This window comes from Dendrobium catenatum, unplaced genomic scaffold, assembly GCF_001605985.2.
Source record: "Dendrobium catenatum unplaced genomic scaffold, ASM160598v2 fragScaff_scaffold_123, whole genome shotgun sequence".
NCBI lineage: Eukaryota > Viridiplantae > Streptophyta > Magnoliopsida > Asparagales > Orchidaceae > Dendrobium > Dendrobium catenatum.
This window is the reverse complement of record NW_021318585.1, coordinates 241,266-307,755: the sequence shown is the minus strand read 5'-3', so window position 1 is coordinate 307,755 and position 66,490 is coordinate 241,266. Positions and strand designations below refer to the sequence as shown.

The 66,490-nt window shown below is 34.8% G+C and overlaps 1 protein-coding gene across 1 annotated transcript; it reads right to left on the bottom strand.

The window, feature by feature from the left end:
* Positions 1–6,799: 6,799 nt before the first annotated feature.
* Positions 6,800–40,988, bottom strand: LOC110102690 (dihydrolipoyl dehydrogenase 2, chloroplastic). Its single transcript, XM_020831131.2, has 15 exons — positions 40,486–40,988; positions 38,149–38,295; positions 37,395–37,529; positions 37,134–37,251; positions 25,503–25,627; positions 22,083–22,208; positions 21,904–21,984; positions 17,659–17,721; positions 17,505–17,579; positions 17,259–17,337; positions 17,062–17,162; positions 9,917–10,030; positions 9,641–9,754; positions 8,825–8,896; positions 6,800–7,267 (listed from the first exon to the last, which is right to left on the bottom strand). The coding sequence occupies exons 1-15, from the start codon at positions 40,804–40,806 to the stop codon at positions 7,220–7,222; spliced, it is 1,719 nt and encodes a 572-aa protein (XP_020686790.1). The 5' UTR covers positions 40,807–40,988; the 3' UTR covers positions 6,800–7,219.
* Between the last annotated feature and the right edge of the window lie 25,502 nt (positions 40,989–66,490).

The window sequence follows — 66,490 nt, the reverse complement described above, 5'->3', positions numbered from 1 at the left end:
GCTCAATGTGGAAAACCTAAAAAAAAAAAAAAAAGTTTTCTGTGCCCAATTGAGCCCAAATCAATAATTTGAAGTACAATTTGGAACTTTAAATCACAAATTGGATGACCAAATGATCTTCAAATATGACATGCTTATAATCGAATCAAGCGGCTTGATTCGACAAATCCATCGAGCCCATGTTCTCTTGATTTCGATATTATTTAGCACCTAAATATTGGGGAAATAATCTATGACCGAGAGAATCAATATAGGTCATCCGATGGAGTGCTCCAGACTTGGTCATGATCTTCTTCATATTTACATGATATGATACTCCAAAAACTAATAAATAGACTACCACTCTCTACATAGACATTTGGCTAGAGATTAGAAAGAGCTCTGAGGCTTATTATTACCAGACCTGTACATAGCTGCTACTGTAGCTGGACCTCCACCTTCCTACAATCGCTGTTGAGCCTCCGCATGGCCAAGAATACAGTGAGACTTCTTCCTAACTATTGCCAAACATCTAACCAATAACCTTCGGATCTATGACCAACTACCATCGGACCTCCGCCTGACCATCGCTAGACCTCCATACCAACCACTGTCAAACTTTTAGCTGACAACCACCAGATTTCTACCTAGCTCACAAACCACTATTTGGCCGCCTTTGCTATCGGACCTCTGTTGGCCACATGCCAATTACTTTCATCAAAATTTTCCTGACTTCCCATCACTTGATTGCAATTGTTGAACCTTTTTTCAACTAATCACTGCCATCAGACTCACAACATCTCGATTGGACTCTGCCAATATTTTTAGCCATTCCCCCAACTCTTATAACTTCACCATTTTCAACATAACATTAATATCTCACATATAAATAGTGAAATCTCTTCAACTGGGTAAGGTCTCATGGTTTTTTTCCCTTTCTCGATTTTTCATATAAAAAATCACTAATATTCAAAAGCTCTCTTATTTATTTTCTTGTGTGCTAAACATATGTGCACCACTAGGACATAAAATATTCTCTCTTTACCACCATGAATTTTGTAGCCCATAATAGTTTTGTTCCATCTATGGGAACCAATCCTACCATCAAAAACAAAATAGACACTCGTTTAATGGTCAATAAGGAAAATAACCACATTAACAAAGCCTCCCATTCCAACTCGCACTAATCTAGACGCAAATATGTGAAATAAGGACCCATTCACAAAATAAAAGTTGACCCATTCATAAAGTAGAAGAATATCATAACAAAATCCCTTAAATTTTGATAGGGTGTCAGCAGTTAGGACCACTGCAACAACACGTGATCAACATCCCTTAAAATCAACCACTTGCAAGGGGTGTTCAACTTGAAAATACATGCAAAAAACTCTCATGCCCTTGGTCAGGGGTTCCTTCTCTGTTACATCAAGACATCAATCTCATTAATATGGCTAGCTCTACCAATCCCTCTTGCATTGGTCTACTAGACCATGTTCCTCCAACTATCATCGATGACTTGGGCTCCTCACATTGTTGAAACCCTATAATGGCCTATGTGATGAACTCTGATAATTGGTTTAAAAAGAATTATCCTTAAGAGATGGAAAATATCTCACTCATCACCATTATTTTCAGGAGTCTTCTCCCTTAACTGATGTCATCTCTTAACACCCCATTCCATGGGTTCAAATTACTAAATATAGATTCTTCTAACGGATCAACTTCTTATATCTTGTCCTGTAGGCCAACCCTACAATAACCAATCTCATCATATAAGTCATATTTCTAAGAATTAAAATAAATAAATCATATTTCTAAGAATCAATCTCATATCACATATCACAAGTTATGTGGCTTTCATATATGTAAGTTTTCACTTCATGTCCGTCGGCATATAACATTATATGAGTTAATATCGTTATGCCCCTTTTTTCATATCATTTAGGGCAACATCATAATACTTATTTAAAGTAATGTTTATCAATCCACCCTTCTGTACAAGATAACATGCCTTTAACTAATTTGAATGAGACAATCATTTTTAGCAAGTATTTCTCACTTTTACACAAGTTTCACATCATATAAATTAGAATAGAAAATATCATATACACTTAATGTAGTCAATGGTATGCCAGAAATGTTTATTTCACTAAATAAATAGTAAAAGTATGCACGTCATGTATTTCATATCTAGATATAGCATATTTATTTATGATCATTTTATAATTACTAATATATTATCAATTTTAATTAAAATGATATACAATCAAAATCTCCTTGTGAAACTTCAATAATAACCAGTCAAATTATTTAAGCTAATGATATATACCATATATTAAAATTTATATGGTGAAAAGTTGTTAAAATGAGAGACATTGCATTTTGACCAATTTTAGAAGACATAATATGAGAGATCAAAATAACTAAAAATAGAGAAAAAAACAAACTAATCAGTAATTACCTCAATCATTAATTATATTAATCATCAATAAAATCATATAGGCATTTATTCACACATGTATGTTTGTCAATTAATCAATCATGCAGCATGTTATGTAATGCATATTCAATCATAAATAATAAGATTTATAAAGTAGTATTCAAGATAAGAAGAATTCAAGATAGAGAAATATACCAGTGAACTATTCAGGAGAATCTCACTTTCTACTAACACATATTATATACTCTTGACTATACTGGGGTTGATGTTATTATTGACAGTGTGGGTTACCTCTGCCTCTCGCTCATATTTCTTCCATATGTACCACTCACATATCCTTAATTTAACAATCTAGATATTGCCATTCTATATCCAAATGCTTATTTAGATTGATCTATCTTGGACCAAAATCTCTCTCTAAATCTTCTTTACGAGCAATCCATTATCATGTATTTGTACTAATCACATCTAAAACACTGTACTGTGATAAGATAAAAAATATCCTTCATGTCTCCTCCTACATCTAGAACACTCCTGCACATTGTTAGCCTATACCATAGATCCTCTCCTAACATCAATAAACTTGCTTCTATTTTCACTATTTTTTCCTCTTACCACCTTTTCACCTGCTCTCTTTTCTATCCATATCCTATATAAATCGAAGAGCAGCCAAATCATTTTCCATCAATCTCACACTCTACTAACTTTGAAAACTCCTAAATTCTTAGTGGTATAGGTGGATTTCTCAACTCATCCTTCAATCATCTAATAAATCTGTAGTACATTTCATTTGTAGTATTAACCAGTTGAGATGCATACCTAATTAGTGTTGTAAACTCAGCTTCATACTACATCATTATCCTATACCCTTTCTCTGATATCATGAAAGCTCCTATATTTTCTATTGGGCTAATGGAGGTATGAACTTATCTCTAAAAGGGCTAACAAACTCCTCCCATGTAATCAGTTAGTACAACTTTCTCTAGAATTTCTCTATATACTATCTAATCCACAATCTCTCAGCTTCACCTTCAAATAAAATATTATTATTGGCAATTACCTATTTTCTTCTGCAAACTATATATATCAAATATATTTTATATCCTCAGGAACCAATCTTCTGCTGCATGTACCTTTACAGCTTCCTTAAATAGCGTCTGGTTATACTTATATAGAACATATGTACGTGCTTATCCTCTTTAGTGTCTTTGTTCCTAGTCTGCCTACTTTATGTTTCTCTCATCTATTGAGCTATTAGACTAGCAAACTAAATCATGTTGTCGAACTCATTGGAGTCACTGTACTATATTGATTTTTTACTTCAAATGAATTTATTGCACTTGCCATAGTTCTCTTTCCTATCAGGTTATAATTCAATCATACATATGCATGAAATGAATGCACAGAAAGTAAAGTTTAACACTGCCTAATTCCACCCATATGAATCAATTCCTATACCTCTTGTTATAATCCAATTCCTCAAACAACCATTGCTCTCAAGATCAAAATTAGGATGAATTGCCTATTCTATCTCTTAATTAATCTATCAAAGCTTCTAATAATCCATTAATATAAATTAGTAATGTAGAAGTAACTAAAAATTATATACATAAAAATATAAAATTATATTTATTCCTTAAAATTCATATACAATAGCTATGAGTTCAATCAGCATATTCTATCTTTCTACTCCTAACTACGAAAGAATAAAAAAAAAAAAAAAATAATATTATAGAATTTAACTAGATAAATTGATAGTTATGATTTTTTAAAGTTATTGCATAGATTTTCATGTATTTCATAGATCATTACATTTCATATATGATACTGAATTACAAAAAAAAAAATGATATAATTGATGCAAGATAAATGTAGCATTTACAAATAAGGAAAACTAGATGTTAACACTATCATTAATATGACTTTCCTTAAATAAAAGGATTGTAGTGTAATCTTGAATGTTAGCCTGTAATCAATTGACTGAATTATACGGATGAGTAGAGGGTGATGACTCTTAAAGATTTACTAAAAGTTACATCTGAATTGACTTAAGATAATGAATAAACATGGAAAGATAAAGCCTGATGACCATCAGGTCGACCATTAGGGTTAAATTAAATATTGATGATTAATTGTTCGACATAACATTACATTAAAGCTGAATGTCCTAAATTGCTATTTATTATCGCATTTATGATTGCATTTATATGATAATATATGAATTGATTGATAAATTGAATTGAAGTTGAACAAATAGAACTTGTATTGATAGTAGTACAACATAGCATAGCATATGATAGGGACATTGATAGACATTTATAGGCACATTAATATAGTACATTGATAAGTACATTTATATAGCATACTAATATGACAAATTGATTGATAATATTTTTTTATCAATTTTTCTTAACGTTTGATAGACATGTTTTGGCTTTAATGATCATATTAGTTTTATAATTGATTGATACCAATTTTATAAATTACTTATTTCTCATATTAATAAACTACTAATTTTTTATTGATATTGCTTGAAGTTGAATGCAATGACTAGTTTTGCTTACTTGCTTGGTTATGTGCTCATTATGTGACTTTATATAATTTCATGTAAAGGCAATGATCTTGCAAATTGAGGCTAATTAATAATATTAGTTTAATTTTTATTTTGAGCTTTTCAGTTTTATATATACCTTTTTGTAGCATGCTGTAGCTAGTGTATTTATTATTTTAGACTTTAAACTTTAATCATGATGTAAATATAGACTGTAGTAATGTACTTACACTTTTCATTATTTATATTTTTCATGAATGCAGTTAGCCAACTATTCTTGTCAATGATCTGATTGTTAATGAATTGAAAAAGATAATAAAGAGAAAAGAAATGGAATTCTCCTATTTTAGATCCTTGGGTGCCCCATATAAGATGATGAATAAAATGATGAGATGATGGAAATAAAAGTGGTCTACATGGTCACTCAGAATGAAGATTTGCCTCTGTTGCAAGGTCCTTCTGAGCTATATCTATCGCGGCTGCAACTTGAAATCAAGTTGCTTATGACCAATTTGAGGACATAATCCCATCAAAAAATAGAGTAGAGGAATTCGAACAAAACCCTATGTTTTCCCATACTGCTTGGTTAGTAGAAATACGGAGACTAGTGAAACGCCAAATGAAAGCAAAAGATAGGGAAACTTCTCTGTTGAATGCCAAGACGACTTAGATGATGTAGAGAAATGTTGTTGCAACCCTACTCCTGCACTTTCTATCAACGATCATGTCTAATAATGTTCCTACCAATCCGCCAATACAGCCGATCCTACAAGTATCAACAATACAAAAAACACCTAAAGGTAGAAATGAAATTAATAATTTAATCCATCAACTCACTCCATAGAATGTTGCACTGCAAGCACGTCTAGGCCAGTGGTAGTGACACAGCTTAAGAATACTATGAATGAGAAGATTAAACATATTATAGCACTAGATCAAGCAAAGAAGTTGGTGAATAAAGGTCGCCCATATCCAACTGAATACGACCAGATTTCATATCGGAAAGGTTATTATGCTCCAACGTTTAATACAATGAACGATAATGGCAATCCAAAATAGCAGTTGGCCTAGTTCAACGAAAATTGTGACAATACAAAAAGAAACAAATTAGACAAAGTAGCTAATGCAAAATGAATGTAAACTGGAACAACAATACAACTCTAATCCCCAACTGAAACTAGTACTAGGAGGAAATGACAAACCACGCCTTAGCGTCCGTGGAGGAGATCGTCAAAGGCTACTAGTAGGAGCTAGATATCAATTGAGTAAGGAGTATTTATTTAAAAGGAAAAGTGTAAAGAAGTTATTCCAGCATGCACTCAAAGTAGGTCTTCAGTTGCTAGTGTAAGAGACCTAAGGAGGCCAATCAAACAAATAACCCTAACTATTGCCCTTATAATAGGGTGATTGCCCACCCAATTGAAGACTGATATATATATTCAAACATTGACTAAAAAGGAAGCATAAAAAAAGGGGAGTTCACATTATCAAATAATATCTTGATTCACCCCAAGTGAGAATCAACACGGGTGGTTATGTGTTCTTTTAAAGGGAAAGCAAAAGAAGAATCATTTTAGAATGAACAATGGAAGACTGTGATCTCAAAAAAAAAAAAACAGTAAAAATGTTGAAGCAGCTTAAAGGAGTTCCTTATGTCAAGTGTTAAGTCTCCAATTAAGCTAGTGCTCGATTTAAAAGGGTTACAAAAATCAAGTGCATCTACTTCAAAATTGTGAACCAATAACTATAACTTGGCTTTAGCATAAAACTTGGCCGACATCAATAACATAAAACTTGGCTTTTGTATAAAGTATACCAAAAATCAACAGTGAATTAAGTCGTGGTTCCATGAATATGAAATTGTTCTACTAAATCTATAACAGTGTATTAAGTATACAAAAAAATTATACTTAGGACAAATTATTGATGTCGGCACCTCTTTTAACTAGAATGTTGACCTTAGCATACAAAAAAATTTTACAATTAAGAAATGTAAAATTCTAAATCTGAATTAAAATAAATTGACATTGTCCATGCAATAAATAAGAAAATTTCCAAACATAGCCAAACCCAATTTTCCACTAAAGCAACGATGAGATTGGATCATATCTTTTAGGTTGCAACAGTTGGAGAAGCCTATCTTGGCGGTCAACAGTACCAATCTTGGAGAAACATATAGGACCGCAAAATGGTGAGAAATCTATACTTTGATTCCATTGGCAAACCAGGTCTCCATTTTTTTCAGCTCATTATACTGCAACTGGTTCATCAACTGAACGAGAAATACCAGCAGTAACCTGCAGAAAAAAAGGCAATCCTGTTAATTGTTAATATCATTTGTTGGAAAACACCGACGAACTGGTATTCAGATTTGAATTGAAAGCAAGCAAGCAGAATCATTTTTTTGTCCTCTTGTTCTATCGTTACCCAACAACAAATAAACATTAGGATTAGAAAAGGCAACTTTAATAATTAGTGGATTGCACAACCAAGAAACTCAACCTAAAGAAAAGAAAATCTTTGATTTTGATAACTACATTGTACCTAAACGACTTCATATGATAAAATATAAGCTAGTAGACTAGTAGTGCACAGTGTCTTCTTGTGCTGAAGATCAGCACTTCTTCGTAAAGACTTGCTGAAAAATTTGGAGAGTTTCAAATTTGTGGATAGTATGCTTATCTTGGGCAACTTGTCAGTCCTTTTTATTAAGAACAGCAAACCATCCAGCGCTGACATATACAGAAGAAAAAAGCTCTACCCTCACCGGAATTTTAATCAGCTATGAAGCGTAAAGAGAAAAGAAACAGTAAATCAGGGACAAGGTGATCAATTTTTTTTCTTCAATACAAATCATGTGGTTGTCAAAAGTTTATGACTATACAATATATGAAGCTCACATTTGACAATAGAGAAAATGATCAAAATAGTCCCTTGACTCTTTATGAAGGACTAAAATAGTCCTTAAGTATATTAAAGGATCATTTTAATCCCTCAAGTCTTTAAAAAAGAATCAAAATAGCTCCTCTTTTTAAAGAGTGGAGGAACCAAAATGATCATTCCATATAGTTGGGGACTATTTTTATCTTTCGTGAAGAATCAAAGGACCATTTTGGTTCTTTTCTCTTTTACAATATTATATTTATCATATGGATCACCATTTAAAAAAGAAATGTATTGATAGAATAATATACTACTTAATTGCAATACAATGAACAATAAGAAATTATAATGCAAATAATAACATAAATAATAAAATAATATACCACAACACGATAACATCATATTGCAGAGTGAGTACTACAACATAGAATATAATAGAAGACAAAAATGTAAAAATCCCAAGATCTAGTTGATAATTGGTTGGGTTAAATCCATCCCATATCCAAGATGAGCTATCACACGTTGGAAACGTGCAGTGGGCATAATCGTGCAAAAGAAATCTGAGCATGTTTTTAAGAATCCAAAACTGGCTCATCCAACGGAAGGACCGCAGGGTTCTAGAAATCTTAATATATCATAGGTGACTATTAGTAATGGTTTCATTAAGGTAGCTACACTGTTAGCAACTCTCAAAGTGTAAACACATTTAATCCTTCCTTTAACCAACTTATAGGATACTAGTCAACCACTTAGGGTCTAACTTGCTGCAAGAAATTAATTTTATCACATTTTCAGTAATTAGGAAACAGACGGAAGCAGTCCAGCCAATACCCATTAGAAATCCATGAAAAAAAGAACATTTTGTATGGACAAAACTCTCCAAGATTTTTAATGTTCACAGTTCCTCACATCAAAATACAAGTTTAGTAGATTTTTACAGAAATTTTAAAAAATATTAACAAGATTCAAACCTTGGCAGCTTTAAAGAGTTCATCAAGAACTTCAGATAAGGTTGGATGGGCATGAACGGCAAATTTTATATCCTGCAGGAAATAAACATTCATAGCTTAGTTAAAGAAAATTAAGAAAAAAGAGGATAATTGACATGCAATAGATATTAAGAAAAATCATGGTACATTGAAACTGATAAATCAATTGCTTACAAAAATTGTAAGCACAGCAAGATAATTTACCAGTATATAGAATAAGAATTAAATCCAGGTTCAAATATAAGACGAAAGTGATAAAAGATAGAACTTTCTAGTAAGTTGTTTGGTTCTTGTATATGAAAGACAGCTAAAAAAATGTTCGATAACTAGTATCAATCCAACGGCTATACTCAGCAAATTATAAAGTCTGCAGGTGATCTTAACTTGAAACAAAGGTAACTGAATTTTAACTCCAAATCAGCAAAGCAAACAGAAAAAGAAAAAAAGAAAAAACTATAATTAATGCAAGAAAAATCAATATAATTACTTCTACTAGTCAAATTTTTTATACGCTTTAATAAGTATATTTCCATTCTGCTATTGACCATCCAATTACCTTTGGCCAATATCATCCAAGACCAAATAAAGAGAATAGTACTATTTGGTCCAGATCTTATGCAGTGAAAGAAAAGTTTACATTTTTCAAACACACCGTGCCTAATAACTTACAAGACTAAATTTGTCAGCGGATAAATGTAAATATTATAATGCATATTTAAAACCTTAAATTACGGGCATTGTCCATATTCTAAAGTAATCTCAAGAAAAATAGAGCCAGAAGAACCATTTTAGTTTTACCTGAATGCGTGTTCCCATGGCTATAGCATTTGATGCCTCGTGTATGAGGTCTGCAGCATGTAGTCCTAATATATGAACTCCAAGTATTTCACCATTATCAGGTCTGTATATCAACTGCATTAACCCAGATGATTACTCAATAACCATCTCATTTTATGAAGCAAGAATGAATAATATGTCCAACAAAATTGTTAACCTTAAAAAATTAGACAGAAATTTTTTATCTACCGCCTCATACAAAACATAACATTTAACTTGGACAAATGATAATATAACCTTAGCCAACCCTTCTCCTTCATTTTCAGCTAGAGCTTTTGTGTTAGCCTTAAAACTTGTTTTAGCAACAAAGACTTCAAATCCCTCTTTCTCCGCTTTCTCCCTGGCTTGCGGCTGCAAATGATCATGGCATGACACAAAAAAGTGAAGCTTATACCAACTTTAATATTAAAAGAGATAAAAATTAATAAAGGTAAACCTTATCAAGTTTATTTTGTATTTATTAAGAAAATCGCCAATTTCAAGATAGAAACTTTTCAAGCGCATCACAAAGCCTATCAACAGTACTCCAAATGTAGGTGAGGAGAAAGAGTGAAAGTTTATGAGTCAACAACTTCAACATAGATACACACTGCAAACCATCAATATTCCCAAAATTTGTGTAGTGTTGGGTTTTGTGTGTGAGTGTCTGTGTGTGCGGTTAGTAGGGGGATGGAGGTTGATGTATATAGCCTTGTGGCGAACTCATAATCTTTCCTTTTACCTATCTTAGTTGGTCGAATATATGGCTATAAATAATAGCTTATATTTGGATGGCTAGTATAAAGAAGATCATAATTTTGAGTTGTCAAGGTTTAAACATATTTCTGTTTTGATTTCAGACATCTTCAGAGTTTGTGTTAGAAATGGAAGCTGCACCGATTCAGTTGAACTGGTCCCCTAGCTAAAACACGAGAAGGTCTCAAAGTGGGCAGGCGAGCGCAGGTAAAGAAATGCACATGTGGGCGAGTGCGATAAAGCAAAACGAGCGAGGAAACACGTTTAACAGCAAAAAGGCTGCGACTCCTCGCGTGAGAACTCCAATTCATTCCATCCAATTAAGCCAAACGAGAAAAAGAAGGCGGGCTGAGAGGAAGCAAATACAGAGAAGGAGAAAAGGAAATTGGGAGAGAAATAAAGAAATTTGGGATAGGAAGAGAGAAATTGTATGGAAGAGAAATTGAGGGAGGCGTTTTGTCAACTATTGAGGTTGTCTAAAGATCAGGATTTGTTGGGAGAAAGAAAAAGTGAGCCTCCATTTCTTACAACAGGGAATGAGTAAATCGTTTAAATTTTTTTTTTTTCATATTTAACTTTAGACAATAAATAAATGCATATTTTTTTGTTTTTATTTAAATAGTAAAATATAATTGTTCAATAGGAAGGAATTAAATTGGTGAGAGTCTCAGATCAAAGAGGAAGGAATGGAGCTTTAATCAAGATAATTAGTTTTGCTTATTTTTAGAGATTTACAGTAGAAGATGAATTGTAATCATGATATGATAAATTAGAAGAGTTTAATTTTATATAGATGATGTTTGACGCATTTGAAGTTGTCTATAACGATGTCAAATTAATGCAATTTTATCTTGACAACATTTAATTTTAGAGGATTCTTGTCATGATTATTCGACAAGTTTTACGCTGGTTGTCGACTACCTAACACAACAATCCACTTTTCTCATCCAGGACTTGGGACCTGGCAACGACAATGTTCACATTAGATGAGAGTCACCTTAGATGGTTTGGTCACATTAAACAGAGGCATTCCGATGACCTTGTTAGGAAAGCTGAGGTATTAGATTTGACTTATATTAAAAAAGGTAGAGGTAGACCTAAAAAGAGTTGGTTAGAAAACATTAGAAATGATATTTCTTTATTAGATTTAAATGAGAATTTGACTTTTAACAGGACACAGTAGCGAAAAAGGATTCATGTAGCCGACCCCACGTAGCGGAACAAAAGCTCGATGTTGTTTTTGTTGTTGTTGACATTTAATTTTAGAAAGTTTTTTAGCTACAATTAATGCAAATAAATGTCATATGGAATAGTGAAGGATTCAGATCATTGAGTTGAGGCAAAGTGTTTAAGATAATAAGAGTTCTTAATAAAAGATTAGATTGCATTAAAGAAGGCCGACATGAATTTCAGTTTCTTTTATTCATTTCAATTATTAAATGTTATATCATGAACATGTATTTGTTAATATTTAATTGTCTAATATGCATCGAATTGAGTATGACTAAACAATAAAGCTTACAATTTATGTGTATGAAAAATGATTACACAAATTAATAAGTATATGTAACGGAAATGAAATGAATGAAAAGAATTAAAATATGTAAATGGAAAATAATGAAAAGGAAAAGGTATATGCATGTAAATATAGGACTTCAATCTCTTATGGTACTAGCTGTGGACGCCACATACCCGTGCAGATAAAATTAAAAAAAAAAAGAAAAAATTGTTGTACCTTAATTGTTTCAAAATTTAATGTAGTGCTCATGTAATAAATGAAATGAGAAAAAAACAAAAATAGAAATGAATAAAAAAATTTTAAAGGACAGAACTTAAATCTATGGATATATTAAATTTTGAAATATAAGTAATAAAAAGTTTGATAAATATCCTATGAACTATAATTATCCACTGAGTTTATTATAAAAACTCAAATTGTTAGATTTAAAATGTCAAATAAATCTCATGTGAATTAAATGATTAAAAGAGAAGGGTTCCCCTACATAAGAAGATGATTAAATGATAACAAACAAATTAGTTTATTATATGTTCAAATTGAAAAAAAACAGTGGCTCTTTAATTTTATGTTGGATATGTTGAGTATTTTGTGTTAATGAAAGAATGGTATTAACCATCCGACTGTCTGTTCCCGCCTCGTTAATTCAAGTCTCCAGACCCAGTTTTAGTTGACTTGTGAAAGAAAACAAAAAAAAATCAATGTCATACCGCCCTGCCAAAACCCACGTCTCTCCCCACGTCGCAGCCAGTTCGCACGACCCGTCGTTTCTCCCGATGTATTCACATGACTTGGCGTCGTTAAAAGGAAAAGGAGGCAAGGCATTCGGGTTCTCTCCACTCTGGCTCTCTCAATCCCGCTCTCACTCTCTTCCCGTCGCTACTCCGACGCCTTCGTGGTCGATCAACTTCGCTCCTCCATCAACTTTCCCTTCCGGTAGGATCGGAAGTTACGCCTTTTGATCGGAAGCAAGAACGACAGCTCGCTCACAGTGAAGTTTCCTTTCTTCCCTTCGTGGCCTTCGTGGTCGATCGACTTCGCTCCTCCATCAACTTTCCCTTCCGGTAGGATAGGAAGTTACGCCTTTTGATCGGAAGCAAGAACGAGAGCTCGCTCACAGTGAAGTTTCCTTTCTTCCCTTCGTGCTGCCTCTCCAGCTCCTCCGACGTTGTTCGACTTTGCTACTTCGTCGACTTTCCTTTCTAGTCGGACCGTAAGCAACAGGAGCCGGCGCCCTTTCCTGTTGTCCGATTTGGCTCCGGCGATGACCCTCCCTTCCCGTTGAATCGGAAGTTACGATATTTTGAATCGAAAGCGACAACGGGATTCGCTCGTTGTGAAGGTAGCTATCCCCCTCTTGCGCCCTACTTCGGCCAAATCCCGCAAGCCGGTTCAATCATGATTGAGGCAAGGAGTGGTGAAACTAAACTAACTCAAGCTTTCCAATCAAGCTGATATCCATGCGATGATTGAATGAGGAATGTGATAATGTGCCTACAAGCAATGATATAAGACTCTTCATGCATACAACCACTGGCTCATGGATTAAAGTAGTGATGAACTATCAACCAAGATGTATTTGAAGTGTGTGAAACCAATACAGCTCGCATATGAATGATGCTATCCAATTGTAATCAACGATGATTAATAAATTACAAGTATGGTGGGTTCCTTGCAAATACATATACATATTTAGCATCAAAATACAAGAAGATACAAAGGACCACCATTCAATAGTCAACAAATATGCCAGTCCATTTCAAGTAAAGGAGGATGATACACATCAAATACAAACATTCACGGGTTGTCGTAAGAAGATCTACTGCATATATTGGATGCTGCCTACAAGCAAATGTAGGGGAAAAATGACAAATGTGAATGCTTATGGGCAATGCCAAGGGATTTGCACTCAATGTTAACATACAAATAGGCACATCGAAACATGCAAGTAATGACAAGAAAAGACTGTATATCTGCCATGTATATACAAGATATCTACACACCTGCATGCTGTCATAGTAGAGGGCAATGAATGATATGACACCTTCATGACAAGTCACAAGTAAAATGCCAAAGGGTTACACTAAATGCAAGCACCTACGTGTTGAAGCAGGAGATTAGTTTGTGCACTATGATCCACTTCCAGAAAACAACAAGTAGTGCACGACAATCTACCTGTACGAAGCAGCGAACAACTCTATTTAGAAGCTGCTACGCCACACCACCGGATCTGCAACACTTATACAAGCAGACAGAAGACATCTACAATCTACAACGCCATGCCACCGGATCTCCCGGCGAGTGTGTTATTGGTACACGCGTGACGTCTAGGGATGCTACGCAGGTCGATAAGTGAATTCAAGTTCGAACTTGATCCTTCTATACGGATCAATAGGAGTCGACAGGGTTCGAACCTTTAAACATATACACAGTTGTGGCGACCGGAGTATTTGTTTTAATACATTCATATTAGGCCTTCAAGGCCTATAACAATGAGAATTCACTAATAAAGACACAAAGCCTACGAAAAATCCGATCCTTGGTCAATAGCTTGGTCGAGTTGACAGGGTTTAATCAACAAAGAGAAATGATCCTGAACACCCCGATGATGGCCGTATTGAATGAAAATCTCAACCGGAGGGGTCCATTTCAAATATCTTCAAAGTGCCACCCAAATACCCAAAACTCCAGAAATTCCCAAAATCCAAAATATTTAAAATTGAAATCCAATCATCAAACACTTAAAGCACAAAATTCATCCACCCTCCGCAACAGTTTGCCGAGGTGGACAAATTGAAAATTACTTCAGCTCACATAAAGTTAATGCCTAGTCGAAAATATCACTAGGATTCATTCTCAAATAATCTCCTGCCAATAAGGACATGGTACGTGTCCTCTAATCGGCGGTCTGCCGCCAAATGGCACCGCAGGATAAACGGTTATGACCCGGGGCCCTCTGAACCGATTGGTTTTGCTGCTAAATGGCACCACAAAATACCGGTTATGGCTAGAGCCAATACGCTCCTTAGTGGCATCAATCCTTATGATATGAATCAATAAAATATGATTGATAGGGCACAAAGCCCTCTGTTAGCTAAGGTGGATTCAAATTTGTCCTCTTAGGCAAACATTCACCCCAGGTCTACAAGGTCCTCTTGGACGAAGCAACCCATGGCTGCCGACAAGGATCCTTATGTCAGGTTGGGTCGACTACCTCCTCTGACTAAGTAGACCAAAGACCATGATGGCCCGGGACAACGGAACCATGGGATCTTGATCAGGTCCATCATCCATTCCCCCACCATCCGCTTTAAGTGAAAGATGGTGAAATTTCTATTTTAAATATCAATTTTTTTAACCTTTCTAATCTTCAAACTCATGCTGCTACTATATGACAGATAACACGTATATTCTACGTATCTGATCGACGACTAGCCTTAATCGAAAGTTCTCTCTCATTATCGGGAGGGGTAATTAACTATAGGGGCTTGCGCCTATGGGAAACAAGAACTCAGATCATAAAGTCCTCGCAAAATGAGGGCGAAATCTCTGGGTAGTGTCTTATCTACAAACTCATCTGCCTTCCAAAATTTACCCTAGAACTTATTCCGTTAAAACTCCCTCGCCGAAGAAAAACAAACAATAGCAGGCGGAGGCCAAGGCCGAATTTTTGGAGCCCACAGTTGTGACATTTAGTTTCTGAATTTCAAATAATTTTGCTAATTATGGTATTAAGATTTTCCTATGATTTCATTTGTAGTTATTTTTTTGAAAAATGGTGATTATTTTTATTTCAATTTTCACAGTGTTTATCATATGCTGAAATTGTTAATATTAAAATGAGGTGCATTGTCATTACATATTTAGTTAATTTACATGATAAATGCACATGACACACAAATTTGAATTTTCATAGTGCTCCTTATAGGTTGAAATTGTAAATATTATTATGAGGCACATTATAATAATATATCAAGTTAATTTATATGAACACAAATTGCTTTAGCAGGCTCATAGGCATCCCTGTTGACATGTGCTCACTCACTGTAAGCTCATCGTGATTCCCCTTGCTTTCCATTCCACCTATTCTCGTTTTCATTGATTCCCAACATTATGAGAAACGGCCAACGGCTCATGAAAGACATCAATGGAGACCTGCAACAACAAATTCGATCTATCTTGAAAGTGTTTTGTACGCGGATTAGTGAACTGTATTGGCATTGGACGGATGAAATTATGCGAAGAGTCGTCGGCAAGTCTTCTCACATTAGCATATCAAGTTGAGATTATCAAAAGCATAAAAACGAATTGAAGATGTAGGTTCTTAGATGAGAAAATAAGTAAAAATAATATGGACGACACAAACATTACAGAATGTTCACTGGCTAACCAATATCTTCAGATTTTTGTTTTAATTGTCAAAGGTGGCCTAAGATGATGTAGTTGGGCAAAGACATGGGGGATGTTGTAATTGGGAAAATGTGAATCTTGAAGGCACTTAGGATTCAAGGAGATCCAATCTAGCATTTCTTTGCTCGATTGTCATGGTAGAAATAGTAGATAGTAACAAGATGTGCGAGCTGGGCGCTGGAATCAGCTTGCGAATTTTATGGTATCTAAAATCAGCAACGGTGGAATAAAAAGATGAAATGAAAGCACCAATTATAGGATCCTTTGATCCTAATTAGAGCATTTCAAGATACTCTTTTACTCCCAAAATAAAATAAAAAAGAGAACTAAATAGAGGAACTGGAACTCATTCACTATTCTTCATTATCTCATGCTCTGCAAATCAAAGTATTTATAGAATACAATGCCTATCTTAAACTAATACTCTTCTAATCAACCCACTATTAACCACTGAACTAATTAGAAGTGAATTCACATTAGCAGTAGTATACACGTAGGGCTAGACAACCAAAGATCAATTTCAATTAAACATATGCAATTTCCGTTCACAATTATAGCATCAAGTAAGAAAATGAACAAGGAAGCAATAAATATAATACTGAGGTACAGAAGTTACGAAAGCATATCCATTCACTGATGTCTCAATTAAGGCTCATATTGTCGGATGAAATCACATTCATGACGAAGAAAATGTCACTTGAAGTGGAAAATTTAGCCTTACCTCAGTGAGGCCAACCATACTGATCTCAGGATGGGTAAAACAAGCAGCAGGGATGCTTAAATGGTTGAGCACATGAACCTTGCCACAAATAGTTTCAATGACTACATAAGAAAGAAATGTGCGTAAACACATAAAATGTTTCTAAAGAATACAAAGAAGTATGATGGGTTTTTTTGAAATATTACGAGTCAATGTACCTGAGATACCCTGAGCACTGGCAGCATGAGCAAGCATCATTTTTCCATTGGCATCACCAATGCAATATAAATGAGGGACCTGCATAAATAACAAAGCAAGAGATGAAAGAAATTTTGAGGATGAGAAATCAGGAATCGCAACTTTTCATTGATCAAGAAAATGTAGATTTAGCCAAATAACCAAACCTACAAAATATCATATAGATAATTCAAAACATAAGTTCACAATGAAACATGAAGACTAACAGGATTGCCATTTGTATCAATAACTTGCATTCGTTCATCAACTGGAACAAATCCCCTCTGTGTGGTGACATTTACCTGTAAACAACAAACGAAAAATCAGAGAAAATTTCTCCTCAACAGCTTTTGTTTTTCCAAAATCTCTTTAAACACTCACACTTTCTAAGCCAAGTCCTTTGGTAAATGGAGCTCTACCAGTTGCTATGAGGGCTGCATCTACCTGAACGTATTTACAAAAGAGGAGCAGCAGAAAATTAGCATTAGCTACCCCATAAAGCCTTACTTAGGCATTTAGAATCATTTATCAATGTTATAAGTTAAATGCAGTCATTTCAATATGATTGGAACTTTCACTGGTTTTTAAATTATAACAGTCTAATTCTAATTCTTATGGAAGTCAGACAAAAAATTACACTGACGAAACCAGGAAAGGAAACATCAATGCAAGGTTAATCTTAGTAATTTTTATAGAAGACCAAGTTGCTAAGCAGGATGCATCATCTATAACATTTCTATCGCTACATAATGTGAATATAAATAAGATTTCCTTTCACCCTCATTTAACCCTCTTCACTTGCCTCCAACTGCCTTCCATAAAACCTTCCTTATCTCAACATAATCAACCATATTCAAATTGAAATTTGAATTTAAAGTCCTAACAAATCTCCATCTTTATCTCCTAAACATCCTTCTTCATTCCCTTAAAAAAAAATTCAAAACCAATATATATTATAATCCTGTTCTAGCCAACCTTAACTAATCATTCTCATACCTTCCTCATAGCCCCCTCAAAGACACGCAGAACAAAAAAAGGGAGATTTATGGAAAAAAATATTAAAATCTGACAAGATTACAATTAAATAGCTGTGAATCTGCATAAATCTCTAGCAGCAGTCCACCTTCTACTGCATTCATCTTCTCTGCTCGAGAGATTTACACTATCTTCTTAAATCAAAAAGAGCTTGCCATCCTTGAGGTCCGCCTTTGCGCAATTCCAGTAAAAAAGGTCTCGATGCTTACGCCTCAAGTTTTTTTATGAGGCTTGCGCCTCAACTTGGTTGAGACCTGCCTTGAGGCCCACCTCGCCTCACTGGCATGAGGCTTACGCCTCACGCTATATATATTATAACTTACATAAATCTTGAAGTAAATGCCCGACATTGGACTTTATAGGAGAGGAGGAAGGGGAGAGAGCAGTTCATCATAATGATGATTCAAATGAAGAACCCCTTAGTGATGACAGTGTTGATGACTTATGAGTTCTTATGTGATATGTCATTGCTATTTATTTTTGGAAATTGGAATTATATGTTAATGAAAAGAATACTGGGATTTGGGAAAGAAAGAATTTTGAGTTGAACTATATTTCATGTTATCTTATTATTGAGATAGTTTGATTTCACTTCATATCTTATGTTTTTTTTATGTTTTATATTATTCACTCATTAGTATATAAAAAATTTATCATTTTATGTTTACGTAATCTTTTGATTTTGAGGCTTACGCCTTGCCTCACGAATGAAAAACGCCTCAATACCCGAATACACAATTTTAAGCATTGGAGCTTGCTAGTGCTCCTTCAAGATCATATAGTCCTCTAATTGATTGAAAGTATCATCCATCACTTGGTCATCCACACTTGATGGAGCATAATGTTTAATTTAGTGATTTATTACTTCCACTCTCAAGATTAGAGTGTTATGCATTCAAGGGAATTGATGTTTGTATAAATTTTAAATTTTCATTTCATCATTAATATTTAATTTATTTTATGTCCGTGGAATTTAATTATTTTACTAGAACAGCTCTAGTAAGTATCATTAAATTTGTTAAAAATTTATTTGTAGTTTATTAGCATTTGTTTATTTGTTATCAGTTTTTAGTTGTTTATTAGCCTTTTGTTAATTTGTTAATCTATTTCTCGTATTAGCAGGTGACCAATTTTATCCTAGACAATTACAGTGCTTTAATTTAGTAATTTAGTCCCTAGACTATCAAAAAATGATCTGAATAGATACCAAGGCTGAAATTCACAATTAAAGTTAATGCCAAAAGTTAAATTTGAGGGTATTTTAGATAATGCAAGTGTATGCCACCGTCGGCGATGATACACGTGTCGAAATCTGATGTCCCCATCATTAGCAGGTGACCAATTTTATCCTAGACTATTACAGTGCTTTAATTTAGTAATTTAGTCCCTAGACTATCAAAAAATAATCTGAATAGATACCAAGGCTGAAATTCACAATTAAAGTTAATGCCAAAAGTTAAATTTGAGGGTATTTTCGATAATGCAAGTGTATGTGAAGTTACATTTCTTATATTGCTCTATCTTTTCATTTAATGAATTATTGTTCTATTTTTTTTATTTCTTATAAGGCCTTCATCCCAATTCATGTTAAATCTTCAAGCTGACATTGTAAAACATTCCTTTTAGTTCGCAAATTCCAAAAACCCTTGACGACAAAAAAGCCGGAAAGTTGTGATTGGAGCTTATTAGAGAAGGTATTGACATGCCAAAAGCGTGTGAAGAAGAAAGGTTTGTGAGACTTACGGTTGTAACTTGTAAGTTAAACCCAGCCAATCTCAGGATTTGCTAAAATTAAATACGAAACAATTCCATCTCTGAATCACGCTGCTGCTTCAAGGATGTTTGCTCGCACGCCCTAATTCTTCTTTAGTCATGCCACTCATCTCTAATCCAGACACTTGCATGCCCAAAATTGTTTACGCAATTGCTTTATATGGATGTTTTGATAAATGAGGACCAAAAAAATAATAATTATAAATTACTTTATACTAAAATGTCCTCAAATACTTTATGTCAATTTAAACAGTTTATTTAAAGAGAAGATCAAAGAGGATCAATTCACAATAGTCGAGGGACTAATAGAGCACCGCGAAACTTTGGTTCTAAATTGACCACTTACTAATAGTCAGAGAATTATTTTAAACTTTTTTCTTCTTTTTTATAAATATGGGATTTTTTAAGTTATGTGAGAAGCATGAATAAAATTTTTATTATGGATGATTTGACTCCTCATCTATTATGGGACATGATCAGATCATTAATCAAATATAAGACTTGAATTCTGAAAGATTACTTCCTAATATAAGAGTGAGAGTTGCTTCTCTCTTTAATTTTTTAAATCTTTTTTATCCTTTTCAACTAATCTATTACCATTTTTAGTTTATTTTTAAGGTCAGTGTGCATCACGTTAGTCCATGCTGCGCAGGAAAATAAGATCGATTTTTTTTCCCATGACAATTCGGCCAATATGTTTAGGTTGATCCAGCCAACATTGCTCAGAAGTTCCCAGTTCACAAATAACAAATTAGCCAATTAAATTAATTTGAAATTGCTTCAATTAGATCGAGTTGATATTGGCATAGCTATGTAGTGTTGGCTTCATGCGGAAATAAGAGCATGATGCTTTTGATATCATCAGTATAATGGCCAATAAAACCCTCTGCAAATGTAGGGGGAAAAGAAGCATACATTAATTTCTCCTCAAACGCTATATTAGCCGGAGCTTCATCACTGAGTACACCCTGAATGATGTCCAACACTCATCTGATATAGCTAGGTAGTTGGCCTTGGAAAGAAAGGTGTACATAGACAAAAATTACCTCTAATTTGCTTTTTAGAACTTCCAGAAATTCGTGTAATTGGCAAATTTATATAAGAGTAAAAGGATTTGAAAACTTCTGAGATAGTGCTAGAAATAGAAAGGAGTATTTCACTAAAATAATTTGATCAACTATGATTCAGAAAGAAGATGGGATGAAACTAGACAATATATATAATTTGACAAACTATAAGTTAGGTTTACAATTACTAGGATTGGAAAAAGTATGTGCCAAAACATTTCCTTGTCATGTCCAGGATTGGCACGCATCATTAAAATAACTATATATGAGAAACACCGCATGGAATCCGAGACAGTATCCAGGTATATCAAAGTGCTCGAGTTAACGTCCAAAACAAAAGACAGCCCTTTAAGGGAATCTCAAAACCAAACGTGGATGCTGTACTAAACTTAATGAAACCTCCGCACCTATGAATCAATTTAAACAAAATGAACATAACTATACATATTGTCAGATCTAAGATGTTAGAGCTGATGGAATAATGATTTTACTAGCCTTGCCCACTAAAAATCAAAGAGCTGAATATGTTAATGCATGCTTCACCTCCACTTGAAACAAAGTCCCAAAAACTATTACAAGACCTCAATAAGTCATTGCTATATGTGAAAAGTTATCAATTATGAAACAACTCGCCTAAATTAAAAATGAAAATCCTCAAGGTTCAGTAAATAATATTGCCATGGTAAATTCTTCTAAAGTTAAATATTAATGCTCAATTTAAAATAAGAATAAAGCATTAAAAATAACTCACCTCCAACATATCCTTAGGTTCTTTTGTTTTGGCATCAATTAGTTCTATTTGAACAGGTTTACCTTCCCTAGCTGGAGTGATCTACACACAAAAATGTGAAATTGGTACGCTCGTTGCTTCCCAAACTTAAGTTCAAGAGTGACAAATCAGCTGAAAGTGTAAATGACGGATGGAAGAACCTTCTTAGCAAATACGCCAGTGTGGAAATCAATTTTTCTAGGATTAATGAGGATTCTTTGAGCCAACTTCCCTATCTCAGGATCAAAGCCAGGCATAAGTTGATCCAAAGCTTCAACAAAAGTAACCTGCATAATTTGATATTTTCAGTGAGCATGTTTCAAGTAACGAGATCCATATAAAACCAGAAGTTAAAAAAAGTTAAGGATGTGAATGAGAGAATGCATTGGAAAATCAAAAATATCATAATAAGACAAATTTAAAAGGATTGCTTATAACTTGAAAAAAGGATCCCGTATGTACTTAATACGTGAAATGCATCACTTACAGAGAAGTGAAGGTTAAGTACTCACGCACTGATAGGGATTAAAAAGGACTTCAATATGTTAGATCATAATTATAATATGTTCTTGTTTAGTTAGGTGGCAGAATCCTTTGCAATTATTTTGGGGTAATATTTTCGAGTTTATTGCAATGCTTGACAACAAGAATGCCCTTTCTTTATTAGATTTAGATGAGCATTTGACTCTTAACATGACATAATAAAGAAAAAGGTTTCATGTAGCCGACCCCAAATAGTGGGATAAGGGCATGTTGTTGTTGTTGTTGTAGTATTTTCGAGTTTATTGTAGCTTCACATTGCATATAAAGGACTTCTTGGTTGTCTGACAACTCGCATCTCCTTAAAAATCTGTAAGTAAAGCTATTGAAGCTGAAAATTCATAGCAAGCCATTGTTGGTGGAATTTTATCATCCTCAATGAACGAAAATATTTTGTGATCAACCACAACATGGAAAATAGTATATTACCCCAAAAGATAAAAATATCATTTCACTATAGGGGCTTAATAGCATAATTTGCATTTTTACCAGACATTTTTTCCCTACTTGATATATTTGATCGAGCAAGGTTTATTTTATTCTAGGGTACAAGTTCCTCATAGGTACAATCCCCTTATGGTTAATAATATCTTAAGCATTTGTCACTTAGAAACACTTTTGATAAAAATAATGATTTATGTTGTTTCAGCAAAAAATTGGCTAACAATTTTAAAAGATCAATTTAGTATGGTCTAAGAGAAATTACGAGTGTGCATTATATGGTTCACCATTTTAGGAGTTTATCTAAAGCTTAAGCTATTTGTTATTTCCCTAAACCTTTCAATTTACAAATTGCATTAACATGCTTAGCTAATTTCACTGTGTGATGATATAGTCTATAGACCTTTGAAGGCCATAGAATACTCCACACTAGCTTCATTTCATAATTTTAGGTAAACAATAGTCTTAGTAAAAGACCAACAACATTTATTCTCCTAAGGTTTAAGCGATGCAATCTAAACCATACAACCAAATTTGATTAAGTGAGCAGTAATTTGGATTGGAGTTATTTCTCACTTGTTGTAATCCTTTAAATTTGGAGAAATATCAAAAATGAATTCTATTAATTTTATTCATCATGGGATTTGAAACATAAACAAGAGGGTTCATGAAAGACCCCAACACTTGCTTGTAAGCTTTCAAAATTAATTGAAACTCATTTTTGAACATTTAACAAATTTAGAGAAAATCATAAATGCTAAACAATGCAAGTCTCCTATATCTGTAAGTTAATCTTGTCATAATTATGATTTGCTAGGACTGTATAAATGGGGAACTGCAATAGTATCCTAGCCTCGGTTCCCCCAACCACAAATAAGAAAACTAGAAATCGAGCCCTCTAAGCACTCGGCTCAGAATAGGCATGTATAGGAGACTTTTGCTCGCCTCCCCCGTTTGATCTCCCTAAATGCCGCACATAGGAGCTTGATCACTTTAACTATTCGGCTCTGCCTGGAGGAACTGAACCCAGAATGACACAGAGAGGCCGCTCCCACTCGCTCGATCTCTCCCATGCACGCACTAGAGGCTCCTTGGTTCGCTCGGTTTGGCTAGAGCGCACACACAGTAGCTCCCCAACCTCTTCCTCCTTATTCAGTTTGGTTCATAAACACGAAGAGGATGAATCAGACGTTCGATCAGCCTAGGACGCATGAGAGCTCATGCTCAGGTCTGCCTCCCTTGTCTCCTTCCCAGCACGTACGTAAAGACCCAAGCTCACGCAAGAAGCCTAGAATTCATTCCCTTCACTCAATTCGATCCTCAAACACATTCACGAAAGACGTTGTCTCGATCGGCTCGAGCACGCAGTAGGAACAAGAAGAAGAAATGAACACTCTAATTCTCCACTCTTCTAAAAACACTCTAAGTTTCATGTATAGGAACCCCATATAAGAACCCGCTCGATTGCCTGTTATGAGATCATAGAAATCTTTGGATTTGACAGGAAGGAAAAAACACAGGGAGAGCATTTCAAGATAATCGACGCCGTCAAGTTAAGTTTCTTGATCTGGGAAGTCAACAATTAGATCAAAGTTGAACCAAATGGGCGGGATTTGAGTTCAAATTGAGTTTGATTTGAGTTTGATTTGGATTTAATTAGCTTCAATTGAATTTAAAATTGAGTTGGATTGTCTCGATTTGAGTTGATCAAAACTCGATCGAACCCAATTGGTGGGCTCAAATCGTCTTGATTGGAGACTACTCGATACAAAAAGCATCAACAGCCATCTTCTCATTGGACATGCCATTCAATTGAAGAACCTTCTCTCTTGGTTCCAGAACATAGGGAACATCTAAAGGAGCCTTTAATTACTGTACCCCAATTCAAGTAAGAATTCTAACAAATATCTCTCTTTTTTGTATCCAAGCCACTCGGCTTGCTTTCAAGCATGCTTTCATTCTGAAATGACAAACCTCAGTCTACGAACCAGTAAACTCTGCAGCCCATTTCATATCCAACGCTTTTTCCCTTAATCATTCATTCATGAATTGACAAAAATGTTGTCGAAAGATAACACCCTGTGGTCATGTATGGATATAATTCATCGACAAATGAATTGGAAGTTAATCTGTGCAGACATTAGAAACACATCAAGACAAACACAGGTGTCCACCATATTACTTCAAATTAAAGACTAAAGAGATTAGAAGAGTTTGAGAAACTTTCCAATAAAACTATGTTGAGGATCAATGTTTTGGCAGTCACTAAGAATGTTGGGAGTCCAGATATTTGGCTGATTTGGGGTTTTTCCCTTCAAGAATAATTATTAGAAGTAGAAAAGTTCAAACCAAAGCAAGAGCGGCTTACTTTTCTGCCTGGTTTTCTTCTATCAAAATCGTACACTTGTAAATACATGAAAATTAGTAACATCTGATGGAAAAAGAACTCTCTTTAGAGATGTAATGTCCAACTAATCTCTAGCTCTAATGAGAGTATTAAGCTTCAGATTAAAACGAAATACAGTAGTAAGTAATAAACTACAAAGATGGATCATCAAAGTAAAACTTCACTGCATTGCTCATACAATGCTTTAAAGTACCTCACTTCCAAGGGCTGTGTAAACATCGCTAAATTCAAGTCCAATATATCCACTTCCAACAATAGCAATCCATTCTGGAACCCACTCCAGCTTTAGGGCTTGATCACTGGTAAAGACAGTTTTCCCTGCACAACAAGATTCAGTTCCAGAATAGCAAAGAAGAATGTCAAACCGTAAGGCATGAAAAGTACGTTAAAAAGCATTTACGCAGCACATAAAAGGATGAAACATAAAATTAAAATGCCGTACAGAGAAAAAAGAACAACAATATCTTCATCATTACCATACTTTTAAGCCAATTGTTTGAGAACGAAATTGAGAATACTCCCAGGTTTCATTCTTGTTGAATGTTAGTTGAGGTATAAACTATATTTTGCACATTTTTAAATGCAGTTTTCAGCCATGCTTATTGTGGTCTATTAATTTTCGCCCTAGTCTTTTAGATTAAGTTCATCTATCTAACTGGAGCATCTTCTTCCCTTTTATATGCCCACGCCACCTAACTCTATTCCACCGCCAAAGTTTTTTTTTAATGCACTAATCTACATATATGAGGTATGGGGTGGCCCATATTTGGCTCATTGTGAATTGAGGTCAATGGATACCTATTTGTTTTAAATTATAAGAAATAGATTTCACTTAAAATATTTATATATTCTGTAAACTTTTGAAATTTTTGTATGTTGTTGAGATTCAAGTCCAAAGCAATTTACCATGGGATTTAGGGGCATATAGAAACATACTCCTCTCCGGTTGATATTTTCTATCAGCACGACTTTCAACGAGAAACTTGATTGTTTTCATTTTATTATTTAAATATTGTCAACTATATATACTTGCTAATAAAAAAATTGAGTTCAAATCTCAACTTTGTGACCTACCATATGAGCGATGAACTTGAGAGTTCATTATTTTGTAATAAATTTTCTTCATAAAAGACATTGAAGGCCAAATGAGAACATAAAATCAATATCTTTGTATATTTCACAGTCATATGTTCATTTACAAGAATAGTGTTCATAGTCTATTGTTTGAAACATATATTTTTTAAATGAATTAAGTTTAAATTCATTCCTTCTTTTAAAGTGCACGACAATCTAATGCCCATTATTTAAGAGATTAGTATATTTGGGTGGAGCACATGCTTTATTTTGATATTTCTTTGAAATGGAAAAGAAAATTTTTGTTGTGTTAATATGATGTACTTGTACATTTTTCAATGCATTCACACAAATGCACTAGAACAATTTTCAATGTACTAGTGAGTTTTTAATGTGCCTACAAGGTGCAATTGCAAGCTTTTCAGTGCATTTAAACATTATATTCGCACACATTAAATTACTTGTCTGCTTTTTAATATGCCTACATAACACCCTTGCACCTTTTTCAATACACTTGCACAATGTACTTGCACACTTCCCAATATAGAGCTTTCAGTGCACCTACATAAAGCTTTTGCATGTTTTTCACTGCATTTGCCACCTGTAAACACACCTTCTAGTATACCAACATGATATGTGCACTTTCTGATGCATTTGTATAGCAAAGTTACATGCTTTTCAACATACTTTCTATTTTTATGTGCTTTTAAAGTGATATGCTTCTTGGAGAAAAATGATTCAAGTAGCTGAACCCACATAGCGGGATACAGGCTTGATGTTATTATTTTTGGTGGTAATGGTGGTGATGATGGTGGTAGTCTACTTGAGCATTTATCGTTGAAATGAGCACAAAATTTTCATTTTGAAATTTTAAAACATCACCTTCCTCCTTGTTGGCTCAAGAAAAACAGCGCGTTGGCATGAATCTTGCTTTGTAGCCGTAAGATTCCATCTTCTTTGAGTCAGATTGTAATTAACGAGATTTTCCCTAAGGGTAGTATCAGGGTTTAGTTAGATCTAGGTTCTTACTTCTCATGAGCGCATGCACTCATAGTTAATTACCCTTCTTAACACGTAAGAGACAACTCTCGATTAAGAATGAATAATTTTAGGTATTTTAGTCTCAATTGTGGGAGAAAATAGAGGTAAACCCGATTAAGATCTCATGGTTCCATCGTCCCGGATATACCGTAGGTTTCAGTTTACCAACACTAGCAATCATTGAATGTAATGTCTAAAGAATTTAATTAACAACTATGGGTTGCCTCTTCTCAGAGATCCCAAGTAAACATAAGTGGTTAGATGTCCATTAATTTGATTTAAGTTCAGAAAAGATGGTTTGAGATTTACATCTATTAGAATACCCAAAAAATTAATTTGATTTAGGATTAATAATTTTATTTAGAAATTGATGCGGGCAAAAGATATAGGGAGCCTATACCCTTCGCCCACAAAAGAGACGACGGACTTCAAACGACGAAAATGAGAAAAGAGACGAACAATAGGGAAGAACAAACTCTTATATTTCAGATAAAAATAAAAAGAAGAAATTATAACGACGACTTGCAAACAACACGACAGACACCCTAAAGTTGCTGCACTTTGAGAAGAATGATACAGATGGAGTGGCACTTGCGTAAAACGGGTCTTATAGCTTCTTCCTAGAAGTAGTTCGGATGTTTGAATTTGGGTCAAGACTTATGACTTTCATTGAAAATAGCCCGTAAAATGGGTCTTATGGTTCTATTAGAAGTAACCCACTAATGGGTCTTACAACTTAGCCCCCTATAGACTAAGATGCTCGTTAGTTTTGTTTGTTTGGGTTTTAGAGTCTTGCAATTAATTTATTTAGCAATTTCTCTCACGTGTGAGTCTTACAATTTCACTTAGAAGTTGCCCGTTAGCAGGCCTTAGAACCTTGGCCTATAGGCTAAGCTATCCATTAATTCAAATTTAATTTGAGTGTTTAATATTTCTCTTAGGGATTTCTCTCAAATAATAGGTCTTACAACTTATTTTGGAAGATGCCTGAAAATGGGTTGTACAACATAGCCCTTCAGACTAAGATGCCCATTAATTTTGTTTGACAGATCTTATGACTCCCTTAGAAGTTGTCTGACGTGTTTGTAGGACTTATTGCTTCCCTTTGGAAGTAGCATGTTCTACATTCTTTACTCTTTAGCCTGTTTTACTTTTTTTAGCAGTTATTTTGGTGCTAATCAATTTTTATTCTTTAACTTGCAGGTGCTTGAAGTTTGTGTTGTTTCAAAGTTTAGAGAGTTTGCACAGGAGAGTTTGAGAGCAGTGTTTGAGAGTTATTTGAATGTGAGTGTTGAGTTAGAAAGTTTAAAGAGCTATTGTTTCAGAGGTTTTGGTGTGAGTTTGTTGAGTTGGAGAGGGTTGAGTTTGAGTGTTGTTTGGAGAGTTTGTGAGTTGGAGACCTTTATTTGAGAGTTTGAAGTTGATGAGTTGAAGAGCTTTGTTTGAGCGTATGAGAGTTTTGGATAGCAGTTGATGATAATTGGATTTGTTGATCATTTTATTTTATAATTGCTCAATTTATTAATAAATTAATCAATTAATAAACTTAAATTTTAATACTTCTGAATTTTTAAAACTCTCAAATTTAAAATGCTCTCATATTTAAAATACTCTCGAACTTAAAATTAATCAATTAATTTCAATTGATTAATTTATTTTTTTGACTAATCAATTAATTTCAATTAATTACTTTTAACAAATTAATTAATCTCAATTAAATTTTAATTAATCAATTAGTTTTTATTGCTTAATTTCCACTAATCAATTAATTTTAATTAATTAATTAACTTTATATAATTAATTATGATTAGTTCAATAATTTTACTTAATTAATTCTAATTAATTGATTATTTTTATTAACTAATTTAAGTTAACTGATTAATCCTAATTAACTTACCTTAATCAATTAATAATTTCATTTTAATTGATTAAATCCAATTAAGTAGTTAGTTGGAATTAAGCAATCATTCCTAATTAATTAATCTCAATTAATTAATTATTTCAATTAAATATTAACTAATTTAATCAAATAATTAATATTTTAAAGCAATTTTAACATTTTTGTATTGATAAATCAAATGAATTAAACGGATAATATTCAAATTGAGTCACTTTCTAGTTTGATAAATTCCTGGAGCGATTTTGACAGTCTTCCAGCATTCTCTCCCTATCGAGGAAAATTGGGACGTCATTGTAGTAGTTTCTTCCTGTCCGGAACAAAGATTTACGGAGCTAGGTATTCAGAATTTAAAACCATCAGCCCGGATTAAAAATCACAGCATGGGTTTGCGAATTTAAAATCATCCACCCAAATTAAAAATCATGGGTTGTCTTCAAATTTAAAACCATCTCGGTCGGACCTATGGTCGACGGCGCGAGGTCTTGGATTTGAAATAATCCCGATCGGATCTAAAATCGACGGCGCGAGGTCTTGAATTTAAATGCATGTTTGCTATGAAATTTATTTAAGTATAAAGAATTTCACTTTAATTGTTTAGGTTATTAACTACAGTTATTAATCCATTAATAAGATAATTTAAATTCTTGTCTTCAAATTAGAACAGAAACAATCAGTGCTTCATTCTAAATATGCGGTTTAAGCCTCTGAAGAGCCTCACTCACGATAATTTTTTTAAATAGATTGGATATGGGATTTAGGGCCGGAACTACTGTTGCACATGGAATAGGATGTGGGAGCAGAAGCCTAAAGGGTTTCACGCGATTGGAGGAGCATTCGTTCAGATCTGTGAAATCAGATAGCGGCGAAGGATCGATTGCATGGGCCTTTGGGAGTAGACGCGAACAATCAGAATAGGGCACCGACATGGGTTGCGGATGGAGTGGAGCCGGAATGCCGAAGGGTTGGCTCGGGATCAGAATAGGGTGCTAACGCAGGGTTCGATCCTGTGTGCCAACGGAATAGGAAGCATGGATGTTGGCTTGGGATCGATCTTCCTGTGTGCGACTGTGGGAGAGGAGTATCGGCTCTGATGAGAAGCACAAACAGACAAGAGAGACAGAAAGAGCGGGGTGTATTGTTTGAGTGAACTGTGGTGGTTTTTATTTTTGTATGTTGAAGTTAAGGGAGCGAAGAATTTCATCGTTTGGGAAGATTACGCGAAGTGGGGACGTCTCGGAGGCAGGTGTATTATTTTGTATCTGTTCAATCTTTTTTTCTTTAGTCAACAAATTGCCTCCCAAAGAATTTATTGTGTGACTTTCACATAATAAATTCGTTGTAGTATCTTTGGATATTTAGCATTTATGTTCATCATCACCCTTCTTTCATTTTCTCAATCATTTAGATCAACTAAAGTAGCTCGACTCTTAAGTTTTCTGAAAACATAGAGTATTTAAAAGTTCGATTTTTTAGGCTTGTTGAACTTATATTTATTCTTCAACAAGTTAAGCATATTGATGAAAATAGCTCGACCCTTAGATTTATGAGGATGCAAAATTATAAGGTTTGGCCCCTAAGCTTGGTGAACCTGTATTTCGTTTCAACCATTTAGGTTGATAAAAACAGTTCGACTCGTAGGTGTGAGAGCATAAATTTTTTTAAAAATTTGGCCATTAAGCTTATTGAACCAATGAATTTTGGCTAGACACTTAAATTTATAAGCATAAAAGAGCTTAAAGATTCGGTCCTTAAATTTGTTGATCAAAGGAATTTAGCTCGACCCTTTAGATTTTTGAGCATGAAAGATTTTTAGAGGTTTGGTCTTTAGACTTGTTGAACTTATATTTTGTTTCAACCATTTAAGTTTATGAAAATAGCTTAACCCTTAGGTTTGTGAGCATAATATATATTTTGAGGTTCAGTCCTTAGACTTGTTGAACCTGTATTTCATTTCAACCATTAATGTTGATGAAAACAGCTCGACCCATAAGATTTTGAGCATGAAAGGTTTTTCTTAGAGGTTCAATTCTTAGATTTGCTGAACCTGTGGATTTTTGCTCGACACTTAGGTTTATGAGTATAGAAGATTTAGAGGTCATATTCTTAGACTTATTGAACCAGTGAAGTTAGCTCGATCCTTAATTTTGTGAGCGTTGTAATTTTTTAGCAGTTGACTATAATGTTGGATCATTCAGTCAATGTGCAGTTTTATAATTACCTTCCTTTATTTGGTACAAGGGTATACTATACAAATTGCCTTTTTTTTAAGGAGGAGATTAAAAAGTTATTACCTGCCTCGCAAGTGAATATATTGCGAACATCTGCTTCTTTATAGAAGATATAAAATTGCTTCATGTCTTTCAGGAGATGATTAAATTTATCTCCTATCTTGCAAAAGAATATAAAAATTACTTCATGCCTTTCAAGGGGGAATTGAGTTTATCTCCTTCCTTCTAGGAGAATATAAAAATTGCCTCTTGTCTTTTAAAAAGAGATTGATTTGATGTCCTACTTTACAAAAGAACATAAAAATTTTCTCCAGTCCTTCAGGATGGGAATTGAATTTATCTCCTACTTTGCAAAAGAATATAAAAATTACCTTCTGTCTTTTAAGAGGGGATTGAATTTATCTCCTATCTTGCACAACTTCATACATAACACTTTTTTTGGTTAAATTAGTTGTGATATTTTTTTCAGATATTGACAATTTATTGTTGGTATGGGCCTTTGACCTTTTAAGTCTATGAGTTGATATGCTCCATATAATATTTCAATGATGAAGGGTCCCTTCCAGATTTGGTAAAATTTACCGCCGAGTAGACGGTGAGAGATTATAAGTCTTCGGCGAACCAAAATAAGTTCACCTTCCTTAAAGCTTCTAAGACAAACCATTCAATCTTAAGCCTTAGTCATTCTTGCTTTGTAGGATTCAAGACTTTACTGAGCTTGAAGTCGAACTTCATCAAGAGCTTCAAGTTCTTCAAGTCGCAGAAGAACATTTTCTTCTTTTGTTAATTCATATTGAACAGCAATACGAAGAGATGGCAACTCAACCTCGAGAGATAATATCACCTCGATTCCGAAAACCAACAAATACGGGGTGGCCTGCTTTGCACTTTTATAAGTGGTACGATCCATCCAGAGAGCTTCTGTCAATTTATTGTGACATTCTCTCTTGTTTTTAGAGAGAATTTTTTTGAGCAATTTTACCAAGATTTTATTAAAAGTTTCATCTAAAATATTGGCTCTTGGATTATATATCAAAGAATAGTGCCAATCTATTTTATGTCGTTCGATAAATTTATAGATTTTAGCACTTTTAAAAGTTGAACCATTGTCAAATATGACTCGACGCGGTTCTCCAAATCGATAAACAATGGAGATCAGTTGCAGCTGAGACAGAAGAAGGGTTCTTAGGGCTTCGTGAGAAGTAGGATGCGCTAGTCATATGGTCAAGTGGTTTGCTAGAAGTGGAAGAGAAGAGGAGGTTAGGCAATTCTCTGACCGGTAGGGTAGCAAATCATGCGAGAGGATCAGATAGTTGGCAATGGAGGTCGCCGAAGGAGGACGGAAAATGGGTTCTAGTCCTGGTACTGGGTTCAGGGGAGAAGACAAGAAGAATGTTATGATTGACTAACTGAGGGGAAGACGACAAAGAATGAGGCCAAGAGGGCTCAGGATACTGTGATTGAGAGGAGCAGTGGTCTTATGTAGGAAATATAGGAGGGAGTGGTTTGCAAGCAATACTAAATGAATGAAGAAGAGAGAAGGTGACTTTGCACAACTTTGAAGGACAATGATCTGCAGAATTTTGAGACGAATGATAAGTACAAGGAAGAGCGCTTGTGTCACCTTGTGCATGTGAAAATTTCACGTTTTTTCTTTGTATTTATGTGCATTTTTTAGTAAATTCATGTTTTAAATGCATTTGCATAATCTGTTTTACAAACAGGTGACGTTCGGGCAGCTTTTGTGTGAAGTGGCTCCCATAGTTCATTGTGTTTTGCCTTCTTTGATCAAAATGCACATGAGATGTCCTTTCAAGGTAAATTCTAACTTCCCAACGCATCGACGCAATACATTTTATAAAACAGACAATGTTTGGTAAATCTTTGCACAACATCACACCCATGGTTAGTCATTTTATTGCATTAAACGATCATGTAGGCCTTTCTTTGATGATTGTCGCTCTGGACACATTGGCGTATATTGTTTTGCAAGTGGTAAATGTTGATGGTTTCAATATTGATCAGGCATTTTGAATTCATTTCGCACAATGATTCGCCAATTAATCACCAATCTCATCACGCTTTCTCGCATTAATCATGAAACGCATATGGAGGTCAATAATTATAAAATAACAGAAAGCAGGATTGAAACTAAAGATGATTATGATGATTTTTGTGAAAATAATCTTTAAAATGATTATGTCATGTAAGTCAAGCCAGCATCTGCAAAACTTGAGGAAGGTGGACAAAGAGCTACAATGGATGATTTGAAAGAAATCCATCTATAAAATAAGGATGATCCTCACGCAACCTTCATCAGCATCCTCCTTCCCGATGATAAAATTGAAGTAATAAAAGCATTAGTATATGAATTCAAAGACTACTTTTGATGGACATATGCTGAGATACCTAGTTTATCCACTAGTATGGCAAGTCATAAGCTTGCTATCAATCTATGCAGTACCTATTTAAAAAACTCGAAGGTGCATGCAACTTGAAATTGAAGAGTATAAATTGTGGAAATCAAAAAGCTCATCGATATAAGTTCATTCACAAAGAAAAGTACATCGATTGGATCATAAATATTGTTCCCATAAAAAAGAAAATGATTAATTTGTATTTGTATCGGCTTCAAGGATCTCATTAAAAGGTGTCCAAAAGATGACTTCTTGCTCTCCATATTAGAACCATAGCTCAACAACACTTCAAATTATATCTTTCTCTGAATTATGGATGGATCATAAGACTATAATAAAACCAAAATAACTCTTAAAGATGAAAATTATACATCATTTAAGATTGCTATTAGAACCTTCTATGACATGGTCATACCCTTTGATTTGAAAAATACTAAGGCTGTCAAAGGGTTATGACATGTATATGTAATGTCTATATGCACCAGAAAGTAAATGCTAGGTTGATGATCTTGTTATCAATAACAAATATTGCAATCACCTTAATGATTTAAGGGTCATATTTGAAAGAATAAAAAATTTTAATTTCAAAATGAATTCACTCAAGTGTGTCCTCGGGGTCTTCTTAGAAAAATTTCATGGGTTTATTATACACCATAGAGAGATTAAAATTAACCCCAACAAAAATTAAGTTAATCATCAATATGACTCCGTTAAAAAACCATCATCAACTTCATTCGTTAAAAGAACAATTTGCGTTCAATTGGCAATATATATCAAACTAGTCAAGCAAATGTCAACCATTTACAAAGTTTGAGAAAAAGAATATTCAATTCAAATATGACGTAGAATGCCAAGAAGCCTTCAATAATATCAAAAAACATATCTATTAAGTCCACCCATTATTGCAGCGCCAATATCAAGAACGCCTCTCATCCTGTATACAACAACACTAGAATAGTATTTTGGCTGTATAGCAACAACATAATAACAAAGAAGATAAAAAAAAAGGCTCTCTATTATATCATTCAAAGGCTAACATAAACAAAAATACACTACTCTTACTATGAAGTATTGTTTGAGATGTATTGTTTGGCTTTGATCTTTGTTGCTAAAAAATTTTGCCATTATATGCTTTCTCACAAAATTACTTTAATAATATGAATTTATTCATTAGAGTTATTCAAGATACGACCAACGATGACTGCTCATTTGACTAGATGGATGATCATGCCCCTACAATTTTATGTTACATGTGTTCCTCATAAGAGAGTGAAAGGATAAATTTTAACAAATTTCCTTGCTACACGTCCTGCTCTTATAAATTCACCTCTAATTCTCTAAACAATGACCTACTTACTGAGCATATTCTGCTTATGCAAAAAAGGTTAAAACAACAAATTTGTGAACTATATTTTGATGGACCATCATCAATTAAACCTAACCAACCTCCAAACATTCCAAAGTTGTAGCTGGTATTGGTCTCATCTTTATAACACCTAAAGGACGTATATTGATAAATTCCCTCGATTTGACTGAACCACAAACCAATAATAAAGCCAAGTACGAAGCTTTGATGGTGGGTCTTGGGATAGACAATACAATAGCAATCTAAAGCATTCACATTTTAAGCAATTCCTAATTTATTATAAACCAAGTGTCTAGCACCTACTAAATCAACAAGCTTGAATTGGCCTATTATCACAAGCAAGTTCTCGAGTTCATTAACGAACTCCATTATATTATTATACCTTGCATTTCTAAAGCTCAAAATAGCAAGGCGGATCATCACCCAAGTTAGCCAAGAAAATGACAAATATTAACGATGAGTCAATGTTGATTAGAGTCCAGTAGACTTACAAGCATAGAAGATAAAGGAGTCATTGAAGTCAGGTCAGCTAGATACAACTTCTGTTTTTATGCACTCTCCATTACAAACTATTTCTCGAAATCAACAAGGGTAGACTCAGACTACTCTAAAAAAACACAAGCTTAGGGAAATTTCAGAACTATAAAATGAAATTTTTATGTAGACATCAAGGCAATTGGAATAGTCTTTCATCAATTACCTCAAAGAAAGTAAACAAGTTGTTATCTGCACTGATCAAAAAACGGGATTTACACTATGCTTGTCAAAAACGCCCTATATCATAGACCCTTCAACTAAATGTGGCAACAATATTTGGGGATTGAGGAGGCTGGAATAGTTGTAGCTAAAGTTCACCAAAGATGTTGGGTGTAGACAAATCAGGCCCAAAGATGACAATTAAAATAAAAAAAGATTATTATTGGCCATCAATGATAAAAATTTACACCAATTATAACAAAACAATATCATGAATGCTAAGTCCATGGAGACACGATTTATCAACCTCCAAATCCTTTACACCCAACAATAGGATCCTGGCCATTTGATGCTCCATCTCTGTGCACTCCAAGCTCAAGGAGTTGGAGTTTCTTTTTGATGTCTTAATTTCACTTACTACAATGAGATCCCTAAGAATTTTAATTCACTGTCCCCTAAGAGGTAATTTTCTCTGGAACTCCTTATCTTTCCTCTTGTGTGTTCTAGCAACTCCCTTTGTTGACATCAAGGTCAACACACGATGGCCCTTCTCTAGGTGTCGTCTTATAAGGCAGATCAAAGAAAGGCTAGCAACCTCTTAGCCACCCATAACCTTTCTGCTGGCTGCTTTTTATAAAAGATTGTTTAACATGCAACAAGAGTTACAAAATAAACACACACACACACATGCATCAACACAATTATATATAAATAAATAAAACACCTTACATCAACACAGCAATAAAATAAAACACACAAAAGTCAATATAAAATCAAACTTTTTGTTCCAATTGTATCAAAATAAAATTTATAATTAATAGGCTACAAGATCAAACAAAAAAGCACTAAGCGAAGTTGTGACCCAAAAGGGTTAAAACGTTATATCAGCTACAGAATAAGAGAAACATGAATAAATAAATAAAATTTCTTCATCTGCATTTTCTCGTGCTAATATTTTTTTAAACTATTAAGTTGTGTAAGAAAAAAAAAACGTGTGGGAAGCACAATTACAAATATATTTTTGCAGCTTTGAACCAGAATAAAATTGTCCACATAACATCTATACTGACTAAAAGATGGTAGTAAAAAAAGTACTAATTACCATCGACTTCTATCCCATTGGGAACAAATGGAACAGACCCTGTTGCAATTAGAATGTCCTTTGCCGTGACTTCTTTGTCAACCGTGCCTACTTTACCATACTTCACCTTTTGAGTTCCCTATTACAAAGCAAGTGTTGATTTCAAAAGCAAGTGATGGAAGCCTCATCTGAAGACTTCAAAGAAAATTTATCAAAGCAAGACATGCCTCAAAATACTATAAAGCACCCACTTCGACAATATGGAAAGCATGTAAAACTTACAACAATCGTACCAACTCCAGTCAGTATGTCCACACCAAGTGCTTTGAGTGAATTGGTCAAATTGCTGCGAATCTTTGAAGCAAGGTTATTTGCATGATCAGCAACACCTTGTCTATCATAACTATGATTCAAAACCTATCATTTAAGGGAATAAGCACCAATAGGAAAAAAAATTGATGTTTCCAATAATAAGAATTTAAGTAAAAATCATTGTTATTGACAAAGCAAACAGATAATCACAAACTTAACATTGATTGCATACCGAGTAAAAAGAATTCCACATGAAAGGTTATATCTTTCCAATGGAAACTGAAACAGTTCTTTCTATTCCATTAGCGTAACCAAGTTTTGAGGAAACCATTTCAATGATCAAAATGCACTGATTCTAATTGCATTCAACAAACACTAAAGTATATTTTGTATGGATGCCAAACAATCATACTTTGTTAAAAAGAACGAGAAAACAAATAAATTCTTCAAATAACAACTACCCAATCTAATGCTTTGAACACAAAATAGATCTCTAGTTAGCAAGGTTTCATTAAAAAGCTAAATGACATGTAGAAACCATTATAAAATTTCAGCTGATTGAGAAAATGCAGAACAATGTAGGTTAGGTTTGATTGATTGCACAATACTAACAATATCTATTTTAATAGAAAACTTATTGTGCAATTATTTTTGAAGTACAGAACACGTAACTAAAGTTTACTACTATCAGTGGAATATTTGAAATTAGCACAAGTTTAGATACCTGCAAACCCATTGATTTCAAGTGATCCTCACTTTGAAGCTCGTGCATCCTACCACTCACAGCAAGAAGAGCTTTAGATGGAACACAACCCCTATTTACACAGGTGCCACCAATAACATCCCCTTCAATGATTGCAGTTTTCAGACCCTGTTCAAGAAATGAAACCAACTAATTATTTAAATTAAACTGAAGCAATCCCCTTTCCAAGTGCTGATGTTAGGTGGTAGAAGCTCCTCTTTTCTCTAATTACATGTTCAAATTCAAGCCATTTGGTTGGTAGCCATAGTACACAATAAACATGGACACTGCTAGGTTCAGTGCAAGACATATACAGCTCATGAGTTCAATTTTATTTCAACACATTCTGATGAATAATCAGTACATCAAAGATATAGCTACGGCAATTTCCCAAACAATAATATTGGATAATCTCTTTTCAATGATGATTCTATAAGATAAAAGACTTGAAAAAGTGGAAATATTTCTTTCTTTGACATATCACTTGTTTCTTATTAAACTCTGGCGTCATCAACCCACATACAATAAGCATAACTCAGAATTAATGGTTTATTATCATATAATGAGGACTGCAATAAGTAAAATGTATGTTCTTATAGTTAAGTCTTGAAATAGATGAACATGTAGATCTTACAAATGTGCCTATTGAAATTTATAGACACTTAGAATATTACAAAATACAATTAAAATGTCACAAAATTATTTTAAAACATTGTTTTTAACTGACAAGGAAAGGATTTAGTTTTATACTCCATCTCTCCAAGAATTATCAAATGGAGATTGCCGTGCAGGTCTAGCTAACTTCAAACTAAGCAACTCTTCATAAAAATCTAAAATGATTATTTTTTATGCTCATAGAACTTGCACCTTGCAGTAAACTCGTAAAGCAAAATGACTAGATAAGTCACAAAATTCGCCTAAATTAGATGTTAAACACTATTAACTTAGGTGAGCCTAGGGGCTAATATTAAAGGGAGTTTTAGCCTACAAGGATAACCCTCAAGCCAAGACAAAGTAAGAAGGGGAGTTTTAGCCTACAAGGATATCCCTCATATCTACCTTGGGACTTGACGATGATACCCTTTGGCCTGTTTCGCCATCAAAGTCATGTCCACGTGTATGTATCAATCCCATCTGTATTTCTTGTAACTTTTTTTAAGTATAGCATCTCCTGTAACATTTCTAACCCTATAATATAGGGTTGAAAAGCATTTTTAGAACTTCATGTCACTCTTATAGATCAAATAGAGTAATAGAAATCTGAGATTTTTTCTCCCTACTCACCCATTTTTCTTTTCCCGAGTAGTCATCCTAGTCAGTATAGCGAGGAAGGTCAAGGTGTCACTCAAAAACAAATTGGATCCATCATAAGAATGGAAGCAACCATTGAGCAAATATTTGTCTCTGCTTATATGTCTCTCCAACACCATAAACAAGAGGAAATTATTGGATGGATGCTACTATCAAGGTAATTAAATCTCCTGAAAACTGTCTAGTTTCCTAAAATCCTTCCAACTGACTTCTCACATTTTATGAATCGTGGATTTAAAGAACTTTCACTCCACACAATAATATGGTATAACGGATATATCGCTAGCTAAAATATCAAGCTTTACAAAACCATTATTCCTCAGTTGAAATTCCAACATACCAACTTTATGTTATCCATCCAAAATAAATTTGGAAAGTCATTTCACTCCGTTACTGTAATTAGATCATCAAAATCAATATAGGTTAAAAACTTATCTTCCACCAACCAAAGGACATAACAATACAACACAACTCCCATTGGCAACATGGCCTAGTTTTGCACCCTTAGATTCGTCAGGAGATAAAGAATGTCCTTAAGCAAAGGACATCTCAATTTAGAAAGGGTTTCCAAGACATTATGGCACAGATCAACACCCTTCGACTCAGTCAGGTGAAGGAATGTCCCCTCACTATTTTCTTTTTCTTTTCATGTGTAATAACCCTTAATGAATCAAGGTATGGTTGCCCATCTCATTCCACAATTTTTTTGCATAAATTGCAGTTGATTATTTTCTAAATCACTAACTTAGACTTCAGGGATTTTCCCTAGGTATGCACCATCCAGACATAATGACTTTATTGGTAGGAACATCCAGCATTACCGGTGGAATCACTTACGACGCTTCACTCGAAAAAACGCAGATTTCGGCACGCACTAAAGCACCAAATACTCCACGAACTCCAAAAAAATTATATATAGTTGAATCTTTGCTCAGTGGCTTTGCACATCCAGACAAGAAGAGCCCAAAAAATACGTTGCGCTCGAAAGAAAGCAAAAATATCTCGTACCTTCTCCACTGCATGCAGTGCTGCTCCATGGCCGCCAACACCAGCTCCAATGATAACGAGATCGTAATCGAACCCCTTCCCCGTGCTGCCATTGTCGGTGACAGCAGCCAAGGTTTTTTTACAGAGCTTCCGAGAAGAAACCAAATGTGGGCTCCTACCCACCCCCGCGAACTTGCGCACGCAGAACCGCAGCGCCTGCCCTTGGAGGCGGCTGAAGCTTACCCCTTCTGGTGTGACACCAACACCCGCTACGAGGAACCTCGCCGGATCGGATCTGGAGATCGCCGGTGTGGAAAAGGAGAGAGAAATAGATCCCTGCATCTTTAATTCTAGGACAGAACAGGTAGAGAGCGGACTACAGAGTTGGAGGTTGGGTTCAACGACATAAGGAAATGGAAGGATTTAAAGAGAGGAAGATTCGCGGAATACGGACCCGAGGCGGAGGAATCGAAGTCGCGGTGTGGCTGAGATTTTTATGAGGGGGCAAGTCCGCCGTGGACCATTTAGTTGCAACAACTAATTGAAGCTGTATTAAAGCTAAATTTAAGGATTTATTTTCTTTAAAGTTGTCTCTTAAGCATATTCTGTGTGAAATTCGAACATGTTTGGTCCAGTGAATTAAGTTACATGGCGCATTCGGATTTGTCTCCGAATATATTCAGATTCCGCACAGAATAAACTATCCTTAAGTAGGAAAAATTATTTAGTTGCAACAACTAATTGAGGTTGTATTAAAGCTAAATTTAAGGATTAATTTTCTTTAAAGTTGTCTCTTAAGCAGGGAAAATTAATCTGTACGAAATTCGAACATGTTTGGCCCCGTGCATTCAGTGACGTGGCGCATTCGAATTTGTCTCCGAATATATTCAGATTCCGTACAGAATAAACTATCCTTAAATAAGAGGTGTTGTAACTTCAATTGGAGGGAGGCTGAGAATAGGTGGTTGAGTGAATAAAAATTGTATGTTTTTAGATAAAAAATTTGTGAGCTGAAGGCAAATTTGGCCCGGTTGAATATTTGGTGGCGACAAAGGGCAAAAGTAAAATGGATTGAAGAGGAGGATTCTAATACAAAGTTTTTTCATACTTTTGCCACTGTTAGAAGGCAGGGGAATTGGATTAACCAAGTTAAACATGCTAATGGAATACTGTTTGAAGACCATAAGGATATTGAAAAAATTTGTTTTAACTATTTTCAAGACAAGTGGAGATATAGATAGTGTAAGCTGAGTAATTGGCCTCTTCCGTGGAATTTAATTGATGACAATGACAGAAGTGTACTAGATGTTGAGTTCTCGGATAAGGAAATCATGGAGGTAATTAACAATATGGAAGGAAACAAATCTCAGGGTTGTTGCGTCCAGGAGTATTCACGGTGGTAGAGAAATATAAAGTTTAACGTCTTAGCGTTGTACGAAAATCCGACACGCAATCAGATAAGAGAGAAAGTGTATATCATTCATAGGAGACACCAATATTTTTACGTGAAAAATCCTCTGAAAAGGGAAAAACCCACAGGGCCTAGCCCAGTTTGAATGAATCCACTAGTATTGCAGTTGATTACAAATAAGGCCCTTCCTTGGGAGAAGGCCTTAGCTTGATGTACATTTTATAGAGTATATTATATGATTTGAATACAAAGAATCACTATTGACGTGTTTGTTTGGTCAGGATGATCATAGTCTGGTGACGGAGGTCGGAAAGATTGTAGTCTGCGGACGACGTAAGTCAGGAGGACCGTAGTCGGCCGGCGACGGAGGTCGGAAGGACTGTAGTCGGAGGGCGACGTAAGTCAGAAGGACCGTAGTCAGCAGACGGCGGAGGTCAAAAAGACTATAGTCGACGGGCGACGTAAGTCAGGAGGACCATAGTCGGCGGGCAACATAAGTCAAAAAGACTATAGTCGACGGGCGGCGTAAGTCAAGAGGACCATAATCGGTGGGCGATGGAGGTCGGAAAGACTGTAGTCGGCGGGCGACGTAAGTCAGGAGGACCGTAGTCGGCTGGCTATGGAGTCGGTGGACAACGTAAGTCAGAAGGACTATTGTCTAACGATGAAGGTCAGAAGGATGGCGTCAGGTAGAAGTCCAACAATGGAAAGAAACCCATCTTCGGATAAATGTCCAGTGAAAGTCTGATAACCGGTAGAAGTCCAGTGTCAGGTAGAAACTTGGCGATGAGTGAAGGTCCGACGTCGGGTAGAAGTCCGACATCTATTGGTGGCCGAGGAGAACTCCGGTATCACTTGGGCGGAGTTTCAACGTCAGGGGGAAACTCTGTCATTACTTGGGCAGAATGTCAGCATCCCGTGGAAATCAGGAAAAATTCCGGCGTCCCGTGGAAGTCGGGCAGAATTTCGGTGTCCCGTGGAAGTCAGGCAGAATTCCGGCGTCATTTGGAGTTCGGGTGGAACTCCGATGGTGGTCGAGGAGGAGTCTCTTCCCTCCTACTCTTCTCTTTTCCTCTTCTTCTTATTGTCTTCCTCTCTCATGAGAAATGAGGGGTCTATTTATAGATTTCCTAGAGTGGCATAGCTTGTAAATAGGTGTGAGATCAGGGGCAAATAGGAAGTGGTCGAATGGACGGCTGATATTGAATCCCTTGATCATGCACCTTTTGTAAGACATTTGAAGTTCTTAGTGATGTCGGAATTCAGCGATCTTGGGCTCGTTAGATTTGTCTCGTCGAGCCGCTCAATTTGACTATAAGCTCATCAAATTCAAAAACAATTTGGTAACTCAAATTGTGGTACGAGTCTTATAACAGTGCTTTGGGTCTTTGATTTGGACCCATTTGTGGTCGGATTGAGTTGAATTTGGTGTCGTTGGATTCGTAAATCCAAGACCATCAGTTAGACTATAAGTTTACTGAAATCGAAGTTCAGATAATCCCAAATTTAATTTTTGGAGTTTCTGACTTGATTTTTGCATCAAGATTTGTGCCCGATCAAGATAATTTTATGATGACGTATTAGTTTCCCCCCTATTTCTGGACGTTGAACCTCCAGAAGTCTGAAAATACTTATTCCAAAATTTTACATTGGTCGAATCGCAAAAAATTGCATTCCAAAAATTGAACATTTGCTCAAACTTGATCATAGAGGCGCTGTTGAGCTCTGAAAGTATCAAAATTGAGTCTAGAACGTCAAAAAACGTGTCCGGATACCCCAAAAACGTCGAATTTGGACCGCCCTGACTAAAAATCAGGCCCGGGCACGTGTAGGAGGCCAAACCGGCCGGCAGGCCGGCCGGCTGCCAGTGGCAGTACCCGCGTCGCGCGCTAACAGGCACGTCTGCGCAGTGTCAATCTTCTTACAGTCGAGGCATTTCGTTGTTTTTCGTAGGTGATTTTCTCTACTAAAATCGGCGCCCCTCCTCTTGTACAGAAGTTAGACTTTTTTGCATCCATTTCTTTTCTTTCTCATTTCTCATTCTAACTTTCTTACGGTTGAGGCATTCCTCTGTTTATTGTAGGTGGTATCTCCTACTAAAATTCAGGGCCCATCTCCGTGTGTAGAAGTTAGAATTTTTGCAACTTGTTATTTCCTTCTCTTCTAGTCTTTTTCTTACATTAGAGGCATTCCACTGTTAGAGATAGATGGCATTCCCCTATCAAGTTTCAGTGTCCCTCTTTTGTGTAGAAGGAGAATTTTTTCCTTCTTATCCTCCGCTTGCGTTCTTCTTTTTACATTGGAGGCATTCCACTGTTAGAGATAGGCGGCATTCCCCTATCAAGTTTCAGTGCCCCTCTATTGTGTAGAAGAAGTCGCAATGAGAGGCTATCTTCTTAATAGATAACTCTTGACAGAAGAAAATTCATTGCTGCTTGTATGCGATGGTGATTTGAGAAGTCCTGACGTTGATAGTGTCTTGGAGGAGAACCAGAAGTACGTGATGAGTAGACAAGGAATTTTTCAACACCATTTGAGCAGAAGTCTGTCAGTGATGGACGATTGAGTTGAAGCCTATTAGCAGTCAATGATCACGTGTAGAGCTGAAGGAGAGAGTTCGAAGGTGTGTTGCAAGTAGCAGTCGAGCGACAATAAAATGATGGCTGAAGTAAAGGACCGCTGAAAAATATCAGACGAATGTCTGATGATAGCGGTAGTCCAGTAACATTTTGCTAAACAATATGCATCTATACTGAAGTGTAGCGACATCAGATATCCCTGATTCAAGAGGCTGGAGCAGTGCGTTACATCAGTGGTCTGGCGACACACATATAGTGTTAACTGAGTTGAGGTTTGATGAAGACCAAATTATAATCTTTCTTTAAAGAAGAAGTTGTAGGAGATGTTTTATATGCAGTAGAGAAGAAGTCACAAAATCCAGCAAGGATATTTGACTGTTGTAAAGTTTCTTGTTTCTTGTTACTTGATGATTGTAACTTGTATGGATGATACCAATGTACATTTTGCTTTCAGATTCTTGCAAAACTGAACTTGTTGTATAATTTTTTGCAATGTAACTCCAATGACATTGAATATGAAGTTGAGATCTTATCCCTTAGAGGAAATTGAATTGTTATTGCATCTTTGAGCATGCATAATATACATTTTAAGGCTTTTTAGCCTGCTAAGAATCTTTGTAGAAGATGTCAAAAGAATCTATCAAGAATGTGAGACCTATCTGAGGTTGTATGTCAGAGCCTTGCTTAATGACGTTAATTTGTGTGGAAGAGGTCTAGAGAATCCACCAAGGATGTGAGACCTATCTGAGATTGTATATCGGAGCCTTTGCTCGACGACCTTAACCTTTATAGAATAGGACGAGAGAATCCACCAAGGATTTGAGACCTATCCGAGGTTGTATGTCAGAGTCTTTGCACGATGACGTTAACTTATATGGAAGAGGTCGAGAGAATCCACCAAGAATGTGAGACCTATCCGAGGTTGTATGTCAGACCCTTTGCTCAATGATGTTAACCTGTGTGGAAGAGGTCGAGAGAATCCACCAAGGATGTGAGACCTATCCGAGGTTGTATGTCGGAGCCTTTGCTCGACGACGTTAACCTGTTGGAAGAGGTCGAGAAAATCAATCAAGAATGTGAGACCTATCCGAGGTTATATGTCGGAGCCTTTGCTCTATGACGTTAACTTGTGTGGAAGAGGTCGAGAGAATCTACCAATGATATGAGACTTATCCGAGGTTGTATGTCAGAGCCTTTACTCGACGACATTAACCTGTATGGAAGAGATCGAGAGAATCCACCAAGGATGTGAGACCCATCCGAGGTTGTATGTCGGAGTCTTTACTCGATGACATTAACCTATACGAAAGAGGTCGAGAGAATCCACGAAGGATGTGAGACCTATCCGAGATTATATGTCAGAGCCTTTGCTCGATGACGTTAACCTATATGGAAGAGGTTAAGAGAATCCACCAAGGATGTGAGACCTATCCGAGGTTATATGTCGGAGCCTTTGCTCGACGATGTTAACTTGTACGAAAGAGGTCGAGAGAATCCACCAAAGATGTGAGAACTATCCAAGATTGTATGTCGGAGCCTTTGCTCGACGATGTTAACCTATGTGGAAGAGGTCAAATCGGATCCCCCTGAGATAGATTTTGCCTTGATTGGGAGGGGGCGAACGCCGCGTGTATCCTAAATTAAAGGTAAAGAATGGACTATCTTTAGACTGTTACTGTCTTTTTGAGGTCGAGATTAAGACCTTGCCCAAGGTGTAGAAGTCCAGTAAGGGACTATACGTGGCTTGAAATTTATCGGAAGCTTCCTTACATTTGCCAAGAGTTTCCTTAAATATTGTCTTGGTTTTAAAAGTCTTGGAGCGATCTTCTTGACTAAGATTGTAGTCAAGGTTTCCCCCCAGTCCGGATTTGATTTTATGAAATTAATGCATCAATAGTAGTCAAATAACCTTTTGAGGATAGAGCCAAAATTCCCCCCCAGTCGGGAACCACGTTCCCATAGACGGTGCCAAATTGTTGCGTCTAGGAGTATTCATGGTGGTAGAGAAATATAAAGTTTAACGTCTTAGCGTTGTACAAAAATCTGGCATGCAATCAGATAAGAGAGAGGGTGTATAGCATTTATAGGAGACACCAAAATTTTTATATGGAAAACCCCTGAAAAGGGGAAAAAACCATGGGGCCTAGCCTTGTTTGAATGAATCCACTAGTATTGTAGTTGATTACAAATAAGGCCCTTCCTTGGGAAAAGGCCTTAGCTTGATGTACATTTTATAGAGTACATTACCTGATGTGAATACAAAGAATCATTATTGATGTGTTCGTTTGGTCGGGAGGACCATAGTCTGGTGACAGAGGTCGGAAAGACTATAGTCTGCGGATGACATAAGTCAGGAGGACGGTAGTCGGCTGGCGACGAAGGTCAGAAGGATTGTAGTCGATGGGCGACGTAAGTCAGAAGGACCGTAGTCTGCAGACGGCGGAGGTCGGAAAGATTGTAGTCGGCGAGCGATGTAAGTCAGGAGGACCATAGTCGGCAGACGACGGAGGTCGGAAAGACTATAGTCGGCGGGTGACGTAAGTCAGGAGGACCATAGTCGGTGGGCGACGGAGGTCAAAAAGACTGTAGTTGGTGGACGACCTAAGTCAGGAGGACCGTAGTCAGCTGGCCACAGAGGCTGGAAGGATTGTAGTCGGTGGACAACGTAAGTCAGAAGGACTATTGTCTGACGAGAAAGGTCAGAAGGACGTCGTCAGGTAAAAGTCCAACAATGGAAAGAAATTCATCTTTGGATAAATGTCCAGTGAAAGTTTGATAACCTGTAGAAGTCCGGCGTTTGGTAGAAACTTGGCGATGAGTGAAGGTCTGACATCGGGTAGAAGCCTAACGTCTGTTGGTGGTCGAGGAGAACTCCGGCATCACTTGAGTGGAGTTTTGACATTCTGCCCAACTCTATCGTTCGTTGGGCAGAATGTCAGCATTCCGTGGAAGTCAGGTAGAATTCTGTAGTCCCGTGAAAGTCGAGCAGAATTCCGGTGTCTTGTGGAAGTCAAGCAGAATTCCGGCGTCATTTGGAGTTCGGGCGGAACTCCGGCGGTGGTCAAGGTGGAGTCTCTTCCCTCCTACTATTCTCTTTTCCTCTTCTTCTTGTTGTCTCCCCCTCTCATGAGAAATGAAGAGTCAATTTATATATTTTCTAGAGTGGCATAGCTTATAAATAGGTGTGAGATCAGGGGCAAATAGGGAGTGGTTGAATGGACGACTGAAATTGAATCCCTTGATCGTGCACCGTTTTTTAGACATTTGAAGGTCTTAGTGATGTTGGAGTTCAGCAATCTTGGGCTTGTTGGATTTTTCTCGTGGAGCCGCTCGATTTGACTATAAGCTCGTCAAATTCGGAAACTGTTTGGTAACTCAAATTGTGGTACGAACCTTCTAATAGTGCATAGGGTCTTTGATTCGGACCCATTTGGGCTCAGATTGAGTTGAAATTGGTGTCGTTGGGTTCGTAAATCTGAGATGATCAGTTAGACTATAAGTTTACTGAAATCAGAGTTCAGATGATCCCAGATTTAATTTTTAAAGTTTCCGACTTGATTTTTGCCTCGAGATTCATGTCCGATCAAGATAATTTTATGATGACGTATCAAGGGTATTGATGGGATTTCTAGTTCCTTTATTAAAGCTTATTTGAATATTATTGGAAAGGATGTTTGTAAGGCTATTAATTTGTTTTTTTCAAGTGGGAAGCTTTGTCATTAATGGAAGGAAATTCTTATTATGCTAATTCCTAAAGTTCAGAATCCTATGACGCCTTCTAACTATCGGCCAATCAGTCTGTGCAAATCTATTTATAAGATAGTGGCTAGAATTTTATTAAATTGGCTTATGTTGGTGATTCCGAAAGTTATTTATGAAGAGCAGGTGGCTTTTATTAGAGGAAGATCTATTTCAGATCATATTCTTTTGGCTCATGAAGTGTTCAATAAAATCATATTTTCAAAATCCAATGAAGTTCTTTTGGCTATAAAAATCGATATGGAACAAGCTTATGACAGTATGTGTTTGTCTACTTTAAAATAGGTTCTGGTTTAACTTGGCTTTCCTAGTAAATTTTCGAATCTTTTGATGGAATGTGTGGTTGATATGACGTTGCTCATTTTGATCAATGGGGATAATTCTAATTGGATAGAGGCAAAGAATGGTTTTCGGCAAGGATGTCCTTTTTCTTCCTTGTTATTTATTATGTGTTCACAACTTCTTTCAAATGCCTTTAGTCAAAAAGTTATGAAGTTTGGGATTAAAATTTCTCCAAATTCATATCAAATTTCTCACTTATTATATGCAAATCATATTTTATTATTTTTTGATACAAATATAAAAAATGTGAAGAAATTTCTTTTGGAATATTGTAATTGGTTGGGCCAAAAAATAAATTTCTATAAATCTTCTATTTTTTTTTGGCAAATCAATCAATGTAAGGAGATGCAAGCAGATTTTGAGGTTATTGGGTTTTAAAGTGGAAGAAATGGAATATTTGGGAGTGAAAATAGCATTAAAATGGATGGTGAAATTTGACTTTCAACACTCGATGGAAAAAATTTTAAACAAACTAAATACTTGGAAAAATAGGTTTATTTCTCTTGCATGAAGATTTATTCTGGTAAAATAAGTTTTTCTTGCTATTCCATTATTTTTAACATACACATACATTGGTTCCTTTGAGTTTATTGAAGGAATTTGATAGAATGTGTGGAAATTATATTTGGAATAAACATAATGGTAGTCATGGTCTTCATTATGTGGCTTGGGATATTTTATGCAAAACTAAAAAGAAAGGTGGAAGAGGACTTTTTTTAGTTGTTTTAAAGATGGGGCCTTTAAGAGCAAAATTTGCTTGGAATCTCATTGATAATCCAAGACATTGCCTAACATGATTTTGATTGCTAAATATGGACACAATTAGTGGAATTTTGATGTGATGAGAAGCAACTTTGTTTCATGGAAGATTATTTTAAATGGATGGAAATCTCTTAGCAAAGTTGTGAGACGGAGAATGCTTTAGGTTCATCTGTTAATGTGCTTAAAGATGTTTGGATCCTTGATAAAAGTTTATATAAGTGGCCTACATACATTGTGGATTTTTATGATGACACACGCCACATGGAGGAATTTATTTTGAATGGAAGATGGAATACAGATCAGTTGAAGCAGTATGTGGGAGAAGAACTGCTGGAAATTATCTCATATTCCTATATCTGCAGATTTAATGGAAGACCGAAATGGAGCTAAAGTTTAAATTATCTAGAAAAACATTATCTGCTATGATTTCAGAGTCAAGGTATGAAGATGATATGGAAGATAATTATTGGACATGGAAAAGGAAACTAGAGCTGAATTCTCGGGTGGAATTGTTTTTATGGCGCTTATACAACAATTCTATTACATCTATTAATTTTCTAATGCATAGAAAATTGTTTGATAGTAATTTATATCTAAGTGGTTGTAATGCTAGTGAATATTCTGATCATATAGTAGCTAATTGTTCAAAATTAATCCAAGTTAATAATTGTTTGAATGTATGGGGGTTTCAAGTTTCAATTTTCAGCTCTTTTTAGTATTGTACATTGGCATTGGAAAGGTTAGCTTATACTAATCCTTTTATAGCTAAGTTGTATTGTACTTTGCTATACTTTTCTTAGAAAAATAGAAATAAAGTGAAGCATGGAGGTAGGGAAGATAGTGCTGCTTTTATTGCTTCAGAAGTTATCAATTATGTTTCTTCTTCTATTCATAATAAACTTAGCTCGAAAAACTGGGGTTTTAATCAGCATCAGCTATTTTACATTTATTGGCACCTCCACCCCTTGAGTGGATTAAGTTAACATTGATGCTTGTTTGTTGATATGTTATAAAGCAGGTGTTGGTGGAGTGGTTATAGATAATAAAGGAAGATTTTTGTTGGCATTTGATTTTTGTTGTATGCATTAAATATTTCACAGATTGAACTGTTAGTGATTAAATCATTAAAGAAGGTGGTTCAACATGGATGTTTGAGTTGGAAGGCATTATTATTGAAGGTGATAATCAAAATGTTATTAAGTTTCTTCAGGACTCTTTTTGCAAATCAAATTGGATGATGGGGAACAAGGAAGTGGATTATTTCTTATTTTTACACCTAACACAAGGAAAAAGATTCACTAATCTATATGTATTATGGTGTCTCTTTCTAGGGATATATGATGCATGCAATGATGTGGGATTATGTCATTGTGTCAATATAGGAGGTGCTTTATTTTGTTGCAGTGCAAGAATTTTTGTTCCTAGGAATTGATTTGAAATTTCCAACTTTAATGCATACTCAATGCTATCTAGTTATGATTCACATGACTCTAATTATTTGTATGCATTTTCTAACTCAAAATGATCTGATTTCAAGGATTTATGTGATTTGGATAGATCAACAATCTTCTTATTTAGTAAATCATATTCATCAAGTAAGGATATGCGATCACTATCTAAAGTAGAATGTTTAGTTATCAGACTAGTATGCTCTTTTTGCATATTAGAAAAGTCAATGTTTATGCTAGCATACATCTTTGAAGCTTTATATATATATCTTGAATTTTTTTTTAAAATAATAAATAATTCATCATAGAATAGTTGACATACCTCATCTTGATCTGACTAATCAAGATTATCATTAGCCATAAAATACAAGTTTGTTACGTCCTCCTCTGATTTTTATTCTAATGATTATGAGGCAGAGCTGGCTCAAAATGCCTTATGTGTCCAATACTTCCCCTTCCTAAATTGTGCCATCTCTTACACTTCTCCTGACTAGATGAGTCTTTAGGTTGGGGTAGTCTGTTTGGAGATGTCTTTATTTCTTGCATTCAAAGAATATGTTGTAGATTATGATTAAAATTTTTATTTTTATTTTACTTTTCCTCCACTTTTGTTGATGACGCTTTTGCTTCCTCTTAAGAAAATTTTGAATAGATAGGTTATCAATGCAATGTCATCATCCTCTTTCATTATAAAACTATCATTATCTGAGTTGTTTGCTTTTAGAGCCATAGTCTTCTCATTCTTCTTATCACCTATATCAATTATTCTTTGACTCATGCCTTGCTAATAGGCAATGAGTGGCGCAAGCAAATTATCAATAAAATAAATATTTAAATCTTTTGATTCACAAATAAAAGTAACCTTAGCATCATAATTACTAAGTAAACATCAAAGGATTTTATACTTTCTTTGAATTAGAAAGCTTTCTTCCTAAAGCATGCATAGATGTTATAATTTATGTAAATCTTGTGCACATATCTAAAATAGTTTCATTAGGTTTCATGCGAAAGAGTTCATAACCATACAAAAGGATGTTCAACCTAGATTATTTAACCTCACTGATTCCCTCTTATGTAATATATAATGTATTCCATATTTCCTTGCTAGTTGTACAAGTAGAGACTCTCATGTAATCTTTTGACTTAAGAGCAGAGAAAAATAGTTTAAACACTTTGCATTCAATTGAGCTAAGTCTCTATCCTCATTGCTCTATTTATTAAATGGTAACTTAGTTTTGATGACATTAATAACATGAGATGGTACATAATAACCCTCGTGTACTAAAAACTACATGCAAAACTCAATAGATTGCAAGAAATTTGACAAGTAAATTTTTTTAGAAATCAAACGGTATGTTGTCAAATAAAGGTGGACAAGTAATAGAGTAACCTTCTACGGTGTTCCTAAATCTAAAATTTACCATGAATCATTTTTCTCTAGGTTTTCTAAAATACTTCATTTGAGTATTACTTTGCTACCAATTAAAAATTTGATATATGATGTTAAGCCTAAGTGAAGTGTACCTAAGCACACCAAGAGGGGGTGAATTGGTGAATTTAAAAATTAATCACTTTCTTAAACATTCAAAGGATATGCTTTTGATTTTTATTTCAATAATTTGAAAACAAGCAATTATTACTACTTGATGTGGAAGTAATTAATGTTATCAAAAATTGAAAAAATAATGATAATTTTCTAATTAAAAGAATAAATCATTAATCACTGATTTTTATCAAGCAATTATCACAAAAAATTAAATTCAAAAAAGTAAAATATAGAAAATAAGAAATAAGAACAAACACACAAAAGATTTATTGTGGTTCAGTGAAACAATGACCCACGTCTAGGGGTGTAAATGAGTCGAGTCGAGTCGAGTTTCTGCCTTATCAAGCCTGGCTCTTTAACCCTCAATTAGCTCGAACTCGAGCTCGATTTTGAATTCAAGCTCGATTAATAAGCTCGAGCTCGACTCGTTTAGAAAATACCAAGCTCGAGATCGACTCGAAAGCTCGAGCTCGAATCGAAAGCTCGAGCTCGAGCTTGTTTGAAAAGCTTGATTCTTAAATCAAAATTTTAGTTTTTTTTTTAAATTTTTTTCTAACACTTATTTAAATTTTATTTTAAATTATGAAGAAATAAATATATAATGTAGACGAAATAAATATATAATGAATAAATTTATTTCTAACACAAGTTTATCTTTTAATTTCCTTTTAAAAAAATTAATTGTAGAAGAAATAAATATGTAATGAACAATCATCAAATTTCATAACCTCCATTTTTTTCACTTATTTTTTCCTTATAAATGGAATAATATATTAAGATAATTTTCTCAAAGACCATATTCTCCTTTATTTAAAAAAATATTTAAAAAAATGATTAATATCAAGTGCAATTTTCAAGTGCAACAGTAAATCTATTTAGCAAAAATTGGGTGCAAAGAAGAATATATTTATGACCTCAAATTTTCTCATGTAATCGGTAGGACAAACTCCACATCTTCGTCCTCTTGCTCCTCCTAAAAAAGCAAAGATAATTGAATATTGATATGTAAGTACTTGTGATACGAAACAAATGTGTTCTATATTGTATGTAACATCGTTACCTTAACCCTTCCCTTCAAGCAATAGTGGCAGCAAACCCAGTTGGAGCCACAAAAGAGAGATTGCACAGAGTCAACCCCTAATTTTGATCGATATGTATCAACTACTCTTTCTCCATCACTAAAAGTGGACTCTGAAGCAAATGTACTAACAAGGATGGATAAAATATCCACTGTCATTCTCGAAAGTATGTGGTATTTGGCTTGATTATTTTTTCCACCATGCTATCACATCAAACTTCTGCCCTTCACTACAAAGTTCTAAGCCATCTTTCAAGTAGTTGTCTAAATCTGATTTTATAGGCATAGTGCTTGTTTTGGATGAGACAAATGAGGTGAAATCATGCCAACCACTATATTTTTAAGAATTAGATTGATGGTCTACACTTTGCAAAGAATTGGTTGTGCTCCTTGAACTCCCTCCTGCAATACCACCATCACCATCCAATTCGCCTTCAAAACTTCTAACATATTCCTCATACATTTCATAGAGAAGACATCTAACATGCTGTACATTCCTCATGCTTTCATCTCCATGATATATCTTAGGGTAGGCAAACTTAATTACAACAAACTTCATTCTTGAATCCATCACTGCACCAAAAGCCATGAGGAGATTACATTTGCCATAATATTTATCAAATTTAGCTTTCATCTTCTTAGTCATCTCCATAATAAAATTATCAGTAGAATGAGTTGTCAACTTTCCACCATCTTGACTGCTATGAGAGAATGAGTTTTCTATATCTGATGGTTGGAAGTGTAAGATTTTTTGCTTTTTTATGGCACGCATTCTAGCAGCACATGGGTCCAAATGTCTTTTAAATTGTGTAGCAGCACATCATGGACCACGTTCACTCCCGGGAGTTTTCCACTCAGGGTATTGCACTATCATTCTAGTGTCTCTTCTTTTTCCCCCAAGGCAAGGCGAAGAAGCCCTTACATAAATCACTTCCACCAAACTGAGTGTGGAGAAGAACTGGAAGCTATGCCACCCTCATGGTGGCAGAAGCGGACCTTCAATCATTTTTCTCCCTCTAGGAGAAGGCAGAGAACCTCAATCCTTTTTCTCCTGCCTAGAGAAGGTAGAAAATCCAGACCTCCTTTCTTACCCTCCTGGTGATGACAAAGAACCACGACCTCCTTTCTCACCCATCTGGTGATGGTAAAGAATCATGCCTTTAAGTTGAAGACCTTTCTTCCTAGAGCCTCCCAAGAAACCTAGACAGACACTTGGAGGAATAAGGTAAGACACTTTCCTGGAGCAACCGTGTGAATCCCTTACAAGCTCTCCCTTTCTTCTTCCCAAAGCTATCCTATATTTCTTCTCCAAGCTCCCTCTCAAGAACACTCAATAGCCAAAGACTTGAAACAAGTCTATTTAAAGATATTAGATACAAGGCCTCACGAAAGCCCTAAAATTTAATTCTATCGATACTGATCATACAATTCAATTTATGATCATACGATATGATTAGTTCAAATCACCCTTTTAGTGTTGTACAAATTAAAAATGTTGTAAGATCAATTTAATATATTACACTATTCATCCAGCACAATATGAAGATTCTTCTAGTATGATTAGTCAAAATGACTTCGTTAATCATTTAGTATAATGGTTGGCGAATAATTATCATCCCATGCAGGGATTGGGTCATATAATATAATTGACTCCAATCATCCTATAGTATATAATTGGATAAATTAATCAAAATATTTTCCTAATTATAGGATTAATTTAGGCAAGATTTAATTACATCCTATAGTAGGATACTTATCATATAATATGATTAGTACAAAATTTGAATTTCAAAATACCACCTAAATCGTGGCTTGCAGCTGGGGTCTTAATTTATACTGATAATCTTATGCGATATGTATTGTGCAATATAATTAGTTTAAATTACATTAATTATCATAATTAGTATTTTTTAATAATTCTGCTAACTAGCTTATCATATTGTATGATATTAATTGTAAATATGACTAGTTCAGAAATTTTAACTTCTAATTTTGACACTAACTCACTCCCTTGAGTGTGTATGTGTGCATGATCACCAAGCTTAATATCCACCAAATATATAATTTTGACTCAAGAAAATTAGAAATAAGAAAAAGTAAAAATACAGACTTTTCAAGATACTTAGCTCAATTCAATGCAATCTTGAGCTGAACAATTTTGCATAGTGTATGGTGAACCTGAAATGTTAGTGCAAAAGAAAAATAGATATATAATAATAACAATAGCATGATATAACATAGTAAGGAATCCAATAATATTTTTTATCATTAAAATTATATACCTATGGTCCAGATTTCTAACATCTGAGACCTCTAGCCCCAAAAACTTGATTGAAATCCAAAGGCTACAAAACCTTCAAATATTTATAACATATTGTTGACCTCATTATTAGAGGTCATTCCCTAGATTTAATCTCTAGCACCTAGGCCTTCTTAGCCTAGTGTAGACGTTGCCTTTAAGATTCCTTTAGGTGGTCACCCACTAACATAGCACCGGCTCGACTTTCCAACTCGATCTCATGATATGATCCAAACTAAACCCGAATGAACTCATCTCAAACCCATTGTTATTTTTTTTTTAAGATTGAGATTTGTAAAGGGTTTCAAAAGTGAAACTTGTGGGTGATTTGAAAAGTGGAAAAGTGTATGTTTTTTAAAAGTATAAGATTGATTTTGAAAAATGAGATGTAAGAATTTTGAGAAAATGAAATGCTTTGAGAAGTACAGTGTATGATTGTTAGATGCTGAGATATTTTAAGAGGTGAAAAGTGGGATTGTTGGAGAGTTGCTTTGAGTATTTGTTGGAAGGAAAAATTGTTTTTGATAGAGACGGATGGTTTTGGGGTGAAATTGTTGAAAAGTAAAGCCTCTCTTTCTCTTCCTACCCCTCTTCTACTCCCTCTTCTACTTCCCCTTTCTCATGCCTCGGGATAAATGTTGGAAAAGTACAAAGTGTTATTTTAAAAAAGTAAAAGGTTTCAAAAGCAAAGTCAACGAATCGGCGTTCAAGCCCGAAGAAAGGTACATTTTTATTTTTAATTAATTTTATTTATTTAATTATTAATTATTAAATATGCTTCTAATCCATGTTTTCTCTTCTTTATTTGCATGAACAACGAGGAATGATACCGTTTGAGTAAACAAATGGACAAGGGACTGAAGGCGTTAGTCACCTCCATCCAACCGGGTGGAGGTGCTACGGGCGGAATCACCGGGTCATAGCCCCCAGTGACAGTAAGTATTCTAAAACTTATAAAGCCCCTAGGAGGCCCTTAATGTGGTTTGTGCAAATTAACCCTTCCCCTTTAGGTCCCTATAGTGACTTTAATTTTATTAGGATTATTTTTAGTTTATTTTAGATCCCTAAACTCCTTTACACTTCTCCCAAAAAAACTCCTTTACACATGCGCAATGTCCTAAGGGTAAGTGATAATAAAATTTTTTCACCCTATACAACATTAGTGACATTTATTTATTTTTATTGCTCTCTGTGATGTGATTTGATTGACGATTAGATTACCCATAGGTTAGGAGTGATCTGGTTGTTCATAGAGTTTTCTGTAAATGGCCACACTCGTGCAGGGCAATAAAATGGGGCTAATTAATTAATACATATATAAATGCTATAGGTGCTTCAACTGCTTAGCCCCTAAATAAAAAGAGTGACTAAATATGGTTGATAAATTCAATTTAAATGTGAATATATAACTGCTTGGAACTGATTTTATTATAAAATTTTTAGGATAACCCAGAGGTAGTCTAGATTTTCTTTTTCTTTATGGTATGTAAATGTAATTTGTTAAAGTCAAGTGTTGTAAAAGTGATTTAGAATTGAGATATCACATCCAATCTAGAACCCAAAAGAAAAGAGAACAACCCTTAGAGGAGTGCTCCCTTTTATTTGGAAAGCTAGGTTAGTATGATTTGTGATATCCAATGGCAAAAGAAAATACCCCTTTGGGGATGAGTTTCTTTTTAATTTGGATATCCAAGTTCGGCAGATCCAAGGAGTTCGTAGAAGAAGAAAAGATGAACTGAGGAGATGAAAAGAAGAAGACGAAGAAATGGAGATAAGGAAAAAATGTATATCCCATTTCAAAATCACTTTTGTCAATTTTAGGATTAGAATCTGAGTTTGTTGTCAGTGGTGCCCGGTCACTTTACTTTTCAGTAAATTCTGTGTTTAAATAAAATGACACTTGCCGTATAGACATTGGACATTCTATTTTGAATAATTTATTTTGATTGTTTACATTATTTGCGCACGAGAATGGGCTATTTTTTGTATTTTATTGCATGCCGTGTTTTGTTTTAGCATGGATATGATCGAAATTTTGGTGAGAGTACGATAAAATTTTTATACTTGAAATCCTAATAAAAATTTTAAGCTCACATAGTAACTCTAACGATTTAAGAAGTAAGCTCGGGACCACTGAAAGTTAGCATAAGCATATTATTACCTTCTCTTTCTTGTTAGGCACCTCCCCGCTTGCGGGTTCTGGCAGATCACTTGACCTATGAGGGTGTAGTTTTGTCAAGGGGATATTGTGCAATCTCTAGGGAAAAATTTATTTTCTAAGCCTAATTTTAAAACTGCTTCATATTCATTTTATGTATTCGAGTCAATTAGGATGTATTATATTAGATACAAATTAAAAAAGAGTCTGAAGTGTTAATTATATTTTATTTCTAGGCATCACTCACCATATATAAGTTGAGGGGCTAGTTAGGATCTGTCTTAGATGTCAGCCCCTAATTCCTTAAAACTTAAATAACGTCCCAACCCATCTTTCATAAGAGACTTGATACATAATTTTAAAACGCCTAGGCGGTTAGCTGTCTCCCCAATCCAGGCTGGGGTAAGTCTAGATTTGTACTTCATTAGTTAGGTTTGGGTTACTACTTTATAGTGCCCAAATTAAAATTATGTTCAGAGGCAAATTTTTTTTAGATCTTAAGTCCTCACCCTCCGGGAATATAATCCCAAATTTTTAATAAAATATCAACTTAAACATAAAATTTCTCTCTTAAAATGTAAAGTCCAACATAGGGTATATTAAGGTTGCCTCTGAGCTTCTCAGAATCCGACACCTCTTACTTTTCCTTCTTTGATTCGTTAAGAATTGTTTAACATAGAGCTTTCTCCTTAGAAAATTCTTACTTCCTTTCCTTGTCTTTTACTTTATAGTAAAAGGGTATGAAATAACTGTTTTAATCGAGAGTTTTCTTAGGAGCATTTCTCCTAAGATGTAATTAAGTATAAGGGCTTGCCCCTATAGGGATTTGAGAACCCCATATTAAAATAATCCTTATTTCTGTCATATAAAATAAGAGAAAAATCTTTGGAAATGTAGATGTCTTTAAAACTTTATTTCTAATTTTAAATATACATGAAGGATGTTATTATTGTCTTTTCAAAAATATAACATCTTGCTTGTTATATTCAACTTTGAAAATGATGAATTTTATAAAACCCATTCTTGCTTTTGGATATCTTGAAGAATATTATCTTTGTCTTTCAAGATGATATAATATTCTCCTTGTTATATCTAAATAAAAGAATGGATAAATTTTTCTAAAAACTTATTTCTATTTTTAAACACATTCTCTAGAATTTCATGTTTATCTTTCGAGATGATATATAATTCTTTAAATTATGTTTGATCATGAAAATATCATTTTTAAAACTCTATTTTGATATTGATTCCATTATAGAATATTGTGTTAGTCTCTCGAGATTGTGCTTTATTTTCAATGCAGTATTCGATTACAAAATAGGAAAATTCAAAATCTGTGTGGCGATACATTTTTTTCCCACCACCTATTCCGCTAGACCTTCCCATCTTGTAGATTTTGACCTTGGGCCTTACCCAAAATATTTAACAATGTCCATAACCCATTATGACATGTTGAACATAAAAATTATATCTTGGTGGACCAAGGTTGACCCATAGTTGACTAGAGGTCAAATGACCAAAATGCCCGTTTTGGGGAAATTTTAAGTTTTCTCTAAACTTTAGCATGGTCAATCTATATCTAGCCATGAAACCTCTTCTAATGCATCCTAAACATTATTAGGAGTATATTGAACTCAAATTTAAGCCTTGGTCATGCATAGTTGACAAAGTTAACTCATATTGACCAAATTTCCCCTTAAGGTCCAATTAGTCATTTCAACTCAAATGACCATTCTATTGCATGAGACCACATTTATTGGTCTTAAATCACTCATTTAAACTTGTTGGACTCAAACCCAACCCATGGGTTAACTTGGTTGACCAAATCAACTCCTAACCTGTACTAATATCAAAAATAATGCTTCAAGCCATTTCAAACCAATTTAATCTCTCAAAATTATTCAATTGGACATCCCACACATATCCAAATTTTTTTCTAAGTCAAATTCCCCTTGATTTTACTTGGTAAACTTAATTGGAGGGGTCAAAACCCTCTCCATTTCTATGCTCTTGGTAAAAATTCCAAACTCATGGTTTCAAACACTTGGCTAATGACACAAGCAACCAAGTTCACCTTCTTGATTGCCACATCATCCCCATTGACTTATTTGACCAATCTAATGGTCAAATGTGCCTTCAAATGGTCTTTAAGTGGCCATGTCACATAAGCAAGCTCTTCACCCCCATCAAAATTTGCTCTAAATTGATGTAAAGAAGTCTGTTTCCTTCCCTAAGAAGCCTTAAGCTAACAACTTAAACAAAGTTAAGGCATGGTTTAACCAAATGAGGGAAAAGCTAGTGGTTCCCCTTCCCGTGGACCAAGAGAGGTCTCTCTTAACTCTAGAACTACCCCTTACTTCTAATAGGTTCAGGAAAACGCATAACATGCATCCAAGCCTCCCTCAAATAAATCCAACCCATTCAATCTAAAATGGGAGGGTTAAGTGCAGGAAATTTTACCTAATTTATCATATTCACTCTTAATCATTCAAAGTCCACCTCCAGCAACCTCTAACTCTCCAAGTCATTCCCCCAGCTTCTCCAACCATTTCATAAATTTTCCCAAGCTTTTCTAGGAAAGTTTATGAGGGGTATTATACTCTAAAGAACTAGCCCGATGCTAACCAAGATGGGGGTGAATTGGTAGTTTTAAAAAAATTTAAATAAAAAGAAAAATTTTTTTGACTCATTTTAAAATAAATTAATTGTGCAAAAGTAGATAACAAAATATGATATTTTAACCATAGAATAAATACAAAAATAATTACAAAAAATTAAATGCAGGAAAAATAAAAAGAAAGAACATACCAAAAATTATAATGGTTCAGTCAACCTAACCTACGTCCACTCCCCGGAGCCTCTCCTCCAAGTATGACACTAACAAAAGTGTCTCTCCTTTTTTCCCCACAGTAAGGCGAATAAGCCCTTACAAAATCTTTTCACCATCCAAGTGTGGCAAAGTACCTTAAATCCTTTTTCACCCTCTTGGTAAAGGCAGAGAACCCAAAATCTTTTTACTCCCTCTTAGAGTAGGCAGAGAACCTGGAATCCTTTTACTCCCTCCTAAAGTAGGCAGAGAACTAGGATCTATTATTGATGATCGTCTCCCTAGAGCCACCAAGGAACCAAGGACGAAGCTTGAAGAAGATGATTGAATCTTTGCTTGAAGCAACCTTTATGTTTCCCTTCATAAACTTCCCCTCACAAGATTCTCCCTCCCTCTCTCAAACTCTCATTCTTCTTCTCTAAGCTCCCTTAGGTTAGAACTTTACCAGGATATTTGTCAAAGGACAAATATATGAGCTTAAATAGAAGAGCTCCAAAAAAGCCCTAATTTTCAACTTAACAGTAAAGATCATCCAAAATGATCATAATATCAACCTATATGATTAGTTCAAAACACCCCAATTAGTCAGCACGATCATCCTTGCCTTGTATGATCTGTTCAAGAATTTGCACTGATCGTCCTAGATGATTATGCGATCATCCAGGATGATTTGTTCAAAAATACATAATGAATCATCTAGTATGACATGGGGTGATGGGCAGTGATCAATGGATCATCCCAAACTAGTCTGGGGACATTCTAGATAGTCGAATTGAATGATTGGAGGAAAATTATATTTTTTTTGTCCAGGATGATACGTATCGTCCCATAAAAAATAATATATCATCTAGGATGATATGAGTGGATCATCCTGTACAGTTTGATTGATCAATTTAACCATAATTAGTCCCATAATCTTAGGATCAATTAAGGCATAATTGTCTTACATCGTCTAGGATGATCTATGTGGAACATCCTGTATGATCTAATTGATCAATTTAGCTATAATTAGTGCCCTAATTATTTGATCAATTTAGGCATGATTATCTTGAATCATCAAGGATGATGTTAATTATCTAGGATGATATGAATCATCTTATACAATTAGAATAAAATTTGATAATTAAAAATTAACTAAATTTTGATTGTCGACTTGTTTTAATCCTCTAAACTAATTATCCTAGAAAATTTAAATCATCCATTATGATTATTTAAAATCTCATTTTAATAAAAGGTGCCCTAATTAGGGTTTTGTTATAAACTAATCCACTTTTGATTAGTTCAAAAAATTGAAACTTTTCCTAACATACTCCCTCGAGTGTGTGTGTTTATGGCTATTCAGATTCAAGATCCATCCCAATACATTTGACTCAAGAAAAAGTAAAAAAATGCATTTGGAATTAAAATTATAGACTGACTTAGTCCTAGTATTCCCAATCTTGAGCCGGCTTGTAAGTGAGCTTTAGGTCCTGAAATGTTAGCACGTAACAAAGAAAATAAATATGCAATAAACTCAATCAATAGGAATTAGCAAGGTAAGAGAAATAATAATATTTTTTATTATCAAAATCACAGTGTTTGGGTCTAAATTTGCAACAATCTCCCCCTTTTTGATGATGATAAACATTATTGTTAAAGGTTTTTAAGAATATTTTGCTATTCCCTGCACCCCCCTTACTAAGTTAATCCTTTAAAAAATAGTGGAGAGAATTTTTTTTTTATTTTATATAATTTTTTAAAGAAAAAAAAATAATAGTAAACACTAAAAGTGAAAATAGCAGTAAATACTAAGGATGAAATAAACTAAACACATAATAACAAATAAGCTTTTACTACAACACATTTTACAATAACACACTACTCCTTGTTTTGACATCACAAAGGGGGAAATAAGATAACACTAGACACTGCAAAAATAAACACAAAACAAATTAAAACCCATAAGGATCCTAATCAGAAGGAGGTCTTGGTGGTGGTTGAAAGTAGCAGTGAAGAGAAGAAAATTGCTCTCCAATCCAAACCATATCTTGGTCATACTGCTGCTACTACTGGGCTACATATGCATCAAATCGAGCTACATCCATATCATGCTGGTGTTGCTACTCGGTGACATAGGATTAAAATCTGGCCTCCTACATGTTAAACATCTAGACTAGTTGATCATATTGAGACTACTGGTTGATAGGGACAAGTGAAAGAATAGGTTCTTCTTCCTCTTCCCCCGGCTCCTCGCTCACATTGTGACGATGAGTACTATGAAGGGTGTGGAAGAAGCTATTGGAGTAGAAAGTAGGGAGGTGATTAGGTAGAGATAGATATTGAAGGTCATATTTGGTTTCTAAGACATAAACAATGATATGTCATAAGACTAGGTTTTACTTTCTTTTATGGTCAAAATCCCTAACACTAGTTAGGTGTGAAAGTTTGTTAGGGATGTTAAGCCTTTATGAACTAGTCCCATGGCTAACCAAGAGGGGGGGGGTGGGGGATGAATTTGTATTTAAAAATTTCTCCAAACAAAAACACAATCACAACCAAACCAAGATTCACCAAAAGAGAAATTAAGTGTAGAAATTAAATGCGGAAGCAATAATAAAAAATAGTACACCAGATTTTATATTGGTTCGGTCAACTTGACCTATGTCCACTCCTAGGAGCCTCTCCTCCGAGTATTGCAATAAACCCAGTGTCTCTTCTTTTTCCCTTACAGCAAGGCAGAGAAGCCCGTACAAAAACTCCTTTCCACTGACCCCGGTGAGGTAGATAACCTAACTCCTTTCGCGTCCTCCTGATACAGGCAGAGAATCCAATTCCTTTTGCTTCCTTTAGAAGCAGGCAAAGAACCCAACTCCTTTTGCTTCCTCAAGAAGCAGGCAGAGAATATTTATCATATGCTGATGTCAACCTCTCTCGAATCTCCAAAGAACTAGGGACGACAACAGGAGAAGAAGGCTCAGATCCTTACTTGGAGCATCCTTTGTGAATCTCCTCACAAACTCCCCCTCATAAGATCCTCTCTCTTGCTCTCCCTCTCATCTTAGCTCTCTCATGTCAGGACAGCAACAAAAGATCTCCTCTTGAGAGAATAACAGATTTTTTTAAACAAGGGCTCCAAAATAGCCCAAATTAGCAACTAATCGTCAAAGATCATCTAGGGACAATCGACCGATTGTCCTGTATGACCAGTTCAAATTTAGCTCAATTAGTCAGGATGATTTAGAAGAGTCTGAACGATTAGAAGGTTACTTGGTTCAGATTGTTTGGGATGATAGTATATCGTCATGTATGATTGGTTTAAGTCATTGAATATTATCCAGACCATCGCCCTGAATGGATGTTTGGATGATGAAAAAATAACTACACCGTCCTGGACAATCCCACGATCGTTTGTGCCGATTAGTACAAAATGACAAATATCATCCAGAGCATCGCCCTGAATGGATGTTTGGATGATAAATAAATAGCTTGATCGTCCAGGCCGATCTCAAGATCATCCCGGACGATTAGTTCAATTCAGTACATATCATCCAGAGCATCGCCAAACCTTAATTAATTTCCTTAATTATCATATTAATTTAGGCATAATTACACTACATCATCCAAGACGATGTCTTGGATGATGTCCCTGACGATGTCAAAAAATAAAAGATGCATAAATAGATATGACGACCAATTCTTTTTGATTTGAGCCTATCACCCCGGATGATGCTAATATCATTCAAGACGCTTCACGTAATTTCGACTGCCTTAATCAGAATGCCCTAATTAGGATTTTTATTTTTAACTAATCGTCCAAGATAATTTTGAGATCATCACGGACGATGTGATCAAAATAGACAACTTTAAAAACAATAAGAATTTATCCCTAAAGTGTGTGTGTGAAAGGTTACTTAGCATCAGGATCCACATCGTTTATAATTGACTCAAGAAAGGATAAAAGGCACATGGCGTATATTATAAGCTGACTTAGTCCTAATTTATCCAATCTTGAGCTGGTTAGATTTGCAATTTGATCTTTTGGACCTGAAACATTAGTATGCATGGCAATCATAGAAAAATAGAGATGTTTGCTATCATCAAAATAATATTCCCTAAAATCAGATTCACAATAATTTCGCCCTTTTTGATGATGAAAAACAATTAAATAATTAAGGTAGTTTAATAGAAACAGCGTGAATCAAGAAATTCAAATTTTACTAAGGGACGAACACAATATAACTAATCAACATAAAAGAACGAACAAAATACAATAGAAAATAGTATAACTACCCCTTTTGATATCACAAAAAAGGAGGGAAAATTTGAAAAGAAAAGCAGAATATAAGACAAAAAAAACCAAAGCATTTTTTTAATTGATCAAAGCATGAAAATAATAAAGTCTCCATGTGTTGGAATTAAGAAATTTGTAAGAACAATGAGTTAACAACATTAAAATCTGAAAAATGATAGAATAATCGATCCTATTAGCCCTTACTCGGACTTCTCTCTGGGCAGAATCATCTTTTGAAAACAAAAGACCTAACTTAAAAAAACTAATTGGATAAGAAAAATAGATCCGTTTAAAACTTGGTTTCAGAAAAATATCTTATAGAATAATATACCAAAGTAATTTGTTACAATCGTAAAATTCAAAATCAGCCTTTGAAAATATCAAGTGGCACATGAATTCTTCTAAGATTTAAGGGTTTGAAAGAGAAGGAAGCTTGCCTTTTGGTGGGCTCATTTTATGCCTCTTGACAATTGATTGACGCATTTTGCGCATATTTTAATTTTTGATACATTTTATGTATCTTTCAATTTTGACGGTCATTGCGCATCTTTTCATTTTCTTTCTCTTTGGGGCTCATTTTATGCCCTTAATTTTTTTTTGTAAGCAAGATCCTTTTTGAAATTCTTAAATACTCTCAATTGTGAGTATATCTTCCAAATATTAGAAAAGAAAAACTCACTCTCTAATATATGAAAAAATAAACCATAAAACAGAATCAAATTCATATGATAAAAGCAACGACAAGATTTCAAAGAATTTAAAAGTAATATAAAGACTTTGAACATTATATATATAAGATAGATTACTGTAGCAAGAAAAAAAAAATCTAAATATCAAAAGCCAGTTGTTAATTTGAGATGGTCTTTTATTTAGAAAAAAAAATTACACCACTAAAGGAGGTTAAAGGAAGGGAAACAATTAACGGTGATTCTTCCTTTAACTGATTTAAAAATGCAAAACATTGATTACAAATTCTCAAAATTAAAACACGGCATAAAATATCATTTCAGCAGTGATCACAAAGAAATAACTGATTTAAAGATGTAAAACATTAACTACAAATTCTCAAAAACAAAAATGCGGCATAAAATATCATTTCAATACTGATCACAAAGAAAAGAAGAAAAATTAAAATAATAGAAATAAAAAATTAAGAATAAAACCAAGTAGAAAGTGAAACAATCAAATTTGAAACAAACAAAAGAGTAGAAAAAACAACAACAAAAAAAAAAAAGAAAATTCAAAATTTAGTAACCATCAAGTTCATGCATTTATGTCAATCACTTTCAATCTGATCCTTAAGATGCTAAAAGTGTCAAAATATAGTGGTTTAATAAAGATGTCAGCCAATTGATTCTCAGTTGTCACTTGGTGTAACTCAGTGTCTCCTTTGGTCACATGGTTTATAATAAAGTTATGCCTTTTATTGATGTGTTTGGTCGTTGAATGTTGGATAGGATTCTTAGACATCCAAATGTCACTAATGTTATCACAAAGGATTGAAATTATGTATATAGGTAATCCTAAATCCAAAATTTATTGCTTCA

Coding starts and splice junctions, on each gene's coding strand:
- LOC110102690 (XM_020831131.2), bottom strand. CDS start 40,806: ATGCAGGGATCTATTTCTCTCTCCTTTTCCACACCGGCGATCTCCAGA. Junction 22,209..25,502: donor ACACAGCCCTTGGAAGTGAG/GTACTTTAAAGC, acceptor CAAATTATGCAG/GTTACTTTTGTTGAAGCTTT. Junction 17,580..17,658: donor AAGGACTTGGCTTAGAAAGT/GTGAGTGTTTAA, acceptor TGTTGTTTACAG/GTAAATGTCACCACACAGAG.